Below are 61,215 nucleotides of genomic sequence, written 5' to 3' on the forward strand. Positions count from 1 at the left end.
GTACTGTATAAATTGATAATTCAACCACTCCAAGGTATTCGTAGGCAGGAAGTTTTTATCTTAGACATGAGACAATGTAGTCAGAGGCATCTGGAAGAGTCCAGAGCAGAGAGAGGAAGTAGGAGATTAAATATGCTTGACAGACTGGACTTGGCCAAGAGAGGAGAGCAAGATGGGAAAAGAGAGAAAGAGTGAGAGACGAAAACAAAGAGGGGACCAAGAGTGGGGAATCAAGGGAAGGCATGAGAGAGTACTAAAAGAAGAAGACAAAAGAAAAAGACAGCATAGCTCATAGTAGGGTTATAAGATCGGGAAGCAGGGGGTAGGGAAACCTCTGAGCTGGAGAAGTTTAGGATGAGGGGTTAGGGTGAGAAGACCCAGGAGGCTGACATGGCCTCTGATGTGTTTAGTAGGTACTTGTAATACAGAGAAATCCAGCAGGGCAGCATGATCCTTGATATGCCTGTAGGCACCACAGATAGCCATTTGTCCCTCCTGCCAGTGATAAGAGAACTGGCTTCTCTGGTAGTTCCTGGGGGAAACTGACATTTGTCTAACCACCAGCATTTGGAACTAAGAGGCACCAAAGCAGTAAATCTGACTGTCTCCATGGGACAATTGAGTCTGTTCACTACAGTTGGAGGGTTTATCACCTGCCTCCCATGGCTCTCTACATCACAGAGAAGCAAAACACAGCTATGAACTTTACCTTAGAGAAACAGAGGAAAATAGGAACAGGAACTGTTTGGGTGTATGGTTATCTTCTAAGCAAGCAAGGCACATTTGTTTATAAATTCTCTTTGTAAACAGTCCTTGGACTGGAAAATTTTCTGAAGTCTTTCTGGTGTCCCAAATCATTCCCCAAACCATTGCTCTAAAATCTCAGTATTAGGAAAATGTCGAGGCAATGAAACCCTAGGCATCAGTGTTGCCACATGTGTTGTCTGTTCTATTGTCCAGATCATGCTGAGATGAGGGGACGGATTCACAGGTGTGGGGGGGGGGGTGCAGGTCGCTTGTCAGGTCAGCAGGCATCCAGGTTGCCTAGTTACAACAGGACTGTCTAAACTGTAAAGCTGGAGGCAGAACCAGTCGACCCAGAAGAGTAGACTGAGGCTGGAGAGATTCAAGCCAAGTGAGAGTAATAAACCTTTCTCTGATGAAGTAACTCAGCACTGTGTATGTCTTCCTGTGTGCTGCCTTCTTTACTGCTCTGACCAAGTGCCTGATGTGAAGCAATTCAAGGGAAAGTTGTCTCTTGGCTCATAGCTTGAGGGTGCAGTCAGTTACGGCTGGGAACATATTACAGAGTTCATAGCAATGGAAGCATGTGGCTAAGTATACTCAGCTCTGGGCAGAGCAGCAGGAAAAAAAAAAGAGCACTGGCAATCTTTCATTTATTTGAGATCCCTAACCAGAAGTAGTAACACACACACACACACACACACACACACACACACACACACACACACACACACACACTGTAGACCTTTCTCAGTTCAGTAAATTCTCTGGAAGTAGCCAAAAGTCTATGTTCTGGGTGATTCCAAATTCAGTCAAGTGGATACTAAAACATAGTATATAAAGCATCACTAACTGGGTGGATAAAGGCTTGGTAGTAGAAGGTGTACAGAAGGTAATGTCTTCAGAGCTGGATTGTTTAGAGCACACATTATTTCCGGATGTCCCCTCAACCCATAGTCTTCTCCTGAATTGGACAAGGTCTGGGATTGGCTGAGAGTTATAAACGTGTAGGGGGCCGATTCTGGCCATAGAATTCCGAGACACTGGAATCTGAGTTGTCCAGAGAGAGTGATGTTTTTCAAAATGTGCTTAAGCCTTCCTTCAGCTTACCACATGGTCCAGGACACATTTCAGAAAAAAAGAGAAGCCCGTGAGCACCTAAAGAATGGTGGACTCTTGGAGGACAGCATTTCCTCCAAGATGACGAGAGAAGAGGGATCGTGAGGGAAACGTGCCTCTATATAACCTCCAATGTCTGCTCCATGTGACTGAGAAGTTATCACTGTCACAATGGACAATGTGACCACCCCAATTAATGCTGGAGTGGGGAAGTTCACATAGGTCACTGTGCCTGTATGCATGCATTGTATGAACAAATATTCATTTTCTTAAGACACATCTTCAGGACATGGAAATGGGCATAGAGAAATCGAGATTAAGCAAAAAGAGAATAATCTCTCCCTCTCCCCTCATTGTTAGATGGGAGCATACGTTTAATTACACAATAAATTCCCCCTCTGTTTCTAATTTCTACCAACACTATGGAAATCCAGCTCTCCCTATCTTTGTTAGCCTTTGCTCTTTTTTTCCCCTCAGCAACTATACGTCAACTCCTTTCAATCACTTCAGTCCACATGTATGATTTCGTGTATATGACTAAGACATGTAGTCTCAAACATGAACCCATGCCCCATGGGAAGCAACTTCACCAGCTAGAGGGCCGGTTGTATCTGCTATTTTGTCTGTTGGTTATTTGGTTCGTTGGTTGTTAGATGTTTGTCTTTAGACTTATCCAATTCCAAAGCCACTCAGGCCAGCATCCTTCCCACATCCTCTTCACAAGGGGCTTCATGCATACACACATTCTGCTTCCTATCAGAGGATTTCAGCAACTGAAAGATGACTAACACAGAGTGGTAAGTGGGCAGTGAGGAGGAAAGCCACTCTGCAGAGGAAGGCTTGAACATGAGAGAGTGGCATTTCTGTAAGGCAGATGACACAACAAAAGATGTTGTTTTAGAATTGATGTAGTGGTACAAAATAGGAGGGAGACTCAGTATTGGCCAGAACCATGACACAAGACTCTCAGAAGATCGCAGTGATACCTGGTGCAGTGGTCCAAACACATTACTTGATTGCCTGTGGTTGATGGACACAGTTCCTAAATCCATTGGGGACGTTAGAAGATATAGGGGAGTAGATTCAGTCTTGAGGCCGAGGAGCTATAAGATGATAGAATCAATAACGTTATAAGGACAGAGAGAAAGACACACACTGGCAGGATCTTCCTTGTCCCATCTCAGACTCTTGGATCCCACCAAGGGATAACACAGCATGATTGCTCTTGTTAGATACATGCCGCTTGGTCTTGGATTTCCAAGCTTCTAGGGCTGTGAGAAATAACCCTGTGTTCCTTATAACTCACCTTGTCTTTGGTAGCCTGTCATAGCAGCACCAAACAGGCTAAACCACCTACAACAATGTCCCAGACGCTAGTGAGCAGGATGGCATATTATGAGCACCAATCACTGTTGATCAACAAACTACTGAATGAATGAATGAATGAATGAATGAATGAATGAATGAAGACTCCATTTAATGAACTTTAGACCTTCTATAAGCATTCATTAGGCTTCATCCAGGTTCTAAGGACTTTCTGAGACATAAATTCCTCTAGTTCACATTCTCTGAATGGCCATAAGCTAAGCTGAGCATCCTTTGATCTGCATCTTCTTTGGTCCTCAAGGGTCCAGACCCCATGACTTCTGCTGTATCTTTGGGAACTCTGCCTGCTGTCCTGTCAGCATGGCCTAGAAATGAACAAGTAGGTTGTCTAGGTTCTGAGGTGTGGTCTTAAGAGCTGAAGAAGTATAGCAAATTTTATCTGTCCCCGTAGGCCATCGAAGATTTCTGTCCAGCCTATGTTCTCATTTGCCTACAACTGTACTTCCAGAACACGAACTTACCCCTGAAGACTGAAGCTAGGCAGCCCTCCTCCCCTCCGTTCCAAGCATCTGCCCAGAAAAGCCATCACCTCATTCTGCTTAGTCTTTGGCAAGCTGCTTTTAGAGGAAGGGAGCAGGTGTTGCACACTTCTCATTTCCTGAGGAGGTCTACTGAGCAGATATAAGCTGCTAAATGTTTGTGCAAGTATGAACCAACATTGACTCCCCCAGATAGGGCACCAATGGGAGAAACAAAGACATGATATTTTCCAGGTACTTTTTGGTGAAACCGCGAATTTAATCTGAGTATGAGAGTGTGCATGAGAGGGTTACTCACTGAAGCAAAGACAACTACACAGCTGAAGAAAAATTACTCTTCCCCATCAATAGTTAGCTAATAAGTAAGTCCTGGGGCTGGAGGTCTTCGGGCTCTCTCTCCTATTAGCTTATATGTATGTGTATATGTGTGTGTGTGTGTGTGTGTGTGTGTGTGTGTGTGTGTATGTATGTATGTATGTATGTGTATATATATGTATATATGTGTGTTTATGTATATGTATGTTCATTTGTAACAAAAAGTCTAACCATCTACAGATCTCCTTAGAGGAATCACAGCTGCTGAGTTCAAAAGTTCAGAAGCTGTGCCATGTCCGGAGGACATTGTTCTACATCAGCTTGTGGGAGGATTGATGAGCGAGTATTTTAATTCACTCTGTATTATACAGAAAGACCTTAGGTTCTCCTTGTCCAGGCCACGCCATCTCCTCCTACAATGCATCAGGTTTACAACTTGTACTTTAACCTTGGGTTGGTGTGGGTTTGTAAGACACAGAGTGGTCATAGACAAAAGCAGAGTGATGGAAATTCTAGAAGCAAGCATACAGAAGAACTCAGACACATCTCCGGAATCATCAGTGGTCTTCCTCTTCTCTGGTGACTGCCATTTCTGTTTTATGGTCATTTGGGGATCATTTGATGTTCATCCCTTAATTGTTTTCTCACTAAGTTTCCTTTACACAGAAAAGTGATAATGTAGTTAAAAGGCTTTCAAAACTCCCTGGGGAGATTGGTTTACAGGGTTGCATATTAATCATCATGAGAACAATCAAACAGGACAGACTTCTCCCTCAGTCCTGCTGGAATGCCTGCCTTGTAAGGTCAGTGCACAGGGAATATGTGGAGCATGATGCGGTATGGTCTGACTGTTAGGAACTGTGGCCTCCAGTTCCTCCCATGACTCACGTTTATGTCCTCATGGTTCTTAGTTACAGTAGCTCCGCCCTCTGCTCATTCCTGCAGGGCGGGTATGAACAGCACATACCAGCATATCTTCAAAGTTCGTCCCTCATGCTTTCCCGAGAAAGGTCTAGAAAATGAGTGTTTATGAACCTTCCTCTCCATCTTCCACCTCCCAGCTGCTCTGCTACTAGAGGCTACTCCATCACTCTTAGCACTGGAAGAAAACCCAGGCCACACTGAAACAGATGGCACCTTGGGGTGATAAGTAGGCACATGAAATAGAGATATGATGATTAAATAAATGCAAGGCCTACATCTAACAGCAGCACAGCGTAGTGCAAATTTTCCAAATTATAGCACTCAACTCTTCATTTATATCCTGTTATGTATGCCAAGCACATGTTACCACAGTTTCCAAATTAGTAAAGCAGGAATGCAATAAGATCCCATCTTGACTTCATCAAGCATACAGTTGCTGGAGTTGTTGAGGTGAGAGCCAGTGCCCTGGCAGCTCTGACAAGTCAGGTTTATTCATCTTTCCTCAATAGGTTGGTTAAAGAAACATGTAACAGTGAAAAGCAGAAAGGAGAGGTGGCCACGGTGAGAAGAGAAATAGAGGCATCCTGTGAACCCAAGTCCCATTCCACAGCGCTGATAGAGGTTTAGGTTTAAATAGTTTAAATAGAGGGAGAAGGAATGCATACATAAGCAGTCCTGGTCAAGGTGTGGTCCCATCTATCTCTCCTAAAGGTCAGAACAGTCCTAAAGGTGGAAGATCTTTCCAGAAACCAGCTTCTTTTTTACCTGACAACAGGCATTTTCCTTCTCCTAGTGTGAGACTCCTGGGAAAATCCCAGTTTCATTCTTTCTTTCTTCCTTCCTTCCTTCCTTCCTTGCTTGCTTGCTTGCTTGCTTGCTTCCTTCCTTCCTTTATCTCTCTTTCTCTTCCTTCCTTCTTTAAGACTTATTTATGTATTTTATGTATATGAATACACTGTAGCTATCTTCAGACACAACAGAAAAGGCATTAAATTCTATTACAGATGGTTGTAATCACCACATGGTAGCTGGAAATTGATCTCATGACCTCTGGAAGAGCAACTAGTGCTCTTAACTGCTGAGTCATCACACCAGCTCCAAAACCCCACTTTCTTAGGGACCATTCTCTTATTAATCTGAGAGCCAAAGAGAAGGACATAGATACCTGCTTTCCTGTCACACCACCACTTAGTAAACTTCCACTTTGTTGCAGGTGGGCTAGGACCCAGCACATCCTCACTGGCAAGCCAGCAGGCCACCACCAGCCCTGGAAAGGAGCCCCTGCGCCCCTAGCTTTGGCAAGCTGCTTCCTTAGTCCATGAGCAGATGAAGTAACCACAGTTAGCTTCTTCCCACGTACTTGGATTGCCTTTCAGGCTGGTTTCTTGGGAGAAGAAAGATGCTTTGGGATTCCATCTGTCTATGGAATAGGCTAAAAGAACACGTGTAGTGTCTTCATCCAGAGTAAAGCCCTATGTATCAGAAACACACATGCAAATTCCTATGTGAAATAGGATCAGTTATCTGTGGGAGCCTCCCGGCCTAGTAGTGGTGGAGAGCACAGAGTAGGACTGGCCTAGAGAGAGTAGTGGTGGAGAGCACAGAGAAGGACTGGCCTAGAGAGAGTAGTGGTGGAGAGCACAGAGTAGGACTGGCCTAGAGAGGGTAGTGGTGGAGAGCACAGAGAAGGACTGGACTAGAGAGGGTAGTGGTGGAGAGCACAGAGTAGGACTGGCCTAGAGAGGGTAGTGGTGGAGAGCACAGAGAAGGACTGGACTAGAGAGGGTAGTGGTGGAGAGCACAGAGTAGGACTGGCCTAGAGAGGGTAGTGGTGGAGAGCACAGAGTAGGACTGGCCTAGAGAGGGTAGTGGTGGAGAGCACAGAGTAGGACTGGTGATGGCTCTAAAGTCTGAGGGCCTCCAGATGGTCTAGCTCTCTAACTGTACTGAAATGCTGATGATAACCTCTAAAAAGTCCTAAAGACTTTTTTCTCTTTACTGCTGGCTTAGCAGAGGAATAAGTAGTGTGGCCCTTGTTCTATCTCAGAAAAGTGGTTACAGAATTTGTTATTAATTTGCAAAAAGTTTCCTATGAAATTTATCTAAAGAAAAGGGCATCAAGATTCTAAGCAGGGAAAGGGAAAAAATTCTTCTAAGTGGGGAAAGGAAAAGTTTCTACTCTAAACGGGGAAAGGCAAAAAGTTCTCCTAAGGGAAAGAAACTCTTCTAAGTGGGTGAGGGAAAAAATCTCTACTCTCTTCTCATCTCTTTTTTCTCGGTACTATTACATCTTTCAGAACACACATGTTAAAAGGTTCCTCACAAGTATACACACACACACACACACACAAAATCAAATCATAAAGTAAAATAGAAGTTTATAACAGTGAATGTTTGCATGCATATCCACTAGTAATAATTATCTGGCAACACATCCATCATCTATCAGAGCTCCACCGGTTCATTGTAAGTTGAACACCATAACAAAGTTATTAGTGAGGTTTTGTATAGATTAACCCAGGCAATATTTTATCTTCTGTCCCAGCACTTATAATAAATAATTAGTTCATTTTTTATGACCTTTGGTCAATTGTTTTACAACCTCTTGGTATGTGCTGTGAGTAGGAGAAAGTCAGGTTAACTATCTAAGAGCAATTAAATTGTGACACTTGGGAGACTGGCAGAATTCTCATTGAAGTTTTGACTATCAGTAAAGAACCTAATAGCAGTCCCACTATAAAAGAGCCTAATAATCGCTGATATCATTTTGTAAATTCTTATAGGATCATCAATAAGACTTAAGTCATCTATTTGTCTATATAGCATCCCTACTTTGTGATTGTTATATATGTTTAATAAGAAGAAGAAAAGCATATTAATAGCAGGAATCTTTCCTAAAATAAATTCTTCTATAGCCTTGCCCAATAAGAGTGAATCTGTTGCAGATTATATAGTAATCTGAGTCAGGCCATCTCAGGAAGATCACCTGCTAGATTTTAGCTTGTCCAGTTATGGCTCCTGACAGTTATCAAAGCTGTTCTTAATACCAAGCTCTCTAGCCAAACTTCTGTGGTGATGTTAAAATAATTTTAAGAATTATGATAACCATAGCTATAACAACAATTCATATAAAATTGATAAATCCAAAGCATCCTATCCAGAATCTCATAGTGAGGCTTAAATCAATATTAAATCAGTAATGCTGTCTGGAAAATCATGGTGCCAATTTGGGAACTCCCACTGTGCCAGACACAGTGCTAGACCTATGACACACAATATTGCTAACAGCTACAAAGTTGCCAGGTTTCAATATGACATCCTGCAGGATGATCTCTACATTTCACGCTAGGAAAAGACTCAGCAACAACCACTTCTGAGCCCTGGCAAACACAGGGTTAAGGTTTAGACTATTTATCCAAAGTCTGTGTTCTTGGTTGCACATAAAGTAGATTGCTTTTTGATTAAAAAATTCAATTTTTAAAGAGAAACAGATAGTCAGACTCAATTGTTATTTTTTTAATTCACCTAAATATCATTTTTAAAACAAAAATAGAATATGGAAATTAATATGTTCAGGATTTTTTTTTTGGTGGTGGTGGTTTTTGGTTTTACTGTCATGTAAAGGTATCATGCCATAAAAAGCAAACTATCAAGGAATAAATGTGTGTGTGTATGTGTGTGCGTGTGTGTGTGTGTGTGTGTGTGTGTGCGTGCATGTATGTGTGTTTATCACCTAGAAGAGACAACTTCTGTTTAAAGGGGGCATAGTTTGCAGTCGATGACGGGTACATGTTTGCTGATCTAGCCACTGGGATGTGAAAGAGACTCTGAGTGAGCTGTGATGGGTAGTGAAGACAGTAGCATGGGCAGAAGAGAGGACACCAGAGTCAAATGTTTTAAATGAAGCTACACTTGAATGTCGTTTGTCAGATGAGGTAAAGTATTTCAAGGGCCTAGTATATTTGTAAGTGGCTGAGCGAGCACAGGTATCATATTTATAATTAACGTATGTGGAGTATTTTTTTTCTCATGATATTCTCATGGAGTCGGGTCAATTCCTGAACAGCTTACCTGAAGCTTCCTCCCCAGGCTTCCCTGCTGATGTGGAAATGTGAAGAGTCGTGTTGGCCATGGCTATGACAGCGCAGAGCTTTCTGGCTATGCTTTTGTCATAAAGTTTAAATGACGCTGCCATTGCAGAAGAAGAACACATAAAGATAAGATAGAATTAACCTAGGCCTAAAATTCCAGATAACAAGAAAACTGAGGCAGGGGAATCACAAGTTTCACCCTGTAAACTGTGGAATGAATGCAAAGCTAGCTTAGGACCATCTCAAAATAAACACACACACACACACACACAAGTGAAAGGGATGGAGTTGTTTTTCTAGCATCCAAGATTAATCTCTAGTACTAAAAAATAAAACAAACTAATTTTTATAGTGACAAAAAAACATTAACCTAAAGTGAGAGGCAGAAGTTTGAAAAGTAAAGTGAATCTTATATCCAAACACATTTGTTGAAAGGACATTAAGGCCATTGCTATTTGTCTGTGCTTGAGTAATAAATAATCATTGTACCCTTGTGCACACATCGAATTATCATTTCATCTTTATGACAGGGTATCAAAATTAGGAACATTTATTATGAAACTGCTTTCACCAAAGAGCAGAATAATTTATCTGAAGTGTACTACAGGCAAATCTACCTGCCTACATCTCTCCTAGTTAATGTCAGCTGTCAATGTAACAGAATTGTCTAAGGTCTCAGTCCACTGTAAGTGGTGTAATCCCTGAGCCAATCAACCAGAACGATATAGAAATGTAACTGACCATAAGCTCTACAGCAGTTATTTTGTAGCCAAGAAGGTGAAATTTCACTTGAATTTGTTAATCATTTATATTTAATTTTAATGACTGGTTTATTTATCCACTTAAAAATTGAATATATTTTGTGTTATATATTAAATATACCAACTCTTAGTTTCAAATGAACAAATCTATCATGAATATTGTCCCAATATTTAAAAATGAATTTATCACAAATACATTACATATGAATGTTTTTCAGGTCCACACTCTTCTGGGCTTCTTTTAGAGCACTCATTCATGACTATCCTTATGAAAATCACCTCAAAGTACAGACTAGTGCTGACCTCATTTTGACTCAATTAGCTGTCTACTATTATTGTAGTACATTACCTGAGCCGGAGTTTTTAGAAATAAAAATGAAAACAAACCAAATAAAACAAAAAAAATCAAAACAAAACACGGGCATCAGAGAGGCGTAGATGGCATACCCATCATCCCAGCATGAAAGAGCCTGAGGTCGGTTCACAACAAGTTTGAGGCCAACTTTTAATACACAACTAATTCTAGACCAACGTCAGGAGCATAGGGAAGTGTTGTCTCACACCTATGTTTCAAGGACTATGAGACACTATAAGCAAGGCAACTCACACAAGAGTTTATTAGGGCTTACACATTCAGAGAGTGGATATATGAACAGAGAGTGGGGAACATGGCAGAAGGCAGGCAGGCAGGCAATGCACTGGATCAGTAGCTGAGGGCTTATTTACATTCTGACCCACAAGTAGGAGATAAAGAGAGAGACACTGTGAATGGCAGGAGTCTTTTGGAACCTCAAAGTCCATCCCCAGTGGCACTTCCTCTAAAAAGGCCACACTCCTAAGCCTTCCCAAACAGTTTCACTGACTGGAAACAAAGTATTCGAACATATGAGTCAATGGGATTCTTCTCATTCAAACTACTATGGTTGATATCACACAACAAAGGAAGAAACAACAGACAGAAATATATTCATCCAGTTTTAGAGATAGAAGTGTGAACTCTCAGGCTTGATACCATCACAGTGTCCATTTGTAGTCCAAACTGCACTCTCCTTTTAGAAGATCCAGGGAAAATATTTCTTGCCTCCTCTAGCTACTGGAGAGAGTTAGTACTCTGTGGATCTGGCTGCATTCCTTCAGTCCTGAAGACCAATATCCCCCAAACTGACTTTTTCTGTCTTCCTGTTACCTCCTCTGTCTTCTGTGTTGGGTCACACATACACACACCACTACCACCACCACCATTACCACAACCACTACTGCCTCTCCTGATTCCTCCTTATTATTAGGTACCTAAAGTTTCTTTGAGTTTTTCCCAGGACAATAATGATCTTGGATCTTTCCATCTTCATATCCTTTACTTACCCACATCTACAAAAATGCCTCTTCCATTCCTTTTACTAACTGAAATAATTATTGTATTTCTCAAGCTTATAATGGAGGAGAACAAAAGGACCCTCAAGGGATAAACTGTAACCTAATAGCTCTCTCATCACCTCTGATAGGCTATTTCTCTGCCACTGATGAAATAAGCTAAGTCAAGCCAGAGTAGAATATATTAAAGGCAGGTTTATTGGGAAACTGCTCTTAAGAGGAAGAGTTCACTGGCCCCAAAGACCAAAGCCAGGAAAGTCGCCCTGGGTGGGGCATGGGGGAGAAGAATGGATGGACTGTCTAAGAGAGAAAAGGAGAAGGTAGGGAGACAGAAATCGACCAAAATGTCTAGATTATTATAGAGAAGAGCCTCTGGGGGAAGAGCAGCCAAGCTCCTGGGCTGGGAAGTTATGACAGGAAGGGACTGAGGAACACTGGAAGAACCTGGAGGTCAGGTCTGCTTTGATATACACCTCACTTCCTTGTCCAGGGGTCCAAAACCAACTAACCTTTACCATCAAAGATGCAATGCCCAACAAAGAAGTTGGTGAGCTGTAGCCACACCTGACCCAGGACCCAGAGCTGCTGAGGAAACTCAGTGGAGGCTAGAGTTGTGGAGGGTTTAGAGTGTGGCCCATGCAAAGTGAACGCCAACTGGCAAGAGACTGTATCTGCCACTGTTTCTGGTGTTCCTAGTCTATACTCAGAGCAAACAAACTATAAACTTCTTCTTGAAACCCTCCAGATCTCACATATATTTGTATTGTAGTGAGAAAAGGGACTCTTAGGAACACATTTCTGCCTCAGCTAACTGAGCACAGTCCCAAGACTTTCTGGGAGATGTGAGGTCCTGCATATGGCTTTTCTTCTCTAAACTTGGCTACTCAGAAGTCACTCCAAAGGCACCCTGTGGAAACTTCAGAAATGAAGGTAGAGTTGGAAAGTAAAAGTGAGGTAAAAGAGAAATTATTTTGAATTGCTGTTGCGAGAGTCTTCCTCGGGTTGTAAAATTTCTAAACGGGCATTAATATACAAGTTCAAGTGGTAGAAGCCCAAGTTGGTGTGTGGAAACGCATACCATGAAATCACTGCAATAAGGGTTGGAGGGGTCAATGCTCCTTCTAAGCATCCCTGAACTGGGAGCTTTCCTAGTCTAGACTCAGCAGAGAGAAAGGTGGAGGCACTGTGAGATGTGAATGCAGTACATCCGATTTAAGCTTATCACTGACTAGCTTACAAATAAATGATACTCAGACTATGGTTGTTTTATTTGACTTTGACAGTTACTGAGGAACAACCCTTAATCTACTCTTTTATTTCTTTAACAGCTTTATTTAAAAAAAGAGATAATACATAGATCATTAAAAGCATTTTAGCATAAATATATATGAAAATATTTTTCACAGTACTTAATTTTTAAAGGTTTGATAATATGCTTTGAAATCTTACTATATACAAAGATCATAAAGTATATGTAAAACAAAACATAACATGGAAATAGTCAAAGTTTTTGGTATGTAAAGATTAAACATAATGATTTTTAACTACCAAAAATTGCCACAAGGCTATCTTTTTAACTCTTGAGTTATTAATGGTTTAAGGTCTAGGTGTACCCAACCCTGAGAGGGTGCTATACACTTATTATTAATTTTTTTTTCTAAGAAGCACTGAGGCTTCCACCTTTTTTTTTTCCAATTATCAGTGACTGCATATTGTGTCTGTTCTTTTGTGACTGGATTACCTCACTCAGGATGATATTCTCTAGATACGTCCGTTTTACCAGGAATTTAATAAAGTCATTGTTCCTTTTTTCAATAGCTCAATTTTTCTTTTTTTCTCTCTTACAACTTTATTTTTTAAAAAAGAGAGGTACATATACAGATTTTTAAAGGCATTTTGGCATAACACTATATGAATATTTTTTGTCAATACTTAAAGTCATTGCTTTTAATAGCTGAGTAGTACTCCATTGTGTAAATATACCACAATGTTTTTATCCATTCATCTACTGAAGGAGAGCTGGGTTCTTTCCAGCTTCTAGCTATTATAAATAAGGCTGCTATGAACATGGTGGACCATGTGTCCTTATTGTATGTTGGAGCATCTCTGGGGTAAATGCCCAGAAGTAAAATAACTGGATCTTCAGGTAGTACTATGTCCAGTTTTCTGAGAAACTGCCAGACTGATTTCCAGAGTGGTTGTACCAGCTTACAACCCCACCAACAGTGGTGGAGTGTTCCTCTTTCTCCGTATCCTCGCCAGCATCTGCTGTCACCTGAGTTTTTGATCTTAGCCATTCTGACTGGTGTGAAGTAGAATCTCAGATTTGTTTTGATTTGCATTTCCCTGATGACTAGGGATGCTGAGCACTTCCTTGGGTGCTGATCTTCTCTTCTAACCGCTGGCCTGGCTCCCCCTCCCCCAGCAGTGCACTCAGGACACTTGCTGTTTCTCCTGGCCATGTGCTCATCATCCATCTCCCCTCATGGCAGTTTTCTCCTTCTCTCTCTTTTCCTTCCTTCTGCCCCAGGTCTCACCTCCTCCAACCCTTAATCCCTCCAATAATTACCTGAAGCCAATTTTACTTAACTAATGGTTTTAAATCAGGGAATAAGGCTTGAATAAAAATGCTTGAGATCATGAGAAGTCACTCACAGGTCTAGACCTTTGGATATAGAATTTATCATTACAACACATAGCAATAGACCAAACCTCAACATGTGAACCTACGGAAGTATGCTTTCTCACAAAGATGGAGACCAAAGACTAATGGTTCAGTCCCTGACCAGTAGGTATGTAACAAGATCACCCAGAAATCACTGTGGGAAAATATTGGCCAACTTCCAACTAGTTATTTGACATGAAATTCAACTTTTGTTTTTGTTGTTGTTGTTGTTTGTGGGTTTTTTGTTTGTTTTCTGTTGTTTGTGTGTGTGTGTGTGTGTGTGTGTGTGTGTGTTTACTTCACTTTAAAAGAGGTTCCATTTTTCTTTTCTGAAGATGCTGTGAACGAAGTTTGACAGCACTCATGAAAAGCTCTAAGGCTCACAATGCATCAGCTACATCTCAGCTTCAGGCCAGTCTCTCCTCATGCTCCTAAAAGTTACATTATATTAATTATTTTTAAGTTAAAATGACAAATTGTATGTATTTATTGAGTACCTTTTAATGTTTCTGTGCATGCATATATACCTGCTAAATGTGTGTGCTCCCTGATTCATTGCGGTAAAAAGTGTTTCTCTCTTTCAAGGGATTGGGGAGAGATAAGATCACACTGTATCCCATGCTGGCCTCAAATTCACAGTGATTCTCCTGCCTCACCCTCCTAGGTTCTGGAATTGCTTTGGGTGGGAGACTGGGGTATTCAGCTAAAAGTAATTTTGAAAGGGTTGTGTTGTATGACAATCTGTATTCTCTTGTTTAGAGGAGCAACTATAGTAAAGGCCAGCCCTTCCACAGCCCACTAATGTTCCTGTCACAGCTTGAAAGGAGCAGAATTTCCAAGTCTCCAGGGAATCCCAGCATAAATATTGATTTTCTAGGTGATTTGTAGCTGAACATACCCAGAAACTGTATTCTTGTCTCAATCATTCAGCTGCAAACTCAGATCTCTGAAAATTCTGTTTTAGCAATCTTCTCTGGATTACAAACCCAAAAAATGTTTCAGCTTCAAATTAATGATTTCAGAATTGTCAAAACAGTGTACCAGGCATTCAGCTCAATGCAAAGATGAGGAAAGATTGTTTTGTTAAAACAAAACAAACAAAAACAGGTACTAAGATCTTGGTATCTCAGTACTTAGCCAAGGGAGGCAACAGACTGATGTCTACAAGTCAAGATGCCCTCGGGATGTTAATGTCTAAGAATAGAATTCACTTAGCAGGATAAAAAAATCTTAATCAGCAATATAGGAAATGAGCATTTTTGTTCCTGTAAGCTAAGCCACTGAGTGATTTCTATTCAAATCATCTGGGATTTAAAACTAAATATTAGTCTGTTTTCTTTTTGGAAGTGATGATATCCAAAAGCTCTAGCACTACAGAGTTAACTTTTGTCTTCTTTCTTCTCCCTTCATGACTTTTTCTCTCCCATCATGTGAACCCTGTAAACATTTACAGCTCATAAAATAATAGTTATGGGTTATTCTGACATTTCTTGGGTCCCATTTAAGAAGAAATGTTTGACTTAAAAGCATCTGGGGACTTTTTAGTGCTATTCTCACTGCAAATTCTGAGCTTAGAATCATCCAGTAACTCTCAGTGGGCAGAAGGCATGCAGGGTCAGTCATTCAAGCATTCAGAAAAATGCATCTGATTTACAGAAAGATGTATCTGCATTTCCATTTTCTGCCCACAACTCTGGAGTCCAGAGCAGCAGAACCCTGAAGGAAAGGGGTTCACACACAGGACAGTAAGACCCAACTGTCAAGAGCCTCATCCACATATTCCTAGCAGAAGGCTGGGGACTCCAGGCCATAGAAACCATGAGGAGCACCCTTCAAATGTCATTATGTAAAATACTTTTATTTAAATTCATTATACATTTCAAAATAACCAGAAGTGGAGTTTTCTTTTTAATGCTCCCAGCACACTCTAGACAATGGGTCATTAGCCTGATTTGACTCTAGTTATACTTTATTGTATATCAGCATAACACACAATACAATAAATATGTATAATCATTTGTCAATTGAAAATGATTTAAAGTTAATCATTATTTTAAAACTCATTTTCACAGTACTCATAAGAACATATTAAGTCAAAACAAATGTGAGAAGAGAACTATTCGTTTGATAAGAGTTCTTTTTGGAGTCTGTTCTGACCAATAGAGAGAACCGGCTCACCTTCAGCAGGACTCAGGGCCTACCCACAGACTGCTGAGTATCAAGAAGAGCCTCAGAAGGGCTCTTCCATCTAACCCAGAGTTGGGTCACCTCCATCAGAACTTCCTGCCTACCTGCAAAGTGCCAAACACCCAGGAGCAATCTCCCTCCTGAGCCCACAGGCTCTCAGACCCACAGGTGACACAAGCTCCAGTCAGAGACAACAAGATTACCTACAATCACTGACAACAAGATGGCAAGAGAAAAGCACAAGAACCCAAGCAATGGAAACCAAAACAACCTGGCAACATCAGAACCCAGTTCGCCTACCACAGCAAGTAGTGGATTTCCCAACACACCAGAAAAACAAGATATAGACTTAAAATTATATTTCATGACAATGGTGGAGGTCCTTGAAGCACACAAATAACTCCCTTTAAAAAATTACAGGAGAACACACATAAACAAGTAGAAGTCCTTAAAGAGGAAACATAAAAATCACTTAAAGAGCTACAGGAAAATATAACCAAACAGGTGAAAAAATTGAAAATAGAAACAATAAAGAAATCGCAGAAAGAGACAACCCTGGATATAGAAATCCTAGGAAAGAAATCAGGAGTCACAAATGCAAGCATCAACAACAGACTACAAGAGATGTAAGAGAGGATCTCAGGGACAGAAGATAACATAGAAAAGATTGACCCATCAGTCATAGAAAATGAAAAAATAAAAAAGCTCCTAACCCAAAGCATCTAGAACATCCAGAACACAATGAGAAGTCCAAATCTAAGGATAATAGCTGTAGAAGAGAGCAATGACTCCCAACTAAAAGACCCACTGAATATCTTAAACAAAATTATAGAAGAAACTTCCCTAACCTTAAGAACAGGATTACCATGAACATACAAGAAGCCTAAAAAATTCCAAATAGATTGGACTAGAATAGAAACTCCTCCTGACACATAATATTCAAAACACCAAATGTCCAAAACAACAAAAGAATATTAAAAAACAGTAAGGGAAAAAGGACAAGTAACATATAAGAACACTCAAATCAGAATTACACCAGACTTTTCAACAGAAACTATGAAAGCTAGAAGATCCTGGACAGACATTACACAGACCATAAGAGAATGAAAATGCCAAATCAGGTTATCCAAAAAAACTCTCAGTTACTATAGATGGAGAAATCAAGATGTTCCAGGGCAAAACCAAATTTACACAATGTCTATCCACAAGTCCATCCCTACAAGAATAATATATGGAAAACTTCAACACAAAAAGGAAAAAAAAAAAAACGGACACCCTAGGAACAGCAAGAAAATAATCTTGTAACAAAACCAAAAGAAGAAAGCACACAAACATAGTTCTACCTCTAACAACAAAAATAAAAGCACACAACATTCAATATTTTTTAATATCTCTTAACAGCAATGGACTTGATTCGCTGTTAAAAGGACATAGACTATCATACTGGATATGTAAACAGGATCCAGCATTTGACTGCATACAGGAAATTCGTATCAGCGAAAAAGACAGACAGTACCTCAGAGTAAGACGCTAGGAAAAAAACCTTCCAAACAAATGGTCCCAAGAAAGAAGCTGGAATAGCTATTTTAATATCAAATAAAATACATTTTTAACCAAAATTTATCAAGCAAGTTAAGAAAAGACACTTTTTACACACAAAAAATCTATCAATATGAACTCTCAATCCTGAACAACTATGATACAAATACAAGGGAATCCATATTCATAAAAGAAACCTCATTAAGCTCAAAACATATGGTGCACCACACACAATAGTAGTGGGAGGCTACAATACCCCACTCCATCAATGAACAGATCATGGAAGAAGAAACTAAACAGAGGCACAGTGAAACTAGCAGAGGTTACAAACCAATTAGATTTAACAAACATCTATAGAACATTTCATCCTAAAAGAAAAGATTATACCTTCTTCTCAGCACCTCACGGTACCTTCTTCAAAATTGAACATATAGTTGGTCACAAAACAGACCTAAACAGATATAAGAAAATTGAAATACATCCATGGACTAAGGCTGTTCTTTAATAACAACAAGAACAACAAAAAGCCCACATACATGTGGAAGCTGAATAATGCTCTATTCAATACGTTGGTCAAAAATAAATAAAGAAATGAAGGATTTTTTAGAATTCAACAAAAATGAAGTTACAAGATACCAAAGCAGTATGAAGAGGAAAACTCATAAATAAATAACTGGAGAGAGCATACACTTGCAGCTTGACAGCACACCTAAAAGTTCGAGAACAAAAAGAAGCACATACCCCCAAGAGGAGTAGACAGCAGGAAATAATCAAATTAAGAGCATAAATCAAGCAAGAAGAAACAAAAAGAACTATACAAAGAATCAACAAAACCAGAAGCTGGTTCTTTGAGAAAATCAACAAGATTAATAAACCTTTAGCCAGACAAATGAGAGGACGCAGAGAGAGCATCTGAATTAACAAAGTCAGAAATGAAAGGGGAGACATGACCACAGAGCCTGAGGAAATTCAAGATATTATCAGATCGTACTACAAAAGCCTATACTCAACAAAACTGGAAAATTGAGACGAAATGGACAAATTTCTAGACAGATATCAGGTACCAAAGTCAAATCAGGATCAGATAAATGATCTAAACAGTCCCATAATCCCAAAAGTAATAGAAGCAGTCATCAAAAGCCTCTCAACCAAAAAAAGCCCAGGACCAGATGGGCTCAGTGCAGAATTTTATCAGACCTTCATGGAAAGCCTAATACCAGTATTCTCCAAGCTATACCACAAGATAGAAACAGAAGGAATACTGCCCAACTCCTTCTTCAAAGCCACAATTACATTCATAACTAAACTACACAAAGACACTACAAAGAAAAAAAACTTCAGACCAATTTTCCTCATAAACATAAATGCAAAAATACTCAATAAAATTCTTGCAAACTGAATCCAAGAACACATCAAAATGATCATTCACCATGATCAAGTAGCCTTCATCCTAGGGATGTGGGGATTGTTCAATATACAAAAATCCATCAAAGTAATCCACTATATAAACTAACTCAAATAAAAAAATCACATGATCATCTCACTAGATGCTGAGAAAGCATTTGACAAATTCAATACCCCTTCATGTTAAAAGTCTTGGCAGGATCAAGAATTCAAGGCACATACCTAAATATAATAAAAGCAATATACAGCAAACCAGTAGCCAGCATCAAACTAACTGGAGAGAAACTTGAAGCAATCCCACTAAAATCAGGGACTCGACAAGGCTGCCTACTCACCCCTACCCATTCAATATAGTACTGAAAGTACTGGCCAGAGCAATTAGACAGCAAAAGGAAGTCAAAGGGATACAAATCAAAGAGGAAAAAGTAAAAATACCAGTATTTGCAGATGACATGATAGTGTACTTAAGCGATCCCAGAAAAATCAACCAGAAAATGCTTACAACTGATTAACAACTTCAGCAAAGTGGCTGAATATAAAATTAACTCAAACAAATCAGTAGCCTTCCTTTACTCAAAGATAAACATACTGAGAAAGAAATTAGGGAAAAGATACCCTTCACAATAGTCACAAACAATGTGAAATACCTTGGTGTGACCCTAACTAAACAAGTGAAAGATCTGTATGACAAGAACTTCAAGTCTCTGAAGAAGAAAATTGACAAAAAGCTTAGGAGATGAAAAGATCTCCCATGCTCATGGATTGGCAGAATCAGCATAGTAAAAATGACCATCTTGCTGAAAGTAATCTACATATTCAATGCAATCCCTATCAAAATTCCAACTTAATTCTTCACAGAGTTAAAAAAAAACATCAATTTTCAAATTCATTTTGGAATAACAAAAATTCTAGGATAGCAAAAACTCTTTTCAACAATAAAAAAACTTCCGGGAAATCACAGTTGCTGACCTCAAGCTATATTAAGGATCAATTGTAACAAAAACTGCATGGTACTGGTACAGAGATAAGCAGGTAAATCAAAGGAACAGAGTTGAAGACCCAAAAATGAACCCACACATCATTGGTCACTTGATCATTTACAAAGGAGCTAAAACCATTCAATGGAAAAAGGACAGAATCTTCAACAAATGGTGTTGGTTCATCTGACAATCAGCACGAAGAACATGCAAATTGATCCAGTCTTAACTCCTAGTACAAAGCTCAAGTCGAAGTGGATCAAAGACCTTCACACAAAACCAGGTACATTGAAACTATTAAAAGAGAAAGTGGAGAAAAGCTTAGAACACATAGGCACAGGAAAAATTTTCCTGAACAGAACAACAATGGCTTATGCTCTAAGATCTAGAATGGGACCTCATGAAATTGCAAAGATTCTGTAAGGCTAAGGACACTGTCAAAAAGACAAAATGGCAGACAACAGATTACAAAAGGATCTTTACCAATCCTACATCTGATAGAGGACTAATATCCAATATATATAAAGAACTCAAGAAGTTAGACACCAGAGAATCAAATAATCCTATTAAAAAATGGGGTACAGAGCTAAACAAAGAATTCTCAACTGAGGAATACCAAATGGCCAAGAAGCACCCAAAGAAATGCTCAACATCCTTACATCAGGGAAATGCAAATCAAACAAACCCTGAGATTCTACCTCACACCAATCAAAATGGCTAAAATCAAAAACTCAGATGCTGGTGAGGATCTGGAGAAAGAGGAACACTCTTCCATTGTTGGTGAGATTGCAAGCTGGTACAGCCACTCTGGAATTCAGTCTTGCCGCTTCTCAGAAAATTGGACATAGTACTACCTGAGGACTCAGTTATTTTACTCCTGGGCATATACCCCGAAGTCCTTTCAACATGTAACAAGGACACATGCTCCATCATGTTCATAGCAGCCTTATTTATAATAGTCAGAAGCTGGAAAGAACACAGATGTCCTTCAACAGAGGAATGGATACAGAAATTGTGGTACATTTACACAATGGAGTACTACTCAGCTATTAGAAACAATGATTTTATGATCTAGGCAAATAAATAGAACTAGAAACTATCATCCTGAGTGAGGTAACCCAGTCACAAAAGTGCACACATGGTGTGCACTCACTGATAAGTGGATACTAGCCCCTGAAACTTCTTGATACCCAAGAAACAATTCATAGACCTTATGAAGCTCAAAAAAAAGGAAGGCCAGAATGTGGATGCCTCAGTCCTTCTTAGAAGGGAGAACAAAACACTCACAGGAGGAAATACAAGTTTAAATAGAGGAGCAGGGATTGAAGAAAAGATCACTCAGAGGCTACCTAACCTGGAGATCCAGCCCATATGCAGCCACCAAACCCAAGCACTATAGCTGATGCTGGAGCTCCTAATGTAGGCAAGACAGAGCATTCAGCAGAGCTGTGCCATGCTTTTTAGCACTGAGTTATCCTGTTTAGTTATACAGTTTTACTCACTGAGAACAGCCGGCACTCCAAGTGTTTACTTGCAAACAGGTTTGTAATTCACAAGGGCAGCAAACACCTTGGCTGGGATGAGATGTTTGGCTGAAAAGCCAGTGCACAGCTAACAAGGAAAACATGCAGGAGATAAGGGGACAGCCCCATTTTCCCTGTGGCTAGGACAGGAAGGAGTCACTGGCCTTTGTATTGACAAGATGCCCCATTTTCAAAGGCTATATATTTTTTAAGCTTCAACATACATAGATCTCCAGAGTCTAGTTTTTTATGGATTGCTGAGGAGGAGGGTGCAGAGAAAGACAGAACTTGCTAGCTTTCTGTCAACTTGACACTAGCTGGAGTTATCACAGAGAAAGGAGCCTCAGTGAGGAAATCCCTCTATGAGATCCAGCTGTAAGGCATTTTCTCAACTACTGATCTAGGGGTAAGCCCCCCTCCCAGTTGTGGGTGGTGCCATCTCTATGCTAGTAGACCAGGGTTCTATAAGAAAGCAGACTGAGCAAGCCAAAGGAAGAAAGCCAGTAAGTAACATCCCTCCATGGCCTCTGCATCAGCTCCTGCTTCCTGACCTGCTTGAGTTCCAGTCCTGACTTCCTTTGGTGATGAACAGCAATGTGGAAGTGTAAGCTGAATAAACCCTTTCCTCCCCAACTTGCTTCTTGGTCATGATGTTTTGTGCAGGAATAGAAACCCTGACTAGGATAAACAAATAGACAGACAGAGAGACGGAGGGAGAGAGGGATGAAGGAGGGAGAGAGAAAGAAAAAGAGAGAGAGAGATGACCATGTGTGTCCACCAAGGACAGAAGAGGTCATCAGTTTTCCTGGAGCTTGGGGCTACAGGTGGTTAGTCCTCTGCATGAGTAACAAATTCTTTTAACTTCTGGAACATCTCTCCAGCCTTGAAATTAAAATATAATACATAAAAAATCTTAATTTTTCTCAAACTCAGTTTTATGGGTCATGATGCACAGTAACAGGTCCATACTTAAGACTAGAAGTAAAGTAATTCGGCTTTTGTTACTAGAACAGTGAAGTCTTAAAGACTGAAATGCCATTATTTTTAGAGTTTACTTGTAAATGGTATGTAGCAAGGATGGTGTGGGTGGAATTGGGAGAATGGTGGTAAAATGTAAATGCTTAATTACTGAAGGTAGCCAGATGTCCATGGTACTATAGAGACAATGTTTCTGTAAGTTTGACAACTTTCAAAGTACAAAATCAAAAAGATGTAGAGGGAGGAAAAAAGAAGAGTTCTATTGTCTGTGCCTGGATAGGCAGTATACTTGCCACCTGTAAGCCTCTTCTTGAGAGGCCCGCCACACCCTGCCTTCTATACTCCCAAAGTGGTGTGCGACAGTCGGCTGTAGTAAGATACAGAGTTTGCAAGTCTTTGAGTTCTGTCTGGGCACAAGAGATTGAGGAGGCACTTAGGAAGAACCAAGCTATCCCTAGGTCACTGGGCCACGCCTCCAGCTGTTCAGATCTTAGCCAATCAATGTGGGCACACCCACCCCACTGTTACATATGTATGACCCTGGCTGGCCTCCTGGCTTCTTTTCTGCCCCCAGCACCAGCTGCAGGCAGACATTTGCTCCTGCTTCAGAGGGAGGAGAGCAGGTCAACTCTGAAGGTCTCTTTCAGGCAGCTCATTTGGAACAGACCCCTGCCCTGCAAACCCAAGGCTTCTCAACTATTCCCTAGGGACCACTGGCTGCAGACCAGGCCTCATGAAAACCTCAAAGGCATCCCAACGCTACCGGAGCATCCGGAGAAATGCCAGCCAGCACTACCTCTACCAGGACTCCCTGCTGCTTGGGTGAGTACCCTGCTGGGTTCTCCAGTGCAGAAACTTACTTCTCTGGGGTCATGTGGAGCTGGAGTGGGGGCCACAGCAATGCTCAGAGAAACAGACAACTGCAAGCACCAGGCTCCAAAGCCTGTATCCCGCACTTATATTGTTGCCCGCCAATTCCACACATGGGCTTCATCTGCTTCTCTCCGTGTCGGAAGAGAGCAGACAAGACATCTGCCGCCTCTAATAAATCAGGTGTCTGCTGGAAAACGCTTCCGATAATGGAGACGTGGGCGAAGATGCGGACTGAATGTCTTAGGTTTCTATAGGGAGTATTTTCTGTTAAACACTGAAACCTCCTCTGACTCGTCCTCCCCCCCCCAAAGAAAAAGAGAACTTTTCCTTTGAGGAAATAAAAGACCTACTGATCAAAATTAGAGGAAATACGTTGTCTTGCAAAAGCCGTAGAGTATTCATTTCCTCCTAAAACAAAATACTGAGTTACATATTAAGTAGTACTAGGGAGGAAAGGCCCTGTTAAATGTTGAAAAATTGTTCTTCTACACAGTAGCTATGCCCTGAAGAAGTTTGCCCCATGCAGTCATTTAACTCATTTTTTGTGTTTGTAAAACCCACTCTTGTCTTGTGTTTAAAAAGAACACAAGCAAACAGAGGCATCTCCAGGCAGCACAGGCTTGTGTTTATTCTTTTATCTTTACAGAGGGAGAAGGAAGAATTGTGTCTCTAAGCTTTGCTTGTCACCTCAGTGCCCCTTCTCAAAACTACTGCTCCACAAGAGTGGAATCAAACATGGGAATTCCTCTCCTCTCTCTTGCTGCCTCTTGTCTTGTGAAGTCATTCTTTTTCACTGACCGCTGAAGTAACAGAATACCACAAATGAGTTTCTAAGGACTTGTTGACACTACCATTCTGTCAGCCTATGGATACACACACACACACACACACACACACACACACACACACACAGCACAGATGACCCTGGGCCAGTGACATGCAGAAGTTACGCAAGAAAGATGTTCTTTGCTGGAAGCAATTCTGTAATCAGATTTCCTCCATGATGCCCCTTTTCCATTCAGTAACTCTGACGACAGCTTTAATGCTGATGAAGCGGGGGACAGCAGTGATCCGGAACAAATCTTCCAGAATATACAGTTTCAGAAAGATCTCATGGCAAATATCCGTTGCAGACCCTGGACCATGGGGCAGAAGCTGCGGGCACTGAGGTAAGGAAGGGCCTCCACAGCAATCACTGGTAAGAGTGAATATGCCATCCAAGAACTGTGACCATCTTGCATTTGATTCAGAGAAGTCCTAAAGATGTTTGAGAGGACAATCTAGCCATAGGTGTTACAGTGTCTGTGAGTGTGCGTGTGTGCTTGTATGCCTCTGTGTGTGTGTGTGTGTGTGTGTGTTGTTTGTGTGTATGAGATAGTGTGTATGTGTGAGTAGAGTGTGTATGCACATGTGTGTGTAAGTATGTATGAGAGTATGTATAAGTATGTGTGGTGTTCTGTGTGTGAGTATAATGTGTGTGTGAGAATTTGTATGTGAGTGTGGTGTATATATGAGAGTATGTATGTGGTGTGTGTGTAAGTGTGTGTGTGAGAATTTGTATGTGAGTGTGGTGTATATATGAGAGTATGTATGTGGTGTGTGTGTACGTGTGTGTGTGCATATATGTATGTGTGGTGTTATATGTGTGTGAGTGTGGGGCATATGAGAATGTATGTGTGAGTGTGGTGTGTTTGAGAGAATGAGTGTACAGGTATGTGTGTGTGGTTTGTGTGTGTGTGTGTGTGTGTGTGTGTGTGTGTGCAGTGTTGTTGTGTATTTGTTGGTAGACAGTTTTGAGTTGCCAATCTCTTTTCCAAACACTAGATTTTCACATTGTCTCCAAACTCACAGGAGACGGAGTGAGAGCCAAAATCAAAGAGACATCTACTTCACCTCCTTGCTCTTATCTCCCTTGGGGAGGAAATCTCTTCAGGAAGCCAGTTATTAGGATATTCTGAGTCTATTAGAGAGTCTGTCTCCGTCATAGTTAAGCACTTATACTTTGAAGGCAAATTGCCTCCCTAAGTTCAAATACTACCTCCTCAGATCTCTAGCTGTTTGATATTGGGCAGATTCCAGAACCTCTCCATACAGGGTCCTCTGGTTAAAGCTGAAGTGATAGCAAACAGCTGGTTCATCTGCAACAGTGTGCCAAAAATGTGAACAGCTAAACTAACTGTGCCTTCAGGAACACTGCCTGTGCGGTCCCTCAGACCCAGAACCAAGCACAATGGGAGATGAACCCCGTCTCCCCAGCCCTCTCTCACCGCTCATCTTTGTGACCCTGGGAATAGAATCCAAGATTGTACACGCAACAGTCCATTCTCAACCACTAAACTATATTCCTGGTCCCAAACATTTCAAATAATCAATTCAGCCTAATCCATTTGTCCATTCAAGTTTAAACTTTGAGAGTTTAAACTTACTAAACAAAAGATCATGTTCAATATGTGATATTCATAGCTAAGAATTGGGGTGATGGCCACATACTCCATAAGGGACCATGAGCTACCATGAACCAGGAGTGCATGTTCCTTAGAAAGCGTCCCCCATGCCTAGTGTTCAGGCACCTACTGTGCGCCCAGAACTGCTGTCACAGCTTCCCTTCAGGGTGGTTTGTCTAGATGCCAGTGTGTATTTCTTTCAGACTCCCACCTACCAGACTTGCACATCTTCCTATGAAATCACCCCTTTCTGAGACTTGAGTCCCAAGTCTAACCAACATGACCCTCTGACTAAAGACATTCACACTTCCATCTCAAGTGGCTGCAATGGATTCCTCTCTGCCCACTGTCCCAGTCTGATTCTGGGTCTCATCGTTTCTATCCTTTGAGGGTGCACAGCATTCTGCCCACTTTTCAGATGAGAAGACTAATGGAGACAGTAATAGAGCAGCCTGAGCAAAAATAGCCTGTGAATGTATAAATGTGACAAGCTCACCTTTAAACCAGACACTCCAATCTTAAGTCAAGGTCTCTCGTGCTGAACCATGGAGATTTTATGTAATTTTTGGAGCAAATAATTTAAAAGTAAATAGGAACAAGGTTAACTTTCAAACACCATTCAGAAACATTCCCATGTGTGTGTGTGTGTGTGTGTGTGTGTGTGTGTGTGTGTGTGTGTGCATGTTTGAGAGAGAAGGGAGAGGAATGGGGAGAGAGAGAGTGCTGATTTGTGTGTGCACTAGTAGATCAACTACCTTCTGCTTTTCTCTCTCCACCTTATTTTTTGAGACAGACTCTTACCGAACCTGGAGCTCACTGTCCAAACTAGACTAGCAGGCCAGTCGGTTCTCAATACTCTGTCTCTTCTCCTCACACATGGTGTGAGGCTTACAGATATGTGGAACTGTGCCCAGCTTTTACCTTGGCTGGGTATCCAACTTCAGTTTCCCATGCTAATACATTAAGCGATTCTCTCCTTTGAGCCATCTCCCCAAGTCCCAAGACAAATCCTTACAATATTGAGACAAGAACAGAATACTTGCTTACCATTCTTTCAGATAACTTCAGGAATAAAACACAAATTTAGACGTCTGGTGAATTCAGTCATACCTGCTGACTCGCCGGAGCTCCAAAATGTCAGACACAGGCCACACTCCTCAGGCTGACAGCCAGGTTCCTTTTGTTATCCCTTTGTGACTTACATCTCTGCTTCACTAAGTGGACCTGCTGAGGCTGATCCTGGTGTCAGTGACGGGTTCAGAAGGCACTGAACCCCGACTGCTTAGAAACCTGGAGGAACATCATCAGCAGTGAGCTACCTGCTGTGAGGACACAGCACATACTCATTTCCTGTTCCGGGACCTGTGTGATGAGTACACCCCCTCATGTCTCCACGCCCCTCACCCTCCACCATGGAGCCCACTTCATCACTGCATCTTGGCATCTGGGTCATATTTACTGAGTAGGAAGCCCTTCCATGGCAACTGTTTTTTTTTTTTTTTTTTTTTTTTTGGTTTTATTTGTTTGTTTGTTTGTTTTTTAATGTCCGTAATCCACTGTCCTTGACCCAAACTAAAAATGTGGAAAACGCATGCAGGGAACAGAGTTATAAATGAGACTATGAAATCGCTTGCTATTTCGGCTTTTGCGGTATTTTAACTTTTTACAAATGTGTGCTGTGCATATGTATAGAGGGTGCCCCTCATTGTTGCTGTACCTGTTATGGTGATCAGAGTAGAGCCAGTGTGAATGCTGAGCCACAATAATGAAAGTCTTATTGAGTAGACAGGAGGATGGGTTAGTCCAAGGCCATCCTTGGCTATATAGCACATTCAAGGCTATCCTGGGCCACACTCATGACACAGTTTCAGCAAAAACGAAATATAATTACAGTTCATGAGACAGATTTAAAACTCAGAAATTGGTAAAGGAATAATTTGGGGAGGTCACCTTTTCTGTAGAAACAAGAACTAAATAACCCCTCATGACTCTTAAAGGATTGACATCCAGTGGGTATTATCAGGAGGGTTTGCAAAAGGCACATACAGGAATAGCCTATTAAGTAGACTTGTCAAACTAGTGACCCAACTAAGAACTGAGTTCTTTAACAGTGAGTGTGACCCAACAGAAGGGCTGATCATCAGGTATGGTTTAGTGTCTCTGCCTTGGGGTTACGCATCATTAGGTTATTTGAAAACTGTGCATCGATAAAACCCTCTGAAATCAGGCCCACAGTGCTCTTACATTTCATATTGTTATCCACTGGGTAACAGATTCCATCTTTTGTGTGCAAGTACATGTGCATACTTTGTGTGTGTGCATGCGCACATGAGAGAGAGAGAGAGAGAGAGAGAGAGAGAGAGAGAGAGAGAGAGAGAGAGAGAGAGAAGAAGAAGAAGAAGAAGAAGAAGAAGGAGGAGGAGGAGGAGACGGAGGAGGAGGAGGAGGAGGAGAAGGAGGAGGAGGAGGAGGAAGGGGAGGAGAAAGAAGAGGAGGAGAAGAAGAAAGAGGAGGAGGAGGAAGAGAAGGAGAAGGAGAAGGAGAAGGAGAAGGAGAAGGAGAAGGAGAAGAAGAAGAAGAAGAAGAAGAAGAAGAAGAAGAAGAAGAAGAAGAAGAAGAAGAAGAAGAAGAAGAAGAAGAAGAAGAAGAAGAAAGTGGAGACAAAGAAGAAAAGAGAGAATAAAGGAGAGAAGAAGAAACAAAACTTTGTTACACCAGTTGAATTGACAGCACCCCTTCCTACTAAAAACAGACAAGAAGGGACTGGAACGACAGCGACCTCCAGAGAATGTGGGTCAGTTCCCAGTACATACACGGCGGTTTGCAATGGCCTCTAACTCTAACTCCCTGCCCTTCACTGGAACTGCATCCATGTGGTGCACAGATATCCGTGCCGGCAAACACTCGTTCACACAAAATAAAAAGAAAATCTCAAGAACTGTAAGAAAAGGAAATGCCAGGAAGAGGCAGGCTGTCAAGCAGAGGACCTATATGGTAGCTGCTGTCAGAACACCCAAAGCCTGTAATCCCCAGCCAGCTGCCAGCCTAGGAAACATCCTGACAAAGTGAACCATAAGTAACTGGTGTGAATTCATTCTTTCCAACACAAATGATAAGACAGTTTTGAGACTGTGTGTGTGTGTGTGTGTGTGTGTGTGTGTGTGTGTGTGTGTGTCCACATGTCTGCCTCAAAAGAGGGCATCCAATCTCCTGGAACTGGAATTATAGATGTTGAGTAGAACTCAGGTCCTCAAAAGAGCAGTAAGCACCCTTAACTGCTGAGCCATGTCTCTAGCCCCTTAAAGAATCGTTTTAAAAGCGTTTATTTTCTTGTTATCAGAGAGCAGGAATGAAATATTCTAATTCTACTGTTCTATTGGTAGGTGTTCCTTTCCTGCACTGGTAAGCTTGTGGTCACTTTCATGTTCTCCTTCTCTTAGACGAGCAAAGGAGATTGTGCTGAAGTTTGAAGGCAGGCTGACCAGGACTCGAGGCTACCAGGCAGCAGGAGCAGAGGTAAAGAGCACACCATGTCCCTGTCCTCACACACACTTAGGACTGCCCACCACTAACAGCTGTAGAATATCAATAAGTCCACAAGTTCAAACCCCACCAAACCCGGTTCTCAGCGCTGGAGACCACCAGTTACTAGTTATTTGGTGTAAATAAGTGTAATTTATAGGGGCAAAAGAAAATTTTGTGAAAATACCCGCCAGCCTTCCTGACTCAGCCCCATAAATGTTCTTCCTGTGCTTTGTCCTGTGTCTGGCTGCGCTGCTGGAACACTCACACCTAGAGTTACGTAGGCAGATCCCAGCTCTCACCTAATGATTAAAGCTAGGGGTGGATTACCCTCTTTCCTAAGCAGATAGCTGAAACTTAAGTTGAGTATACTATGAAATTTCCCATTGCCGATGAGATTTTTTATCTTCAAAAACAGAAAAAAGTTATGTCTGTGCCTACTCAGCCCCAACTCAGAATCTTTCTTAAAAAGACATTTTAATCTTAAATCCCATTTAATGCCATTATATAAATACATGCTTTTTATTTCGTCATAATGACAACATCTTCTCCTTCCCTCTTTGCCCACTTAAAACCTTAAATATTCTTTTATTGGTCCACAGCATCTGCTTATCGTTTTACAAAACTGTTTAATTTTCCATCACCAAGTGTCTGTTCATTTTGTTATTTGGCTGCTGATAGATATTAAAGTTGCTTCTAGCTTTCCCTAGTTATAAATTCTAAAAACACATGTTTGCTAGGTGCAGACTCTTTTGTCATTTTAAATTCATGTTTAGGCTAAATATAGAAACTATAATCCACCTAAGAAGCATTATGAGTTCGGACTTTTTGGGTTTGGTTGGTTGGTTAGATTTTATCTTTTGTTTTGTGGGGTGTTGTTGGTGGTGATGGTGTTGGTGGTTTGGTTTGGTTTGGGTTTATTTTTTGGTTCTTGGTAAATGCTACAATTTATTTTCCAAAAGTCTTAACATTTGTATCATCATATAAATAATGAAATAAGTAACCTGACCTTATTACATACACACAGATCTTGAATGTTATATTTTAAGTTTACTAATGTAACAAGAAAGGTATAAATAGACTCTTATTAAATTTTCTGAAACAACGTTCATTAACTTTGGAGGTCTAAAATTGATTTTTAGAAATCCTCCAAGGTTAGGCCTTGGCGTTCTTTCTTCTTACGCTTCAGAGAATCATTTTTTGTTTCATAACCAAAATGACTTCTGCCTCCTTACCTCAGCTGCACTGACAGGGAGTTGGCGAGGTAAATATACAGAACACAGCTGTATTTCTATGCTCTCTTGTGCTTCTAACTTTCTGCTAGTTTTCTGTCACCATATGAGACACTATGGGGAATTGATTTTAGATAGTGCTAGGCCTTTCATTGCTTGACTTCAGACAGTATATAGACATACACACATATACACATTTTGTATCTATATGAGAAGAGGTGTTGGTACCTTTAACACCATCAAATTTACTATGGATAAAAAGCATAATCTTATTTAAGGTGAAAATACATTAACAGGCTAGATGCGGTGGCACATGTTTGTGCTCCCAGCACTTCTGAGATTGAGACAGTAGGCTCCAAGTTTGAAGCTAACCTGGGCTACAGAGCAGAACTCTGACCAACAAGCGTTTAAAAAAGAAAGAACATCACTTATATAAAAGGCACTCAGAATTATCAGAAGAGTTTTGTAACAAAAATAACCAAATCCCTGCCCTACTTAGAAATCATCTAGTTCTCACTGTGGGTATTAGTTACTTTGTGATAAAACAGCAGAGACAAAAGCTACCTATGGAAGGGTTTGTTTGGGGTTTTCAGTTCCAAATCATGATCTATAATGGCAAGGGAGGGACGGTAGCTGGGGGACCACGTGTTTAATCACAAGGAAGTAGTGTGAGGCTATGAAACCTTGGAACCCATGTTTCCAGTGACCTCTTCCGTCAAGGCTGGATAACTCCCCAACCAGCACCATCAACTGGGGACCAAGTGTTCAAATACCTAAGCCTGCACGGGCCATTTCTCACTGAAACCACTGCACAGGGCATGTCTCCAGCCCATTTAGCATTGCCCATGCCTCTTCCAGTTCAGTTTAGTTTGGGGCATAGAGATGGCAGTTACTGCTCTGGTTTGTTTGTTAAATGTGGCTTCATATTCATTTGGCCTCAGCTCAGGTGCATCCTTGGAAGCTACAGCATCCCAGCCTCCGTACATGAAAGTGCTTCCAATCCAGCCTGAGTAGGGTATGGGATTGCTCTTGGTTATCCTCCCTGTACAGGGACACAAACTTTTCACTAGCTAACATGTATCCTGTTTACTGTCTCTGCTACAAGAAAATACAGCCAAGGGACTCTAGACTTGTTAGAAGTGAACCTACTTCTCAGGAAATACCATACATGTTGTTAGAACGGTTATCCCAGGTGGACAAGAGCTTCTCTCACCAATATAAGTGACAAATTTTACTAAGTAAACGATTTAACAAATAACCCAAACTTACCAATTACTAGAATATTCTAACCAAAAATAGTCACCAAAACACAGTCACAGTTGTGACTTGCTTCATCAAATCTTGCTGAGTTCTTTCTGTTTTTGTTTTTTTGTTTTTGTTTTTTTTTTTGGTTTTGGGTGGTTTTTTGTTGGATTTTTAGACCTTGACTCAGTCTAGATTCTCTGCTCTTCTGCTGTGGGGGTTGAGGGCGATCATCAGAAGACAAAAACTAGAGCTCAGACAGATCTTTGGACTTCTCCTGTGCTTCTCTGTCTTTGGGGCTTTAAAGCATCGAGGAGACTCAATGTTTACTAAGCCTTTGATGAATGATGGTTGAGCCTGCCTGCCTCTGGGGATCTCTGTTCTGGGCAGATGATGCCAGGCAGACATAAGAAAATTGAAAGAGAGACCAGTGACTCGAAGAAGGCAAATTTAGAGACAGACATATTTCTTTCTGGCTACTCACATGTGGTCTGTATGATTGCTCACAGGAATAGCGGCTGCCTTTAACTTGGTTCTCAACTCATGAGCTAAAGACAATTCGAACTTCTAATACAACTCAGACTTCCCTGTGCAGGCAGCTGTCTGGCCTTACCAGATCCATCCAGAATGACATTATCCTGTGAGTCTGTGTTAGGACCATGTGTTGTCTTACAGTTGGGAATGCAGTAATTACATTTGTGGCTCTTCCTTGTGCAGTGATATCATTTGCTTCCAACACAAACCAGGGCTGTTTGTGTGTTAGAATGCACAACCTTTCAATTTTGCTGGAGAGCAAAGCCAACATGGTCCACATTCTGCTTTACGTTCCTTTGAGGAAAGAGTAATGATTTCATACTTTTGGCAGTTCTATGAGACCACAGACAAAATTCCCAACCTTATTCCTGGCAGCTTCTGCTGCGACAGAGGGTAGAATACATCTTGTAGGACACAGATGCACCTGGAGTGGAGCTTATTTTCAAAGAGAATTCTAGATTTTTGGTCTCTGAACTTGGGGGGGGGCAGGTAGAAACATCTGGGGTACTAATGAGTCAGACTGATTCCTGGGCTCCATTCACAAATCTAAGGGTCTGTGGCTGCCTCAAGTGTGTATTGTGAGATATCATTTCTAATGGGATTTACATTTTCCTAGTCCTCAACCCATGAATAAGGTAGACTGCGACCCAAAAGATGATAGATCACAGGGTTGGGATGTAACTCAGTTGGTAGAATGGTTGCCTAGGATGTGCAAAGCCCTGCTCTCAAGTAGCATCACATTAAACTGGCTGTGGTGGAGTCCACTTGGGAGGTAAGGAAAGCAGGATCGTAAGTTCAAAGCCATCCATAGGTACATAGGGAATTTGAACCCAGCCTGGAATTCACAAGAGTCTGCTTCCAAAAAGGAATGTAGACCCCATAGCTGACAGTGCAAACCAGATATATACCAGCTGGTCAGGACATAGGGAAGATAGGGAGGTACTTTGTTCTTAGAGATGCTTAGTAGCCCAAGAAACCATAATTAAAGGTTTTGTGAATGTGTCCAGGAGCCCCTCCTCCATCCAGGATACACCCCAGAGTTCTATCTATTACAAAGGTTATAAATGAGAAGTTTTCTAATCATGGCCTTTCCTCTCTAGCTCTGGCGGAAACTTGCCCGTCTAGCCTGTAACTTTGTGGTCATCTTCATCCCCTGGGAAATGAGGATAAAGAAAATTGAGAGTGAGTATTCCCCGGAGGACTGCAGGTGTGATGTGCCACTGTGGCCAGCACATAGCCTGAGACACCTGGTGAGCCTCAGCCACCATGGAGTAGATTCAGCCCAGAACACTCATATAGACTCAGAGATGGAAGACTTAGTGCCCTCCCTACCCCCCAGGATGGGAAGAACCTTCATGTTGCCTTTCCACATTCTTCCATGATCATTCCTAGTACATTCATTCAGTCAGACAGCAAACTACGAATGATCAGTGAAAAACTGTAAAGGTAAGTAAGATAGTAACTTCAAGATATAAACATGAAAATACATGGTTTTTTATAGAAAATACTGTAAGAATTTAGAAAATACATATTAAAAATAAATACCCTAAATCTCTTTCTCCTCCCCCATACACAGAAGAGTGAACAAACTTTTTTTTAAAGTCGCAAGGTGAAGAAAAGCATAAAATTGGAGCCAAGATGATGATGTTCTTGTGAAGAGACAAGGCACATTTATTTCAAGTTGTAGACTTTCCCAAGAGTCAGTTTCCGAGTTTAATGCTATTCCATAATGTATTGCTCAGAGGTCATGATCAAATGATCAGAAAATGTAAGAAGAAAAACATCCAAGAGATAAATTGGGAGATAGGAGTAGGGAAATATTCTCAAGAAATTGCATGACCAAAAGGTTAAAATAAAATACGCGATTAAATGCTCAACAGACAAACAGCAGTGTAGCCCGGCACAGTACAGGAATTGACCAGCATTCAGAGGAACAGGCAAGCGTTTCAGAAACAGGAATGTATTCTGTCACTACTTCTGCATCCAACTGTTACTTGAGTCAATAGAAATCACTCTGTAGATTCTACTAAATATATAAATGTACAGTCAGAAATCATGAAAACCATTAAAAAAGATAAAAGAAATGAGATCTCAGCATGGGGACCTGTTTAATCTTAGAAGTAAAGGGTTAAACTATCTAGAAAAACTACTGGAAAACACTTTTTAAAGATGTGTTTATTTTCAAATGTATGGATATGTCACCTACGTGTACATGTCTGTCACCTCTGTGTGTTCTGCCCAGTGGCCACCAGAGGGTGTCTGGAAGTGGAGTTGCAGATGGTTGTGAGCCACCATGGGGATGCTAAGAATTATATCCAACTCCTCTGTAAGAACAGCTAACGTTCTCACCCACTGAGCCATCTCTTCAGCCTCCGAAAACAGATTTCATATATTTTTTTTTTAAAAAATCAAAAGCTAGCTTCAATGGAGTGAAATGCTCTCTTACCATTGAGAGGAAGTGTGTGGATCCGGAACATTACAGACTTCCTACATATTCTTTATCTGACTTCACTGGAACAGTTTCAATGTCTTCACGGAGACAAAAGACCTTAGAAGAACCTTGGAATGTGTAAACCAATGCAAAGCTAGAACAGCATATGCAAGTCTCCTGACACTTGAGGCAGCGCGTTTGGTTCAGCATACTTGAATGGGCACAGCTCTAGGAAGATTGTCAGCGTGTTGATCAGCTAGAGCTGGTCTTTCTGTGTATGGAGGCAGAGGCCAGGGAGAGAATGCTGACCCAGCAAAGCAGCCAGCGGTGGGGGATGGGGGACACCATATGACGTCACTCTGTACGCTGCCGGTGAACGTGTAGGCTCTCTGTGCTGTGACACTGAACAGAGCCACTCTCTGTTGTCCTTTCTAGGTCACTTCGGATCTGGTGTGGCATCCTACTTCATCTTCCTCAGGTGGTTGTTTGGAATTAACATAGTGCTCGCGGTGATGACTGGTGCCTTTGTTGTCCTCCCCGAGGTAAGCGTTGTCCCAGGAGGGAGGCCAGAGGTGCAAGACCTGAGGGAGAGGTGGATGTTAGAACCCGCAGCCCTCACTGTTGCACTGGGAACAACCAGGAAGAACATGGCAAGCTTTGTAAGAGAACACCCGGAATGTACCAGACTGGGTCACTGCTACTCAAAGTAGTAATGTCACAACAGAAGGTCTGAGCATGGCAGAGACCCCTGAAGGTAGCTAAGATCTGAATTTCATATCGTGCATGGATGGAAAAGCCATTCCTATCCACATCTCTCAGGGTAGACAAGAGGTAACAGACTGTGTTTGGCCCGTGTACTAGTTTGTCTACCCAGTATTCCAGGTAAACTCCGTCCTTAGAGACAAATAGAGCCATTCATTTCCTCGGAGTGTAAGAGGTCCAGGGACCTCAGTAATTTGGCACAGAAGCCACTTGCATTTCTTGCAAGTGGGTTTACACAGTAACAGTGCAGGCAAGGACATATCAGGCAAAGGAAAACTCAGGCGCATAATACTATCTCATTGAAGATTATCAAGCTAAAGTCTACCACAGTCTCTGGAGACACCATCAGGGCATCTTGACAGACACATGAGGATCCACCATTCCTTTTATCTGGTCTCCTAACCCAGAGACACGCGTCAACTCTTCCTCTCTCACCAGCTGATCGCAGGCCAGCCCTTCGGAAGTACAGCCAGCAAGACCATCCCCCAGGAGCAGGTCATGTCTGCACAGGATCTGGACACTGTGTGGTCCCTGGGGGTAAGGCTAACGTTGACTACGCACAGACCTTGAGGGAGAGCTGAAAGGGCCACAGCTGTGGGATCCAGGAATCAGAAACAACCCTAGTGGTCTCTTGACAGGGTTACCTTCAATGCTCCGTCCTGTTCTACGGGTACTATGGAAGACAGAGGCAAATCGGGAGAGCCGGCTACCGCCTGCCCTTGGCATATTTCCTGGTGGGGATGGCAGTGTTTGCTTACAGCTTCATCATTCTCTTAAAAAAGTAAGACTGTCTGTTTCTCAAGACCGTGCCGGGAGTTAAGTTAGAACAGGCGCGACCTCGCCTCCTGCCGGTAGCCCTATTAAAGTTACGAGTCACTGTAGCCCTTTTATAGAGAAAGAGGCCAAGACTCAGAGTCATGCTAAGTTTAGCCAGCACTTACTGTTCACTGACTACTTTGTGCGAGGCTCCGTGAGGCGTCTGGTTTACACAATGCCATAGCTGCTCTAATAAGATATGATCGTTGCGGTCAAGGTGACTAGAGGTGGGGAAACACACACAGCTTGTGCACGTATCTGTGAGCAGACGGTAACGCATGACCAGATGCAGACATGAGACCTCCTGGGAGAAGCAAGTCTCAATGGCTGCTGACCACCACAGGGCTGGTGGTGTGGTGTCACGTGGTGGACTCGTGTGATAATTCCGTTGTCATTTCCACATAGGTAAAGGATGGGCTGAGGGTCCAAGTATGGTTAAAGTCTAGCCAAGCAGGAACTCAGGAGTTATGTAGGACAGCTTTGCCCAGGTCGCACAAAGCTCCGGTTTTGGCACTTCGGAGGAGGTGACCCCATCCCTGAGACACGCTCCTATGACCTCACTGGAGCCTCTCTTGCAGGATGGCTAAGAACTCCCGCACCAGCCTGGCCAGTGCTTCCAACGAAAACTACACTTTCTGCTGGCGGGTGTTTTGTGCCTGGGATTACCTCATTGGGAACCCAGAGGCTGCAGAAAGCAAAACAGCTGCCATCCTGAACAGCATTAGGGTAAGTGAAGGCGGTGCTGTGGAGTCCCTGCAGCAGGACAGTAGCGCCCCCTGCTGGCAGAGTCAGCACTGCTCTCTCGCGCGCACGCGCACGCTCTCTCTGTCTCTGTCTGTCTCTCTCCCCTCCCAGGCCCAGGGCAACAGACCCGAAGGGGTGTCCAGGCTGATGAGAGGCAAGAGCCCACGTAAGATGTGGGAACAGAAGCTCAAAGCATCTCTTTCCATTGTCTTAAAATTTTGATTTGTGGATTTTTAATAATTTATACAATGGATTGCTAAAACTTATACATGAAAAATTACTTCTACATCATGAATATAAACGTTTTCGCTTAGAAGTAAATGTGATCAAAGTCAGAGATTGGGGTCAGCTGAGTGTCATCTGCAATTAAAGGAAAACTTATTTTGAGGAGGAAAATATTTCCATGATTCAAAAAAAAAAAAAAAATTACAGCCTCTTTTCTCCATTCTTTCTTCCCAATCTTCAATTACTTTTCATAATTGATTATTAGATAATTAATATTTAATCTATTCCTATCAATATAAACTTACAGAAGAAAGTCACAGATGTTGAAGATAATAATTAAGGTAACAGAGTGGGGGTTTTGTTGTTGTTCGTGGTGATGATAATTTCTTTTTTCTTTTTTATTTTTAATCCAGACTAGTACACACTACCTATGTGTCGAAGCATGACCCAAAGACTAGATCCTCCTAAGGGTTGGGATCGTAGAGTGGGCCCTCATGCCCAGTAGGTCACATTATCCCTGGTGCTTATAATTGGTTATAAAGCTAATTTCCGTGCTTTGTGTATTTTTCCCTCAAGGAGGCCATACTGGAAGAGCAAGAAAAGAAAAAACACAAAAACATGTAAGTATTCATTCATTCATTCATTTTTGCTACATTTGGTACAAACAATTATCAAGATGTTCATACCTTATCTTCATAATTGTTACACAGCAACTCTTTCCTCTTTATTGTCAATCTCCTGAGTACTGTGACCTGGGGGATCTCATTCTTTTTCTACAGCAGTTTGGGAGTGCTTCCTCCTACAGAACCTGAGGAAACTGACCAGCTTCCTACTCTTTAACTTAGATAACAAAATGGCCGATTTTCGTGATAATTTCTAGTCTAAGAAGTGAAGGAAACACTTGAGTATAGTTAAGACTAATTTACTTAGAAACAAATCTCCGAGTTCCTAAGATAAAAGAAACATCCCACTCACACCAATAGCCTCCGGAGATGATCTCCTGGGGGCCAGGTTTATCAGGAGATCTTTAAACCGAGATCCGGTGGAAAAGGAGGGTGCTGTCAGGAAGGGGAAATGGCCCTGTCCTCATTAAAACAGACATGCCCACCTCCCTGATGTCCTTGTTGATTTTATAGTCCTCTGGTCAGTTGATATGTGTCTCCTGGCTGCCGGGAATGATGGGAGCAGAGGCAGAGCCAGGAAGAGCTGTGCACAGGCAGCTGGCAAGGACGGGTTCTAGACCTCCCTCACATAAAGCCCAGTGACCCAGAAAGCTAGCCCACAACCTTTTTGACCTACATTTCTCTCCAGTAAAGTGGCAGAACAGATCCCCCCCCAGGACTCTCAGAGGCCGAGAACAAGCCCACCATTGTCATCCACAGCCTCTGGAAGAAACAACTTTAGTTCGTATTAACATTCCTGGCGGTGGGATGCAGAGTCTGTGTCTTTACCATATCTAATCAAATGACTTAAATGATCCATGGAACTTGAAAATGATAGGCACCTTTTTATTCTAGTTTATGCTAGATCTAAGGGGTTCATTACTGGTGAACCGAGGAGGAAATGAGTTTTCTCATTCTCTTTCCACAAACCCTGGTCCTCATTCTGTTGCTCAGAGGAAGACAGAGATGTAACAGGTACTCTGGACCAGGGGTGAAGCAGAGGAAGCGGAAACTCTCATTTTCACTCAAGGCCCAGCCTGCTTTTACAACTGACATCATCAGGAAGGATGCCAGGGGCTTAGCCATGGGGATCCAGGCTTTGTACAACCTACTACATTCCTCCTAACTGGTCCCTTGTAGATAGCATGATCCTGGCAGTGATAACTGTGTGCTCTAGAGGCAGGAGGATGACACTGATGGACCTAGCTCTTTTGGGTCTTCCACCCCAGTGTATCACAGTCCAGGGTCTATGGTGTTTCCCTTCCAGAGTGGGGAATAACAATGTTATCTAGCACGTTACATTTTCTTCTCTTACCTGGAAGATGCCATGCGCCATCCCACTTAAAAGCCAGTTACTTTATATGCTGAGAAAGGGCAGACATGTGCATAAAAGGAAATATATTGACCTGCCCAAGCTCCCCTGTAGTAGGACTTAGGGAGGAGTGGTCCAATTCTGTGTGCCTCTTCAAATCATCTTTCTCCAGGCAGAGTTGTGCAAGCTTCCTTGTACCTAGGCTACTCCACCACTGCCCTGGGAAGTTCTCAACAGGGTCCTGGTACACACTCATGTGTTATTTCTTTAAGATTTATTTATTGTTTGTTTGTTTATTTAATGCAAGTACACTGTAGCTGTCTTCAGACACACCAGAAGAGGGCATCAGATATCATTACAGATGGTTGTGAGCCACCATGTGGTTGCTGGGATTTGAACTCAGGACCTCTGAAAGAGCAGTCAGTGCTCTAACCACTGAGCAATCTCACCAGCCCCACTCATGCACTGTTAACCACAGATTGTGTATACTGTGGAAAACAATACACATGGGACTCCCTTGAAGCTCATGGTATGGAATGATGAGTGGGTCCACCAGCCGTCATCTGAAAACCAAGGCCAGTCTTTCTCCCCTCCGTATTCTTCTTTTGCTGGAAACTATGTGAGGCACTGTGTACACCACAGGACTTTAATGTTGTGTGTAGTGTAATGTGTATATTGTTTAGTGTAAGATGCATGTGTGCATGGATGCCAAAAGTATATGTTGAGCATTTTTCTCAATGCTTTTTTACCTTTATGGTTTGAGACAGAGTCTTTCACTGAATCCGAAGCTCATCAATTTGACTAGACTCACTGGGCAGTAAGTTTCAGGGATCTGCCTAGCGCTGCCTCCCCAAAACTAAATGCTGGGGTTATGCATGCACTCCACTTTGCCTGGCATATTTTGAATGTTGTCTTTCAGAATCTCAACTCAGGTCCTCATACCTCAGGGCCAGCCATTCACAGCTGAGTCATTTCTCCGGTTCTGTAGGACTTCAATTTGAAGCAACAAACCTAAACCTGAAACTTACATACTTCTATCCTAATACCAATGTTTGATGGTTTCTTAGTTCCAAGATGCTGTTTGGCCAAATTTACAATTCTGTTGATCTCTCAGAAAGTGAGAAACTGGAGGGAGAGGAAGTAAAGAGGTCCCCAGCAGGGAAAAGTCCCCTTTCGCCACGTTTCATCATCTGCATCCAGGTACTGGGTATTGCTTCTCTCTGCAGGGCGGTGACTGTCTGCCTGAGAATCATTGCCAACATCCTGGTGCTCCTCTCGCTGGCTGGGAGCATCTATCTCATCTACTTTGTGGTGGATCGGTCCCAGAAGCTGGAGCAGTCGAAGAAGGAGCTGACACTTTGGGAAAAGAATGAGGTACCCAGTGACTAGGAGCCATGCTCTCTAAAGCAAGGTGCACTTTAGTGGGGTGACATTGCCTGCTCTCTGCTACTTCCATGAACTAGACTGAAGTATATCTAGAAGTGAATACAACCTGCTAGTTCAGCGCCAGTACTACCAAGTCCTGGTTTAATAACGAGGAAGATCTCAGTTCATACTGACCTCAGTTTTGCCATACGTGTATCTGTTCCTTAGCATCCACCTCCTCAGGCATGAGCCCCACCCACAGACCTGCATCGGTGATTATACCGACCCAGTGTATTGCACTTTGAATCCAGCGCTTAGGTAGTTTTCAGAACCAGCCACATAAACTGTTTGTGTACTCAACAACTCATCCATAAATAATAAAAATTACCAAGTAGATTAAGAAGAATTTCATAAATTCTAGTCATTGAGACTATTGTCCTAAATATTTGGCCCAACTTACCTTGCTGGATTTGAAAGACAAAAATAACTTCAAAACATTTTTGTATTACTCCAATAAAAATAACATTCACTTTAAAAGCAGTTAGATGGGCATATATCTATTCTGTGTGTTCACCTGCGCTCAGTCATTTCCTGGAATCTAAGATTATACCAGGTAGTCTTTTCACATCTCCTCATATTTTATACAAGTCATGTAGGTTAAGTAAATTTGTACCTTTTTGCACATCTACAAAATGGCACAGTTTTAAACATCTGTTCAGAAATTATTTCTTAATTTAGCTCAGACATTTTATGTACCAGCTTAAACTTGCCTTTCTTTTCCTTTAAGCCCAGACAAACAAGAACCAGGCACGGTTCTCCAGATAATTAATCCCCTGTGTACAGAGGGATATTCAATTACCTCTCTGCCTTCCCCTTTCTGATCATAATAATAGCAATTATTTCCATCTTCCAACCAAGGTCAGGGAGGTATAAACACAATGAAGTGGTGATCAGTCCACACAATAGAAATGCTACCGAAGCCCGGATGGCACATGGAAGTATCCTCATGACCCTAACAGAAAGTTCCACACAGGAACAAGCCCATGACGGAGTGGTGGTAGCCTGAAAAAGGGGATAACTCTCAGAGAGATTTGAGGAGGTTTCCAAACAGGGTCTTAGTGTCCCTGCTAACTACCATTCACATTAGCAGGTGGCCAAAGGCAAAATTAAATGAGGCTGAGAGAGCAGAGAAGAGATACTTGAGGGGCATATACTCTCTCCGTAGGTAAGCGTGGTGGTCTCCCTGGTCACCATGCTAGCACCGTCTGCCTTTGACCTCATTGCCGCCTTGGAGATGTACCATCCTCGGACGACGCTGCGCTTCCAGTTAGCAAGGTAGAGCATCCTGGTGGGAAGAGCCCCAAGGCAGTTCACCCATCAGCCACCCACAGAGGAACTGAATCACTGCAGAGCTAAGGCGCTGCACTTAAGAGTTTCCCCTAGGGATGTTACTCAAAACAAGCTGGGGGTAGCAGGAATGAAAGGAGCAGAGTCAGCATGAGGGAACAGAATAGTGCCAGTAACAGCTGGAACTTAAGAAGTGCGGAAGAGGAAGCAGAGAAAGAAGAGGACAAGGGGCAGAGAGGAGGAGGGAGAAGCAGGCAGGAAAGCAGACACATCTTGAGCAGCAAGATGATGGAATCCATGTCTTGTTTTCCTCATGATTGAATTCCCTCTGTGGTTGGACTGAATGGTGAAATAGACCCTCCCTGTTTGCCAGAAATGAGGGAGACAGCTCCCGCCCTACTGTGGGAGCTGTAAGACAGTATGGGCTGGGCCAAGACGGCCAGTAGCTGCCACAGTAGACGTCATAAACAGATGTGGCCGGAGAAGACTGTGTCCAAGGGAACATCCCAAGACTGCCTCCTTGAGAGTTAGAGCCACATTCATGTCTAGCAAGGGCTTTGTGGCTAGCTTTCTGGAAAGTTGCTTTTCTTCCCTAAGGTTCTGTCTACTCCACTTCAACTCATGTGTTGGTAAGGCATGGTATAGGAGGTATCAGAGGCCTGAGCAGTCACTCCCCACTCTATCCAAACTGGCTTCTCAAACCATCTCCTGTGGCACCTCATGACAGTCTCTAAACCTTGAACCACTATGAGAAGGATTGCTTCCACTCCGGAGCCAGTAAAGATTTTCTGAAAAAGACAGGACTGTCAGTCTTTTAGGTTCTGCCATCTATTTTCTAAAATGGGTAAGGATGTTGTTTGGCTTGAAAACTCCAGTTCCCATACTCCCAAAATCCTATAGCTGTAAAGACAGAAAACCATCACTAGAGAGATAAAGGAGTTGACCAAAACTCCACAGCATGGATAGACCTGGGGCAAGGCTTGGGAGCCCCCTCACCCTATTGCATTCTATTCCACTCGGCACCAATCCAGCCTGGGTGAGACGTACCTTCCTGAGATTCTTCCTTGCCCACAGGCACCGGGGAGAATCGATTCCATTATTGCATTTGGTGTAATGGCAATCCTATTACACAGATTGGTCTCGTTTTTCATACTCAAAACTACAGAAACAGAGCCACAGAGAGACGTAACCCCAGACAAATGAGGCATAATTCTGGTAATAAGAGAAAGACATATTATTTCAGTTCCATTAACCCACCACCAGACCATGATACCTTTCATCCAAGATGCAGTGAGAGCCCATGCAAAACCCAATTGGCCCTTTCTCCATCAGACCTGACCACATACCGTTGGAGGGGCTATGACCCACATAGGCTGAGGCAGATGCTGAGATCATCCTGGGGTGATGCATAAAGGAGCCCTTTCACAGTTTCAGAGGAAAAGCAACTGGCAAGAGTGTCTACTAGAGAAGCTGCCTACACATGGGGTTGGCCGCAACACCTCATAGAGATGAAAGAGGCTAGTGTGGATGCATGAGTTGTTGTTTCCATTTGGAAGTATTCTCCTTAAGATAAGGTCACTGGAATTTTGGCCACATTTACACATCACTGATCCAGTGAAAGATCTACAGAGGTTGCTTTCCTTGCACTTCTCCTCCTCCTCCTCCTCCTCCTCCTCCTCTTCCTCCTCCTCCTCCTTCCTCCTCCTCCTCCCTCCTCCTCCTCCTCTCTCCTCCTTCCTCCCTCCTCCTCCTCCTCCCTCCTCCTCCTCCTCCCTCCTCCTCCTCTTCCTTCTCTTCTTCATCATCCTCATGCTCCTTCTCGTCCTTCTTCTTCTTTAATGATGTGGCTATTCATTTTTACATACATGAGTACACTGTAGCTGTCTTCAGACACACCATAAGAGGGCATCAGATCCCATGACAGATGATTGTGAGCCACCATGTGATTTCTGGGAACTGAACTCACGACCTCTGGAAGAATAGTGTAGCACCCATTGTCTTATTAGAATATTCATGATGACCTAGAACTCCTTGGTAGCTCTAAACTGCTGGTCCTACACACGGTGTTCTTGTTTCTCAAGACAGCTTGTGGTTTTCAGGGTCCTGGTACTGTATCTAGGAAATCTCTACAGCTTGATCATTGCTCTTCTGGACAAAGTGAACAGCATGAACATTGAGGTGAGTGTCCAGATAGGGTTGACACTTGCCATCACTGCTGATCAGTACCTATCTTAGCTGCCTAGACCGGATAGTACCTGCCATCACTGTTTAGACTAGATAGTCATCCTTCCACTACTATACAACTTGGACGGTCACCCGCAACCACTACCAAGACCACATGATTACCCAACATCAATGCCTAAACTGAACAGCCCCAGACCCATCATTGTCAAGACTAGACAGTCTCTTATAATTTATCCCCACAAAGCACCCCATGTTAGTGTCTTCATTATATTTTCCCTCTTTAGTGCTTTTATTTGTCTCTCATTTGTTCCAAATCATACCACTGTGGTCTTTTCAGGGTATGGATAGAGATTTAAGCCCTAACAGTGCTGTTATCAGAACCTGGGCTTTTGCCACCACATCTGCGCTATTCAATCTTATTTTCATTCCACCATCAAGAAAGATGGCAACAGTGCTTTAAATGAGCACACTTGATGATCTCACAGAAAGATGAACTGGCCATAGGCTCGTCCAGAATGGTTCAGAGTGTGCTCCTGTCCCAGACCCATATGAACAGAGCAACTCTTAATTTTTCTTTCTTTTCAACCTGCTCAGCCTTCGAGTGGGAGGGAACAGAAGGCACAAGGAAGAGCTTTCTGAAGGTAGTTTACTCAAAGAATACCATAAAGGAATAAAAGGGTATAGATAAGTCAAAGAGGTCATAGAGAGCCAGGGCTTTGAAGTCACCTTAGCCCTGACCTGCAACTTGATCTGCAGTCTGTCTGAAACATTAGTTTACCACTCTCTGAAGTCCAATCTTCTTGTGAACTTGACTTAAAATTCTCTAGAGGTTGAAAAGAGATGAAAGTGTCACCTAGAATTGTAGAACTATTTCTGATACTCATTAGGAGACGGTGAGCATGGTGTTTTCTTAGCTGGTGTCTTGTGGGTGTGGTCACCTCTCTAGTCACATGGTAAAGGGAAAGGAAGGAGCGAAGAGAGAAGCAAAGGGTGATAAAAATTGTAACTAGAGATGGAGAAAGAAACATGGTAGAGAGGGAGAAGACAGGCAGAGAGCATGATCCCTCCAAAGCAATGTGGTGGCCCCCTCATTTGTCTAAGCTAGAGCCTTAGAAATATAAATTTCCTTCCTTCCTTCCTTTATTCCTTCCTTTCTTCCTTCCTTCCTTCCTTCCTTCCTTTCTTCTCTGTCTCTTCTCAACAGGAAGCTGCTGCTAAAAACATCACAAGCCACTGGGCAGATGCTCCCACCTTCTATGCCACCAGGACAGTGCCTGAAGAAGGGCACTGGCCCACACCTTTGTCAGGAGTGGATCTCAGGAGAAACACCAGTACGTGGGCCTTGGAAGAGTCAAGCTTTCTGACTTCTATCCCACCACACACAACAGCCAACAAGACAGTGTCCTACATGCAGGGCCCACAAGGCCAGTGCTGGGAGACATATGTTGGCCAGGTATTTCTATCTGCCCTTTAAGAAGTCTCAAAAAAAAAAAAAAAAAAAACCCACCTTGGGAACTCTCAGGAACATCACTGTTCCTTTTTCATAGAAAAACAACGTGGAATCCAGTGAGGTTTTACTTTTCTATGCTCCAGTACTCAAAATTAATCATAGTGCTCAGAGCAAAGTTACTGTGGAGCAGTAACCAAGCAAGATTCTTGTAAAAGGTCACCACCAACCTCATAGGCACATCTGGTTAAGAGCTTGTGTTTCAGAACCTCAGACCTTAAGGTCTTCCCAAGTTTTATGTAGTAGTGTCTTTGCCTTGGATCTTGCTACCCAAACTCAAATGAGCATCTACTGTCCAAACACCCAAGATATGATATAAACTCCTCCCTCTGCCACTGTACTTCATAAAGATATTAAGGGGAAACATTAGAAGGCTCCTGGCTCTAGCTCTCCGGAAGGGACAGAGACAGGGAGAACCAGGAAGAGAAGTGTGGAGAAGACAGGTGGAGAGCATGGGGGTGGGGTGCAGGACATGGTGGCAGCAGAACCCAATGTGTTGCAGGAGATGCTGAAGCTGTCTGTCATCGACATGCTCTTTACCGTGGCCAGCATCCTCCTCATAGACTTCTTCCGAGGACTTTTTGTTCGCTACCTAAGTGACTATTGGTGTTGGGACCTTGAAAGCAAGTTTGTAAGTAAAATACTTCCCCCATATTTCACTTGGAGAAAGTTCTAGAAGTAAACCACCTCTCCCTGTTGGCTTGTCTATGAATGAGTCAGGCATGTGATACAGCTTTTTCTAGGGAGTCTACTTTTGGTCATCTCAAGTAGATGAAAACAGACCCAAGAAGTGATTCCATTCAAGTCTAGCTTAGTGAACCTACAAGATTCTTGGAGTTACTTAAAAGAACATAAGTGAAGGGTTACTTATAGACACATGGGTGACTCAGGCAGCTACTTCACTAAAATACCAACTCCAGCATGGGTGATGTCAGCAATGCTTGCTGCACAACTTGCAGGCAGCTCCACTAAAGAATCTTTTCTCTCCTTGTAAACTGCTTGAGTAGCCTAGGGTAGGCCCTTCTGAGCCTTGGACATTTCCTGAGCCTCTAAGTATTGACTTTCCTAAGTCTTCTGACCCTTCTTTCAGAAGGAAATGCTTCAGTCCAAGGAAATACCTACGTAAGTGTGTGGTCCAGGAAGTGAGGCAGAAATGCTGCAAAGGGGATTCATGAGGAAACAGAAAAGGGCATGCACCACCGAGCTCCTGCCCCAGCCTTTCATTACACCATTTTCTGGATAGCCAGCCAGACAGTGATCTCTGCATATCTACAAGAGCAAAGAAGTTGGTACAAATAGCCAGAGTGCACTACTCTGCACAAAGCACTTTATGACTTCGTTCTTAAACCAAATGCTTTTCTCTAACAGCCTGAATACGGAGAATTCAAGATTGCTGAGAATGTGCTTCACCTTGTCTACAATCAAGGCATGATTTGGTAGGTGTCAACGCTGCTTCCCAGCTTTTCTAATGTCATCTGGGCTAAGGTTTTGATTGGCCTAGATAGACCTATACACGCAGCCATAGGCATCATCAGGATGACCCTAGCCCTAACTCTAACCCTAACTCTAATGGGGGACTAATTCTTGGGTGATGTGATTTTATTAGTGAGGATTTCACAGACAAGAAAGAATGTCAGAGGGAGTAGTTCCCTTAAAAAACATTTTGTCACAGCTCCTGAGGCATCTGCATAGGAATTGGTAGAATCCTTCAGTTGGGAAGGAAAGGAGCATGCAGAGGAAAGGTGTCAGGAAATCTGTGATTATACTGGAGCACTCACGGACGGACCCATCTTGGGAATTTCCCATCATTCCTTTCATACAGACACTAGGCCCAGAAGAAGACCTATTCTTTTGGGTAATTGGAACATCCTGAGGGGTGACCAGCATCCTGGCACGACCCTTTGGCTGGGGCACCTCCAGTCAAGCAGATCCTGTTACTAGGGACACTAAGGCACTGGCAGGGGTCACCCTGCCATCCTTTCCTCAGTAGTGAGTGGGTCTTGGAGCTTTATCTATGGGGCCACAAATAGTGCCTTAAGTCCAAAATATGTCAGACAAAGAAAAAAGAGGAAGCTTGGCTATTTTATGCATTCAGAAAATACAACTCCAACATCTGTCACAGGGAACCCAGTGGTATAAATCCAATGTTGGGAATCATATGTCCTATTTATTTAATATGTGTCAGATCCCTGAAATGCTGAGTTAATTTTTTCACTGCAACTCCTTCAAGTAACTGCAGCCTTTGTATGCAGTGAGGCACAGGAGGCATTTCTGTCATAAAAAAGCAAACGATGGCTCTTGAGACATTTATAAAACACTTTGTTTCCCTGTCACTAAATACGAGTTTTACAGGAATAGGTTCAATTGCATATTCAGTATAAATTGATTTTAAACTACAGTGGATTTTCCTGTGCATTTGACATTTGTGCTGTAGTCTGTCTGGGATCACTGTGTACTCTCAGCTCTGGGATCACTGTGCACTCTTAGCTCATTAATTCTGCTCTTAGAAGTGTCCACATCTAGACATAGGGGCACTCTGGGCAAAACGTGTTCGAGAAAATTGATTAGTCTCCCCAGGATTGCTTTCCCGATCTACTAACCTGATTACTTCTCCTTTCTTTCACAGTTACAGACAGTGAAGTGGGCTAATATGTGTGAGGGTCCTGAGACAAACAGCCAACAAAAGTTGGGCATGTTTGATCTTTGTTGATTCAGTCTGAAACTCAATAACTTATTAACCTAGTTCTTGCCCCAGACCTACAAAGTTTAGAGTTTATTTCAAGACCTGGTTCTCCGGTGTCTTCTTCCCAGAGGAGACCTTTCCTTTGCCAAGATGAGAAGAAAATAAATACATTGCCACTGTCCACCTGACTCACCATCTCTCTGGAATATGGAGACTGGGTCTCATATCTTCAGAAGTTTCTTCGGTTCTTGAAGTACAGGGTATTGGTGTAATGTCTCACACCCTTGCTCCATCATGGGGCGTCTGGTGTGGAGCCTTGGATGTGGGCACACAGAGACCGACTTGACTTTCTTCCATTTCAGGATGGGGGCCTTCTTCTCTCCCTGTCTGCCAGCATTCAATGTTCTCAAGCTCATTGGGCTGATGTACCTGAGGAGCTGGGCAGTCCTGACCTGCAATGTGCCTCACCAGCAAGTGTTTCGAGCTTCCAGGTTGGTAGCAATTGTTTCTGCCTTGAGCTGAGACCGCGCATGCCTCTTCCCACAAGGGGCCTCCTAGCACAGTATCTGTTAAACCCTCCAGTTTCTCTTTGTTCCCCCATGAAGTCACTGCCCATGCCTGCCCCCCACCTTGGAATCAGTTGTCATCCTTAAGGAGCTCTTGGCACATATTTTTTTAAGTCTCTACTGATGTGTAATAATCATTTAGAAAAAAATTCACACGTTAAGAATATCAGATTTGACCTTTCACAGACTCATCACAATGATACACCCAGTGCCCACACAAAGGCAGAATAGCCTATCCCGCCCCTTCCTCAGAGTCCCTCCACATTTCTACAGACCCTGTTGGGCTTACCTGGTTCTGTCACCTATGCAAAATGTGACACACAGAATGTGCTCCTTTCTGTTTCTTATTTTCTGCTCAACATTATGTTTCTTAGCTTCACCAAAAAAAAAAAAAAAAAAAAAATACAACTGACCTAGCAATTTCTTTATCTCCATCATGGCTGCTTCCAGCTGCTGATTGTTAGGGCTGACATCCCTGAACATTCTGCTGAGTGTCACGTGTCAGGAGTGCACCACAATGTGTAATGCTGAGTTTTCAGACAGGTACACATTAGTCCTCACGGTTGCTATAATCCCGACGACAGTTACTCTTCCCTGCACTTCATTTTAGCCATGTGGGTGGATTCAGAACACATTTTGAATTTCACAATTAGACCACAGTCATAGTGCTTTGTCACAGCTATTGTCTGTGTGTCTGTCTGTCTCTATTAGTGGCCTTCAAACATTTTTGACACGACCTGGATAGTAATCCATTTATATTTTATCGGACACCACACATGCTTATGTTTGGATATATATGGTTTTATATATTTACATGTAACTATTTAATCTATATATATTCATGATACGTATGTGTGGGTGTTCATGAATATATAGTTTAGGGGGACAGAGAAAGTGTAGGATTTCACATACCTTCTCTGTTAATTCCATTTGAGCAGCTATAACAGAATACCTGAACCTGGGCAGTTTACAAAGTGTATGTTTTGACTCACTTTTCTGAAGCTAAAAGTCCAGACAAGCCTAGGCTTTGCTTCTAAGATGTTCCTCAGATGCCGTGTCCTCCAGAGGAAAGAAAAGGCCTTCCTGTGTGCTAGAAACACATGGACCAAAAGAGCAAATGGGATGAGCTGAATTTATATATCTGTACTATTCCACCTATGAGAGTGGTGTTCTTGTGGACCAAACCACCTCTCAAATATGCCACAAAAGTGACCACGTATCAGAGTGAGCTGTGGAGAGTACAAACATTAGCCCTTGCCTGTCACACTCTACAGAGAACTTCTAGTTAAGTATTTCTTTTCAGTAGAGAAGGAGAAAATCAAGAAACTAACAGGGTAGTTGGGCATCTCTAGACACAGGGCCTCATGTGCCAAATTGGTCTGAGCCACCACTGGGGAAACCTGGGCAGCTGAAGGCCCTGATATTGGCCTGGGACCCAGAGAGGAGGCACCAGGGCTTACCCACGTAGAACATTCAATATGAGCGATAAGGAGCAGAGAAATACATAATACAAGAGCAAATGTGATCTAAGCCAGATAGCTAAGGGTCCCAACCAACAGAGTCCCACCTTCTGGGACCTAAGAAGCAAGCTCAAGGCTGTCAGAAGAGAGGAAGGTTTTAGGTTAGGACCCTGGTAGGTTCTAATGTAGTTCTAAAATTTTTATCAATAGAACCAATTGGGTAAATGCCACATACCCAGGGATAGAATCACTGCCTTCATGGTTTGTAGTTTACAAGTACCCAGCTAGTATTTGTAAAGGAAAATTGCTGGAGTGAAAGCTTCTCTCTGAAAGCTGTTTTCTAAGCTGTGTGTGCCCCTCACACTCAGCACTGATGTTCGTGTGTGTGTGTGTGTGTGTGTGTGTGTGTGTGTGTGTGTGTGTTACTCTGTGTATATATTCAAGTGCATGTGCATATAGGTGTGCATATGTGTAGAGGCCAGAGGTTGATGCCAGGCCTCTTTCTCAATTACTCTTCACATTATGCTTTGCCAGTCTAGCCAGCCTGACTGGCCAGTAAGCCTCGGGGACTCTCCTGTCTCTCCCTCCCCACTGGTGGGATTTCAAGTATGCTGCCCACTCCAGCCTTTCCACATGGGTGCTTGGGATCGAACTCAAGTCCCCATGTTTGTGCAGCAAGTGCTTTACCAACTGAGCCATCTCTACAGACCCCTGGTAAGAGAACAGTTCCATGCACAGAGGTGGTGGCTGCTTCTGGGTGGTTATGTGAATGAAGTCACTCAGACTCTGGAATGAAAGCTGCTGTATAATACGTGTGCTTTTCGCAGATCCAACAACTTCTACCTGGCAATGCTCCTCTTCATGCTGTTCCTCTGCATGCTGCCAACCATCTTTGCGATCGTACACTACAAGCCATCTCTGAACTGTGGCCCCTTCAGGTAACACACAAAGAAAAAATGAAATGAGTAAGCAAGCAAATAGATAGATCAATATAATACAATACAACAATTTTAAATAGCAGAAAACAACCAACAGAGCATGGTGTGGTTCATCACCCCTATCATCCTAGTATTTGGGAGACTGATGCAGGAGAATTGTCAATAGTTTAAGGTCAGCCTGAGCTACTGAGTAAGATTTAAAACTGAAAACATACTTACAATATATACAGACAGAGTAGGTTGTAGTTATGTATTTAGAAATATATGTATACATATACAGTGTGTATATACAAACAAATATGCATGTAATATCAACAAGAGATAGTGGGATTAAAAGAGAGCAAGTGGGGGCATCTAAAGAGGTAGAAAAGAAAAGGAAGGGAAAAGGAGCAGATGGCTGTATAGAAATCTATATGGATGAAGCCAGGCTTAATTTGAAGACAGTCCATTCAAGCTTTCAGTCTCGAGTACATTGCTGTAGCCATACAGAAATCTCAGCTGCCATTCTCATCTTTGCCTAAGCTGGTTTTGACCCAGGAACCACTGGAGGTGTCTTCATTTACTTGTTAAAAAGCTAGTGCACTCACAGTGCGATCAGTGGCCTCCCCTCCTGACCTACTGGGTAACTAGATCACTACTTGACATAACTTCAGGAATTTCAGGTATCTTTGTCACTTGGAGAACTGCCTCTCCAAGTGCAGAATGCAGCCAGTTTGGGAGATCAACTTGTAGACATCCAAATATTTTTGATGGATTTTGAAACATTCCCTAGGCAAAAGCAGTCCAATCTGGAGTTATCTTTTTTTTTCTTTCTCACAGCGGACAAGAGAAAATTTATGACATCGTGTCAGAGACGATAGAGAATGACTTCCCTGCGTGGTTTCACACTGTAGTTGGACACATCAGCAGTCCTGTGGTGATACTTCCAGCTGTGTTGCTTCTGTTGTGAGTACTACACCTCCCAGCCTGCAGGGGGCATCACATCTCCCAGCCTTCAGGATCTGTCACAACTTCAGACTTGAGGGGACACTACTCCTCCCAGCCTCCAGGGAGCGCCACACCTCTTGGGCTTCTAGAGCAGCTGTGTGTGTAGCCACCTGATTACACTGATGTCCAATAGTTGAATAAAATTAGTTCATTCAGAAAGCACTTACAAGGGTTAACAACCTAAACATCGACTCTGAGCCACACTTCAGAGTAGCACAAGCCACCATGCCATGAATGGATGGCTGCATAGCTACCAAGTCAACAACACTATCTGGTAGATTACTATGGCCACTCTAATGGAGCCACACCATTAATACCAGTATAGTATTCTGAAGAAATATAGATGATTTTGAAATGTCACAATTCAGCTGAGTAGCTTGTGTTTATTAGGCTTACAGAGAGAGAGGCAAAACCAGTAGCCCCAGTTTGATTGGCTATAAGGTGCCTGCTGGTCTTGGTGCCTTATATTTATTGTCAGGGTGCGGAATCTGAAGCAACAAGGGCCAGCTGCAGGCAGCAAAAAAAAAAAAAAAAGGTAATAATAAAGTTGTGCTTTCCCAGTGGCCACAGGCAGGTTTTTTTTTTTTTTTTTTTTTTTTTTTTTTTTTTTTTTTTTTTTGATCGAGATTCAGAGGTTGGTGAGTAGCACACTTCTAAGCTGGAACCCCTCACTCCCACTGCTACCTGGGCAGGGCTGGAAAGCCAAAAACCAGTTTAAAGAAACCTGCTTACTATCCCATGTCCTTCCATGCCAGCATGCTCATCTACTACCTTCAGAGCATCGCACGATCACTCAAGCTCAGCAGCCAGCAACTCAGGATGCAGATCCAAAATGCAAGTATCATCCGATCTCAGTTCTCATTCATGCCGATGTCAGCCCTGGCCATATACCTGCATCCTTTCCAACATGAGTTCAAAGCAGCTCCAACCTAGGTTATAGTGCACATGCACTATGGTACAAAGTGACTACCCCCCAAGTCCCCTCAAGTTATTTCTAAGAATACCCAGTGTTTGCTTGCTTTTGCTGGGAGCAAGCCTGCTGCTCACTTAAGCATTCTTTGCATGACAGCATCAGGCTTCCAGTGTACCAGGCTCCTCTATAGACTTTAATAGACTGGTAAAGAGCCACTCCAACCTGGATCAGCTTTGACCCCCGATCTCCTAGTACTGTTTGAACCCCAAGCACTCTTCTCTCCTCTTTCTTATTCTTTAGATTTTTGTCTGGCATAGACTCTTTCCCACCTGGAGTAAACACCTCTCTCAAAGTAACCAGATTGAGGAAGATCCTCACAGGAAACCCATCAAGCATAAAACCTTGGCTTTTCCATGTCTACATTTATTCACTCAAATAATAGGTCTGGTCTCTATGCCCAAAGTATGAATAATAGCACCTAAGTATTTTTCTCCCTGCAAAATAAAATGGTAACTGCTTCCTCTTCAACATAAAGCAAACTGGTTGTCATTCCTATTCCAGGCGAGATCTGAAGATAAGAAGAAGGTGGCCCAAATGGTAGAGGGTAAGTGAGTCTTAAAATACAAGTTGATGAGCATTTACAGAAGGGGCCTCATAACCAGTGCTGAATTTTCACAAGTCACTGGGCACACTACAGTAAAACCAGGGCCAGCCAGTGCTCTTAGCCTTTGATTTACTCATGTGCAAGCCTGTAACCAACCCCCAAACCTCTGTAATCAGAAGGGAGCTTTGAAACAGGAAAGAAAACTGAGTGTGGTGAGATAGAAAATGTTCAAGCACCTGCTTGTCTAACCACTTTGTGCATGTCCTTTCGGACTCTCATCATCTCTTCCCACGTGGGTCCACCTCCCAGGCCTCTGCTCAGGCTCCCACATTCCTAAGTTCTGTCTTTTCTGTCCTACTGTCCAAGCCATCCCTAGTGATGCCAGTCAGGCAAGCTCAGCCACTGAAGCAGATTCGAGTGAAAATTCAAAGCCAAAGGCTCTCCAAAGTCATACCTTGTTGTCTCCAGTTCTCCAAACTCAGACCCATCAAGGAGAAGAACAAGCTATTCCCTCAGAAGGAAGGAGAGTGTGGGAAACAGATATCTGGTATGACCAGTTCAGCTCAAAAAAGAGCCAGTAAATTTGCCCCTTGAGGCCACTAATAGAATACATTGAGGGTCAGTAGACCAATGCTCACTCAGTTGATACCACTGTGCTGGCACAGCCCACGCTACCTACCCGAGCATGAAAGAGAAGGGGTCTCAAGCATTCCTATGAGCTAGCTCCTGCAACTATTTTAAAGTAAACAGTCCAGAAGAGAGCTCTGCACCTCCAGAAGACTCAAGGTCACATTCCCTGTGGAGGAGTAGCCAGGTGACAGTTTCACATACAAGATGACTGTGCTTTGTGATATAGACCCATTGTAATTGTTAGAGATGAACTGTCAATTGAGAATTCTGTATAATCTAGGCAGGGCCACCCCTCTCACACAACCAGGATCCACACCCACTTTCTCCAGCAGCCTACCTTGCTTTGGGGGGGAGGGAGGTATCAGACTGTACCCTGTAGTCTTGGGCTACAATCCTAGGTTCCTCTATTCCTTGCTTAAATTGCCTGGATACCGTGCTTTGAATAGCCAAATGTGTATTGCCAAGTGTCCACTGTGTTTGTAGGTGCAGCTGATGACTGTAAATTCAGCTGCTGTGGAAGTCCCTTAGCCAAATCAGCTTTGTGACAGTCAGTGTCCTATTGCAATAATATATACATCCTATTCTTATAAGGATGAAAAGTTTTGTTTGGGCTCATAGATTCAGGTTCCAATCTGTGTTCCATTGGCCCCATTGCTTAGGAGGGGGTACACCACCCTGTGAGAGTGTGCCAAGCAAACCTGTTCACCTCACAGCCAGAAGCAGAAAGGGGGTCTCACATTCCTCATGGAGCACAGGACTCCTGTGACCAAAGGACTTAGCACCAGGCTATAGTCTTAAAGGGACCAAGCCTTAGTATGTGCCATGTAGGGATTTTAGGGTTCAAAGCACAGCAAACCTGGACATGTCACCTTCTCTTTCCTCTGCCTGCAGCTCGAATCCAGACTCATGAAGAAAGTAGCAAGAGGCTTCTGAAGGATGGTGATCTTATCAGCCAGCTGTCCTCAGCATACGTGGCAACATCCCAAACCAACGGCAAGAAGCTCAGCTTTGACTCTCTGAGTAGCAAGAGCCTCAGGATGGAGACAATCACAAGGTCGATGCCCCAGAGTCCTGGGCAAGGGTCCAGGGGTCCCTGCTCTCCTCTTCCAGATGGATCAAGATCAAGGCCAGAGCAGGACACTAATAGGTGAGAGGGAACTCTGACACAAAAAGAAACCAGGCTTATTGAGTGTGGTGACAGTGGTGGGCCAGAGCCATCAGAAGGTGAGGACATTAAATCCCAGGACTGCCAGAATAATCAGAAGGCAGGGACTGCCAGAAACCTGAAAATGTAAAATAGGTATGGGGGAGGGGAGGTCAAGAGTTTTGAAACCTACATTATCATATAATCTGTAAGTACACCTTCCTCACAGCCTAGTATACATGTTTCTGTAGTTTATGTCCCAAGTCAGCATTTTAGAGTGCAGAAGGTACAGCTCCCCTTCAGTAGCCTGGGGGGTTCCCCCACAACTTTTAAAAACCTGATTCAGGCCAAACGTGGATCTGATCCACCCAGGGATGAAGAGCGGGACTAGCAAGTTCAGAGCTGAGGTTAGTACAGGCATTTTAGTCCAGGCTTAAGCAGGAGAGTTACGTGAAGGAGAGGTACACTCAGAAGGAAGACCAAGGCACTGGAGAGCACGGGTGAGCTCAACAGTCACAGCTCGTTGCTTTTGTGTTGGTGTTGTCATTTGTTGGCAATAGTCTTACACGGGACTTCTGTGGGGTGACATTATTATGTGCAAAGAATTATTAAGAAACTTAAATGAGACCCCGAGCGCCTGACAGGATTGCAATGTATAAGGTAAAAACATAGACCTCTGGGACAAAGAAAGTCAGGATGCTACCATCACTGGAAACAAAGTGAGCAGTCTTGTTTGAGATATTCAGGAAGGAATAAAATTTTACACAAGGTCACATACATTCAGGCCTTAATTCAGGTTCCTTACTACACAGAAAGTGTCTATGGATGAGAGAAATATGAGCTTCCATACCCAACTGTCATAGCCAGTGTTGAGAATGCTAGGATTCCTGCTTCTTGGTTACTGAGTGGCTCCAATGATACCTTGGGGTGGTGAGCTCCTTCCCCTTGGGTCCCACAGCCCCCCCATTCTTCAACAGGGCCTCATTCCACTTTCAGTCTCCAAATGGTAAACAGTCACTTCACAAACAGACTGAAAAGTTAGTGGCAAGACCTTCAATGTGTTAATACATGGGCCAGATGCTTCAATTTCATCTTCAAAAAAGCTGGAGAACCCAGCTTCCTGTACTATTCAAACAGCACCCAGAAGAATGAGGAGATAGAATCTTTATGCAAATTATCATAGAACTTGAAAATTTGTTGTACGTAAGTTGTCTTCATATTCTTGAAGCACCTTGACAAGTAGAGAGGAATCCAAATCTTTCTTAGGAGGTCACTGGGGGTAGGCTGGGGGAGGGGTTCAAAGCACAGTCACTGGTCCTTTGGGCACTTAGTGTTTCCCAAGTGTCTGAGAAGCTGGAGAGCAGGTTATCTCACTGGAAAAGTATTTCTAACATTCATTCCACAAGCATTAGCCCCATAAAAAGTTCCTAACAGAACTGGTGCTCTGGGATGGCATATGTTAATGAGGCATGCCTTGATGTGCTCCCCCCAGGAGAGTGGCGCCTCCTACCATATCAGGGCTCTGAGATGTTCGGTTCGGTCCTGCTCCCTGGGTGCTTGTACACATGCAGCACACAGATCACCTACAGACACTTTGGAATTCCTGGAGATGTGGAGGGATACAGAGGCCACAGCTACTTATGTTCTGTCTTACAGGTATCCACATGGGCTGTGTTCCAGCACAGGCAACCTCCACAAGAACAGATCCTGCTCATCTGTGATGCAGACGCAGCCCATCAAAGATGCTCGCTCAGAGCCTCTTTCCCGAAAAGACTTCCAGCCAATCCATCCTCCTTTCTGTGGATCTGGGGTCGCTGCCTCCATGACACATGGCCACGGCCCCTGTGCTGGCAGATATTATGTCGTTAATGAACTCGACGCTCACAAAAAGACCCGCCCAGCTTTCTGGCCAGAAAGACATTTCAAGATAGATGCTTTAGGTGACATTGTAGAGTTGTACCCCAGGAATGGACAGCAGTACATGTCCTGGGCTCCCCACCAACCTTGCTCTCCACAGTTGAGTGAAGAAGAGGAAGAGATGCTAAGGAGGGATTTGATCCAGTGGTCAATTCCTGCTAGCACCCTGACAAACCTCCCTAGGTCTTCTTGTTTATACACTGGTGACAGATCAAAAAATAACCCCAGAGACCCTAAGTACCAGCGAAGGGTGTACTACAGATCAGGGGACAGTAGTCTTGAAGACCAGCTCGAGAGGCCCACATTTGTACACAAAAAGCCACGATCCAGGAATGTCCAGTACCCACAGCATCCCCTGAAGGCCAGAGTCAAAGCCACCATTGAGCCATCCTTCACAGAATCTGATTCTGTGTCAGCAGCATCCAGCAGTGACCAGCAAACCAGCAACAACGACCAATACCTGCATGTCATGTCCAGCCAGGGTGGATTCCCAGGGTCTGCCAGCCAACTGGGCAGGAAGAAGGCCAAGTCCCGGCAGGTACTGCCCACAGACCTAAATGACCTAATTTGTTCAAATGTCTAGGCTTCTTTCTGTGTTCCTGCCTAAAGACTGGATCTCCTTGGAAGTATTTGAGGGCGCATGGTCCCACGCTTTCTGGAAGAGAGGACCTGCGAGCTGTTAGAGATCTGTGGTGCTTTTTTGTCTTGTGCATGGCTGCTGTCTGAGGTTCTGAGACCCTGGGGCTGTGGTTTCCTACTCAAAGCAATGGGGTGTGCATGGCTATCCCAATGCTGCGTTGTGCCCAGCATATACCACTATATCAGGCTGTCATTTCAAGAAAATGTCAGGTTTTTCATTCCACTCAGAGCGGCCATGCTCACAGCTCACCTGCAAGCCAGACATCTCATCGTGACTACAAAGAACAACCTCAACACACTCCTTATCTTTAATAATATGAGTGAGTGCATTGCACTATGGTCTTTTGATGTACAAGTATCAGGATTCCATAGTAAACCCCCGAAACCAGGTGTCCACCCTTGAAGCGTTCAGAGTACGTGGTTTATGAGGACAATCAGTTTAGTAGTGGCCAGAGTAGCACCCTGCAAACTTACTTAACTCTGTATTACTCAGTCAGAACACAGATTAGATATGATCCCAAATTTATAGCTGGAGTTTCCTGGCTCACTGGGAAGGATGGCGATGGAGACTCAGTCCCAAGATGAGCAGAACGAAGGCTCAAACATTCCTAAAACTACCCTGTCTTCTCACCTTCAGCTCCGACTCTGTGGTTGCCGATCTTGTTTTTCCCCAGCGCCAATAGACAGAAGTCTATTTCAGGTCCGATAGGAGGTGAAGAATTCACAGAGATGCCAGGCCTGTAGCCTCCACCTAACAAGCCCACAGAGAAGAGCAGAGCTGCCGTTACCCGCTTCCCATTACGTGTGCTCACAGAGAGTTGTTCTTTGGCTCCCCTGACAAACCCTGCGATGGGCTCGGCAGCTGCGTGTGTTCCATCCCATGGGAACCAGCTGGTTACCTATGTCCATATTTCCTTTTAAAAGCTCTAACTTTTATCATCTCTGTCTCCTCTATTATATACTCCAAAGGTCTGGAACAAAAATGGCACCATGATTCTACATTCCCAGTAATTGACACAAAATAGATATCACATGTGTGGTGCCTATCACTGCCGTCGATCAGAATAACCTTGGGGACAGACCCTCACACATTGAATTGCTTTGGAAACAGAGAGCATCACATTGACAATTGATGATACCATAGTCTGGTAAGGCACAGGCGTATACAGTATCCAGAGCAAGGAAAAGGTTTCTCAAGTAAATGAAGTTTTCATAGGCTCTTTCAGTCAACTATCCTTGTTAATGAGATCAACCGCAAGGGTGGCACCATCCCAAGGTCAGACAGATGTCCTTGCAGAGGTACAGTCTGTACTCGCAGTAACCCTAGCGCCAGGCTGAGATTCTGGCCAGATCTTTGTTATCAGGACCAGTCTCCCTGCTTCACAATCCCCATGCCTCATTTGCTTTCTCGTCAGAGCAATTGCATCCTGACTCTTCTGATTTCCACACCACAATAAACAACTAAATGGTTCTTAGGATGCTCACTTGTGGCCCTAGCAACTCAAGGGGTCAGGATTGAAGGCATGGCTAGCTGGGTCCTCTCCTCCAGGCAGCGGCTGAGGCAACATCAAGGGTTGACATCTCACAGAGGCCCTCTTCCGGTCTCATGTGGTTCTTGGTCAGATGTCCAGGCCTTGAGGTTCTAGAGGCTTCCTGCATGTTCCTGCTACACAGCATGGCTGATGCATCTCTGCTGGCAGTGAAATGTGTCCCTATTTGGCTTCCAGTCCCTTTTGGCAGAGATCATATGGGCCCTCGTTTTACAAGTTGAAAACCCTTCTTCCTGATTCCTAGAAGTTGGCTCATGGGGAAATTTAATCATAGCATCGAGACCACTTTACCTTTTCTGTAAAACATAACTCCACCACAGGGTGAAATTTCATACTGTTCAGGACTTTCCGCAAGCCATCCATCCCATAGAAGCAGGAATCTTGGAGGCCGGCCACAGACACTTAATACCTTGCTAGATGCAAATGGATGAGTGTCCTAATGAATCACATAGGGTAAGGCCACTGGATTAGAGGTCAAGATAACTCCCAATGCTAACCAGGGAAGTTTGTATAAATATTGGTAGTTGCAAAGTTCACACAGATAATCTCCCTCACTGAACTCATGAGGATGAGTGTATAAGTTTTCAAATTATATGTCAAGTTGGCTCTAAGATGCGATGCTCTAGATGGTTCTGTGGTGCCTGGGATGTCTTTTAGTGACAGAGGTACCCACAGCAGTGCCACAGTGAGGAGACATACCCCAGGTTCTGGGGTTACCCTGGGACATGGAAATAGGTTAAGGAACCCAAACCTATCTCCAGACATCTGCAGGACCAGCAACCTGTGTTGCAAGGGGAGGAGAGAGGATGAGCAAACCCTGGGGCATTTCATGAAATGAGGCATCCTGTAACATAGCCAGGGTTGACGTGTGAGTTCAGAGCTTGTGTACATAGCACCTTGTGTTGGATAATCCCAACATAGAAAATTAGAACACACAACAACACAAAATTGAGTGTTATGAGCACCCATATTCACCTTGCAATGGTCAACAAATGTCTGTATTTTGTTTCCATGGAGCCATTTTGGTTTTAATAATAAAGCCCTATAGAGCTGTATCTGGAAGACTGAAATGAGAGGAATGGGCCACGAGTTCAAGGGCAGCTTGAGCTACCTCATGCCAGACCAGCAGGGACTACATAAGGATACTCAGAAGAGAGAGATAGATTACTCTCTAGCTCTCACACTCACTAGAGGTCCTCCCTCTCACACGGTCAAGAGCTCAGTGTAAATTGACCCAGTAGATTGTTGTTGAAATATTAAATAATGCTGGAGCAAGGTTCCTTCCTACCTTAGACCATTTGTGTTCCTGGATGAAAGACACACACACACACACACACACACACACACACACACACACACACACATACACACACACACACACACACACACACAGCCTTTATATTTTAATATGCCTTCTGCAGCACAATACCTGGGTAACTGCCTAGAGTCCTATACTCTATCCATAACACTATCATTACTATTTCAACTAGGTCGCTTCTAACTCCAATTGTCCAGCCCA

General features: G+C 43.0%; 1 protein-coding gene across 1 annotated transcript; it reads left to right on the plus strand.

Annotated features, from left to right (window-relative positions):
* Positions 1-23,196: 23,196 nt before the first annotated feature.
* TMC3 (transmembrane channel like 3) lies at positions 23,197-58,090 on the plus strand (the record flags this gene model as incomplete). Its single annotated transcript, XM_080914097.1, has 22 exons — positions 23,197-23,285; positions 24,359-24,505; positions 29,221-29,296; positions 33,411-33,492; positions 35,177-35,283; positions 35,942-36,040; positions 36,142-36,284; positions 36,898-37,045; positions 37,865-37,908; positions 40,489-40,636; positions 41,853-41,962; positions 44,074-44,152; positions 45,363-45,611; positions 46,168-46,296; positions 47,034-47,101; positions 48,711-48,839; positions 51,202-51,312; positions 52,132-52,257; positions 53,055-53,133; positions 53,774-53,816; positions 55,338-55,593; positions 57,247-58,090. 22 exons carry the CDS (start codon positions 23,197-23,199, stop codon positions 58,088-58,090), a joined length of 3,306 nt encoding a protein of 1,101 aa, XP_080770223.1.
* Between the last annotated feature and the right edge of the window lie 3,125 nt (positions 58,091-61,215).

This window comes from Micromys minutus (genome assembly GCF_963924665.1).
Source record: "Micromys minutus genome assembly, chromosome: 3".
Lineage (NCBI taxonomy): Eukaryota > Metazoa > Chordata > Mammalia > Rodentia > Muridae > Micromys > Micromys minutus.